Source organism: Oncorhynchus tshawytscha, linkage group LG03, assembly GCF_018296145.1.
Source record: "Oncorhynchus tshawytscha isolate Ot180627B linkage group LG03, Otsh_v2.0, whole genome shotgun sequence".
Taxonomy (NCBI): domain Eukaryota; kingdom Metazoa; phylum Chordata; class Actinopteri; order Salmoniformes; family Salmonidae; genus Oncorhynchus; species Oncorhynchus tshawytscha.
This window is the reverse complement of record NC_056431.1, coordinates 10,098,711-10,170,221: the sequence shown is the minus strand read 5'-3', so window position 1 is coordinate 10,170,221 and position 71,511 is coordinate 10,098,711. Positions and strand designations below refer to the sequence as shown.

General features: G+C 42.1%; 4 protein-coding genes across 10 annotated transcripts; all 4 read right to left on the bottom strand.

Annotated features, from left to right (window-relative positions):
* Positions 1-21,262: 21,262 nt before the first annotated feature.
* sult2st3 (sulfotransferase family 2, cytosolic sulfotransferase 3) lies at positions 21,263-24,611 on the bottom strand. 2 transcript variants are annotated; one of them, XM_024392142.2, is made up of 6 exons: positions 24,428-24,611; positions 22,884-23,092; positions 22,534-22,660; positions 22,331-22,425; positions 22,041-22,221; positions 21,263-21,879 (listed from the first exon to the last, which is right to left on the bottom strand). In XM_024392142.2, exons 1-6 carry the CDS (start codon positions 24,561-24,563, stop codon positions 21,764-21,766), a joined length of 864 nt encoding a protein of 287 aa, XP_024247910.1. In that variant the 5' UTR covers positions 24,564-24,611; the 3' UTR covers positions 21,263-21,763. The 2 variants fall into 2 exon arrangements, with proteins under 2 accessions (XP_024247910.1, XP_024247902.1); XM_024392134.2 differs by lacking the exon at positions 24,428-24,611 and adding an exon at positions 23,869-24,106.
* A 3,733-nt stretch (positions 24,612-28,344) lies between these two features.
* LOC112227217 (transmembrane protein 147-like) lies at positions 28,345-32,995 on the bottom strand. 5 transcript variants are annotated; one of them, XM_024392118.2, is made up of 7 exons: positions 31,787-32,995; positions 31,101-31,217; positions 30,539-30,608; positions 29,952-30,154; positions 29,676-29,760; positions 29,390-29,511; positions 28,345-28,994 (listed from the first exon to the last, which is right to left on the bottom strand). In XM_024392118.2, the coding sequence occupies exons 2-7, from the start codon at positions 31,175-31,177 to the stop codon at positions 28,874-28,876; spliced, it is 678 nt and encodes a 225-aa protein (XP_024247886.1). In that variant the 5' UTR covers positions 31,178-31,217; positions 31,787-32,995; the 3' UTR covers positions 28,345-28,873. The 5 variants fall into 5 exon arrangements, with proteins under 5 accessions (XP_024247886.1, XP_024247876.1, XP_024247866.1 ...); XM_024392108.1 differs by lacking the exon at positions 31,787-32,995 and adding an exon at positions 31,502-31,780; XM_024392098.1 differs by lacking the exon at positions 31,787-32,995 and adding an exon at positions 31,341-31,495.
* A 146-nt stretch (positions 32,996-33,141) lies between these two features.
* Positions 33,142-53,487, bottom strand: LOC112227198 (glyceraldehyde-3-phosphate dehydrogenase). Of its 2 annotated transcripts, none has more exons than XM_024392071.2 (11): positions 53,366-53,487; positions 39,620-39,679; positions 38,297-38,393; positions 38,018-38,124; positions 35,446-35,536; positions 35,068-35,186; positions 34,847-34,928; positions 34,546-34,697; positions 34,120-34,282; positions 33,849-33,946; positions 33,142-33,710 (listed from the first exon to the last, which is right to left on the bottom strand). In XM_024392071.2, exons 2-11 carry the CDS (start codon positions 39,646-39,648, stop codon positions 33,641-33,643), a joined length of 1,008 nt encoding a protein of 335 aa, XP_024247839.1. In that variant the 5' UTR covers positions 39,649-39,679; positions 53,366-53,487; the 3' UTR covers positions 33,142-33,640. The 2 variants fall into 2 exon arrangements, with proteins under 2 accessions (XP_024247839.1, XP_024247847.1); XM_024392079.2 differs by lacking the exon at positions 53,366-53,487 and adding an exon at positions 43,420-43,443.
* A 1,452-nt stretch (positions 53,488-54,939) lies between these two features.
* On the bottom strand, positions 54,940-66,296 carry LOC112227190 (potassium-transporting ATPase alpha chain 1-like). The gene is made up of 22 exons (XM_042309649.1): positions 66,134-66,296; positions 65,884-65,994; positions 65,703-65,762; positions 65,234-65,437; positions 64,418-64,531; positions 63,858-63,992; positions 63,386-63,503; positions 62,597-62,865; positions 62,196-62,504; positions 61,937-62,071; positions 61,573-61,765; positions 60,643-60,818; positions 58,707-58,843; positions 58,376-58,526; positions 58,037-58,205; positions 57,710-57,864; positions 57,497-57,620; positions 57,132-57,277; positions 56,483-56,616; positions 56,193-56,294; positions 55,994-56,085; positions 54,940-55,779 (listed from the first exon to the last, which is right to left on the bottom strand). Exons 1-22 carry the CDS (start codon positions 66,143-66,145, stop codon positions 55,751-55,753), a joined length of 3,075 nt encoding a protein of 1,024 aa, XP_042165583.1. The 5' UTR covers positions 66,146-66,296; the 3' UTR covers positions 54,940-55,750.
* Between the last annotated feature and the right edge of the window lie 5,215 nt (positions 66,297-71,511).

Sequence of the window (71,511 nt, the reverse complement as noted above, 5' to 3'; positions counted from 1 at the left end):
AACGCTCCCGGAAAACACTTCTGCCACCAATTGACGTGGCCGGGGTATCCTGGAATGACAATGACCTCATCTCGTCAGTAGAGGATGCCTGGTTATTCTTTAAAAGTGCCTTCCTCACCATCTTCAATAAGCATGCTCTGTTCAAAAAATGTAGAACTAGGAATAGTTATAGCCCTTGGTTCACTCCAGACCTGTCTGCCCTTGACCAGCACAAAAACATCCTGTGGCGTTCTGAATTAGCATCGAATAGTCCCCGTGATATGCAACTTTTTAGGGATGTTAGGAACCAATATACACAGGCAGTGAGGAAAGCTAAGGCTAGTTTTTCAAACAGAAATCCTGTAGTACAAATGTCACGTCCTGACCTTAGTTCCTTTTTTTATGTCTCTGTTTTAGTTTGGTCAGGGCGTGAATTGGGGTGGGCATTCTATGTTTTGTAGTCTATGTTCTTTTTTCTAGGTTGTTATATTTCTATGTGTTTGACCTAGTATGGTTCTCAATCAGAGGCAGGTGTTGTTCGTTGTCTCTGATTGAGAATCATCCTTAGGCAGCCTGTTTTCCCACTATGGGTGTGGGTAGTTGTTTTCTGTCTCTGTCTGCACCAGACAGAACTGTTTCGTGTTGGTCTAATTTAGTTATTTTGGTTGTAGTGTTCTGAGTTAAAATAAATATACATCATTAACACGTACCACACTGCACTTTGGTCCTCCTCACCTTCTTCAACCCACGACAGCCGTTACAAAAAACTCAAAAAGGTTCTGGGACACTGTACAGTCTATGGAGAATAAGAGCACCTCCTCCCAGCTGCCCACTGCACTGAGGCTAGGAAACACTGTCACACCAATAAATCCACAACAATTGAGAATTTCAATAAGCATTTTTCTACGGCTGGCCATGCTTTCCACCTGGCTACCCCTACCCAGTCAACAGCTCTGCACTCCCCACAGCAACTCGCCCAAACCTCCCCCACTTCTCCTTCACCAAAATCCAGATAGCTGATGTTCTTAAAAAGCTGCAAAATCTGGACCCCTACAAATCTGGACCCTCTCTTTCTAAAATTATCTGCCGATATTATTGCAACCCCTATTACTAGCCTGTTCAACCTCTCTTTCGTATTGTCTGAGATTCCCATAGATTGGAAAGCTGCCGTGGTCCTCCCCCTCTTCAAAGGGGGAGACACTCTAGACCCAAACTGCTACAGACCTATATCTATCTTACCCTGCCTTTCTAAGGTCTTCGAAAGCCAAGTTAACAAACAGATTAGCGACCATTTAAAATCTCACCGTACCTTACCCGCTATGCAATCTGGTTTCAGAGCTGGTCATGGGTGCACCTCAGCCACGCTCAAGGTCCTAAACGATATCATAACCGATAAGAGACATTACTGTGCAGCCGTATTCATCGACCTGGCCAAGGCTTTCGACTCTGTCAATCACAACATTCTTATTTGCAGACTCAACAGCCTTGGTTTCTCAAATGATTGCCTCGCTTGGTTCACCAACTACTTCTCCGATAGAGTTCAGTGTGTCAAATCGGAGGGCCTGTTGTCCGGACCTCGAGTAGTTTCTATGGGGGTGCCACAGGGTTCAATTCTCGGGCCGACTCTCTTCTCTGTATACATCAATGATGTCGTTGTAACGGCTTTCATCGGAAGAAGAAGAGGAATCATCGGGCCAAAATGCAGCAGGGTACGTGTTCAAACAAAGCAATCTACATGAAACAGACAAAGCAATCTACGGTCAGGGCGTGACAGTTGCTCTTGCTGCTGGTGATTCTCTGATCCACCTCTACGCAGAAGACACCATTCTGTATACCTCTGGCCCTTCGTTGGACACTGTGTTAACTAACCTTCAGATGAGCTTCAATGGCATACAATTCTCCTTCTGTGGCCTCCAACTGCTCTTAAATGAAAGTAAAACTAAATGCATGCTCTTCAACCGATCGCTGCCTGCACCTGCCCGCCCGTCCAGCATCACTACTCTGGGCGGTTTTGACTGAATATGTGGACAACTACAAATATCTAGGTGTCTGGTTAGACTGTAAACTCTCCTTCCAGACTCACATTAAACATCTCCAATCCAAAATTAAATTTAGAATCAGCTTCCTATTTTGCAACAAAGCATCCTTCACACATGCTGCCAAACATACCCTTATAAAACTGACCATACTACCGATCCTCGATTTTGGCGATGTCATTTACAAAATAGCCTACAACACTCTACTCAACAAATTGGATGCAGTCTATCACAGTGCCATCCGTTTTGTCACCAAAGCCCCATATACTACCCTCCACTGCGACCTGTATGATCTCGTTGGCTGGCCCTCGCTTCATACTCGTCGCCAAACCCACTGGCTCCAGGTCATCTACAAATCTCTGCTAGGTAAAGCCCCGCCTTATCTCAGCTCACTGGTCACCATAGCAGCACCCACCCGTAGCACGCGCTCCAGAAGGTATATCTCACTGGTCACCCCCAAAGCCTCCTTCCAGTTCTCTGCTGCCAATGACTGGAACTAAATGCAGAAATCTTTGAAGCTGGAGACTCTTACCTCCCTCACTAGCTTTAAGCACCAGCTGTTAGAGCAGCTCACAGATCACTGCACCTGTACATAGCTCATCTGTAAATAGCCCACCCAACAACCTCATCCCCATATTGTATATATTTATTTATTTTTTTGCTCCTTTGCACCCCAGTATCTCTACTTACACATTCATCTTCTGCACATCCTACCATTCCAGTGTTTAATTGCTATATTGTAATTACTTTGCCACCATGGCCTATTTATTGCCTTACCTCTCTTATCCTACCTCATTTGCACATGCTGTATATAGATTATTCTACTGTATTATTGATTGTATGTTTGTTTATTCCATGTGTAACTCTGTGTTGTTGTATGTGTCGACTGCTTTGCTTTATCTTGGCCAGGACGCAGTTGCAAATGAGAACTTGTTCTCAACTAGCCTACCTCGTTAAATAAAGGTGAAATAAATAAAAGATGCAGTTAAATTAATTAACTGCATCTTTTATTTATATATATATACAGTATCCTTTACCTGTCACCCTAAAGCTGTCACCCTGTTACCTGTCACTAAGTCCCCACTTCAATTTGCTTACTGCCCCAATAGGTACACAGACGATGCAATCGCCATCACACTGCACACTGCCCTATCCCATCTGGACAAGAGGAATACCTATGTAAGAATGCTGTTCATTGACTACAGCTCAGCATTCAACACCATAGTACCCTCCAAGCTCATCATTAAACTTGATGCCCTGGTTCTCAACCCCGCCCTGTGCAATTGGGTCCTGGACTTTGACGGGCCTCCCCCAGGTGGTGAAGGTAGGAAACAACATCTCCACTTCGCTGATCCTCAACACTGGGGCCCCACAAGGGTGTGTGCTCAGCCCCCTCCTGTACTCCCTGTTCACCCATGACTACGTGGCCATGCACGCCTCCAGCTCAATCATCAAGTCTGCAGACAATACAACAGTTGTAGACTTGATTACCAACAACGACGAGACAGCCTACAGGGAGGAGGTGAGGGCTCTCGGAGTGTGATGTCAAGAAAATAACCTCTCACTCAACGTCAATAAAACAAAGGAGATGATCGTGGACTTCAGGAAGATGGAGCACCCCTATCCACATCGAGGGGACAGCAGTGGAGAAGGTGGACATTTTTAAGTTCCTCGGGGGTAATCATGGACAAACTGAAATGATCCACCCACACAGAGTGTGGTGAAGAAGGCGCAACAGCACCTCTTCAACCTCAGTGGGCTGAAGAAATTTGGTTTGACACCTAAAACCCTCACAAACATTTATAGATGCACAATTGACAGCATCCTGTCGGGCTGTATCACCACCTGGTATGTCAACTGCACTGTCCACACCCGCAGGGCTCTCCAGAGGGTGGTGCGGTCTGCACAATGCCTCACCCGGGGCAAACTACCTGCCCTCCAGGACACATACAGCACCCATTGTCACAGGAAGGCCAAAAAGATAATCAAGGACAATAACCACCCAAGCCACTGCCTGTTCCCCCCTTTTACCACCCAGAAGGTGAGGTCAGTACAGGTGCTGGGACAGAGAGACAGCTTCTATCTCAAGGCCATCAGACTGTTAAACAGCCATCACTAGCAAAGAGAATCTGCTGCCTACATACAGACTTGAAATCATTGGCCACTTGAATAAACGGAACACTAGTTATTTTAATAATGCCACTTTAATAATGTTTACATATCTTTCATCACTCATCTCAAATATATATATATATATATACTGTATTCTATATTATCTATTGCATCTTAGCCTATGTCGCTCTGTCATTGCTCACTCATATATTATTATTTATATACGTATTCCATTCCTTTACTTAGATTTGTATGTATTAGGTATTTGTTGGGAAATTGTTAGATATTACTTGTTAGATATTTCTGCGCTGTCGGAACTAAAAGCACAAGTATTTCGCTACACTGGCAATAACATCTGCTAGCCATGTGTATGTGACCAATAAAATTTGATTTGATTTAAAAGCCCATTAAGTGCTGAAATACAGCAGTCTTCTGTGCTGTGCTGTGCTGTGCTGTGCCTGTGCTATGCACAGGTTACTTTGCCTGGGTTTCTCCTGTGTCTGTAAACCTTTACAGAGCTATCTCAGAATAGCCAAAATAAATAAACAGATCAGGCCAGGGACAGGAAGCAGCAGCGTTACATCACATCCCAACACAGATAACTGGACAGAAAATACCTCCCTACCACCCCCACCTGTGTTTCACTATTTATTTATCTAATTTCTTACTGTGGCTCTGACCTCAAACAGGCAACAGTTTAAGCTGAAGGACAGGAGAACAGCAATACATGGATGTCTAAAGAGGATATTCTGGAGATAGTGGTATAATTAGATTTGAAAATGGTTTTCACTTTCCACTGACCTTTGTAAAGATGTGAATTTACACAATGATGTTTTATGCAGACTGGTTTTAGGATCAAATATGCCTGAAAGAGTTTATCCAATTAATTATGGAAAGATGCACTGCCATGTGCCGTTGGTTGCTTTTGCGAATGACTGATATTAAAATATTATGCAAATTATCTTTCTTTTTGGTGAAATGAGTTTGGAGTTACAACAGTAAACAATGATTTATGCAAAACCTGTTGCTATAAATATGCTTTCTTAACTTTGCTGCCTGAATTACATAGAATCCATGCCTGCCTCTCTGTCCGCAGGGTTAAAGATTGAAGGGGCTGGATGTGTGTGTGTGTGTTTGTGTGTGTATGTTGCGCGTGTGTACAGCATATGTGTGTGTTACTGTATTAGCCCTCTCTCTCTGTCTCCCAAGACCAGAGACACTGATTCATTTAAACATTGACCCGTTGTACCCTCTGGGACCTGTACCCACCCTAGGACACCCACTTCGCCATGACTACAGGATGACTGCAACCAAGCTTTAACTTCCTGATTGATGTCTTGAGATGTTGCTTCAATATATCCACATAATTTTCCTCCCTCATGATGACTTCTACTTTGTGAAGTGCACCAGTCCCTCCTGCAGCAATGCACCCCCACAACATGATGCTGCCACCCTCGTGCTTCACGGTTGGGATGGTGTTCTTCGTCTTGCAAGCATCCCCCTTTTCCCTCCAAACATAATGATGGTCATTATGGCCAAACAGTTCTATTTTTGTTTCATCAGACCAGAGGACACTGATTCATTTAAACATTGACCCGTTGTACCCTCTGGGACCTGTACCCACCCTAGGACACCCACTTCGCCATGACTACAGGATGGCTGATGGCTCGTCACAGGGTACAAGTCTAACTTTGATTTCTCTCTCACTCATCTCATCCCTCTCCCATCAGCTATGTTTTATCTGGTAGCATTCGGTCACACGCACATAGATAGCAGTGATCTAAAAGCCAGCAGTGATCTAAAAGGCAGGATGTCTCATCACTCATCTCACCCCTTTCCCTTCTGGTCCAACCATTGAACAGCTATGTTTTATCTGGTAGCATCCGGTCACACGCATATAGATAGCAGTGGTCTAAAAGGCAGGATGTCTCATCCCTTTTATGGTTAACTGAGGGTAATACAAACTTGCGTTCACTGGTAGTGTCATTTGTGTTTCTGTCAAGACTTTGGAGACAATACATGCGGAATCAGTACATGTGGAGAACATTGCATTTCATAGATGTTTTGCAACTCTCAGGAAGAGGCTTTTGACCAAACCCATGAACCTTCACTGCCCTCAAAATATGTCATATACAGTGCCCTGCAAAATAAGGTTTGTAGGCCTCCTTGCTCGCACACACTTTTTCAGTTCTGCCCACAAATTTTCTATAGGCTTGAAGTCAGGGCTTTGTGATGGCCACTCCAACACATTGACTTTGTTGTCCTTAAGCCATTTTGCCACAACTTTGGAGATATGCTTTGGGTCATTGTCCATTTGGAAGACCCACTTGCAACCAAGCTTTAACTTCCTGATTGATGTCTTGAGATGTTGCTTCAATATATCCACATAATTTTCCTCCCTCATGATGACTTCTACTTTGTGAAGTGCACCAGTCCCTCCTGCAGCAATGCACCCCCACAACATGATGCTGCCACCCTCGTGCTTCACGGTTGGGATGGTGTTCTTTGTCTTGCAAGCATCCCCCTTTTCCCTCCAAACATAATGATGGTCATTATGGCCAAACAGTTCTATTTTTGTTTCATCAGACCAGAGGACATTTCTCCAAAAAGTACGATCTTTGTCCCCATGTGCAGTTGCAAACCGTAGTCTGGCTTTTTTTATTGTGGTTTTGGAGCAGTGGCTTCTTCCTTGCTGAGCGGCCTTTCAGGTTACGTAGATATATGGACTCGTTTTACTGTGGATATAGATACTTTTGTACCTGTTTCCTCCAGCATCTTCACAAGGTCATTTGCTGTTGTTCTGGGAAAGATTTGCACTTTTCACACCAAAGTACATTAATCTCTAGGAGACAGAACACATCTCCTTCCTGAGCGGTATGATGGCTGAATGGTCCCATGGTGTATATACTTGCGTACTATTGTTTGTACAGATGAACGTGGTACCTTCAGGTATTTCAATATTGCTCCCAAGGATGAATCAGATTTGTTCAGGTCAACAGTTTTTTCTGTGAAGTCTTGGCTAATTTCTTTTAATTTTCCCATAATGTCAAGCAAATAGGCACTGAGTTTGAAGGTAGGACTTGAAATACATCCACAGGCACACCTTCAATTGACTCAAATGATGTCAATTAACCTATCAGAAGCTTCTAAAGTCATGACATAATTTTCTGGAATTTTCCAAGCTGTTTAAAGGGACAGTCAACTTTGTGTATGTTAACTTCTGACCCAGTGGAATTGTGATACAGTGAATTAGAAGTGAAATAATCTGTCTGTAAACAATTGTTGGAAAAATGAATTGCATCATGCACAAAGTAGATGTCCTAACCTACTTGCCAAAACTATAGTTTGTTAACAAGAAATTTGTGGAATGGTTGAAAAAACGAGATTTAATGACTCCAACCTAAGTGTATGTAAACTTTCCACTTCAACTCTATGTATTCAACCCCTTTGCTATGAGGCCCTTAAATAAGATCTGGTGCAACCAATTACCTTCAGAAGTCACATAATTAGTTAAATAAAGTCCACATGTGTGCAGTCTAAGTGTCACATGATCTCAGTATAGATACACCTGTTCTGAAAGGCCCCAGAGTCTGCAACACCACTAAGCAAGGGGCACCACCAAGCAAGCGGCACCATGAAGACCAAGGAGCTCTCCAAACAGGTCAGGGACAAAGTTGTGGAGAAGTACAGATCCGGGTTGAGTTGTAAAAAAATATCCCAAATTTTGAACATCCCACAGAGCACCATTATATCCATTATTAAAAAATGGAAAGAATATGGCACCACAACAAACCGCCAAGAGAGGGCCGCCCACCAGAACTCATGGACCAAGCAAGGAGGGCATTAATAAGAGAGGCAACAAAGAGACCAAAGAATACCCTGAAGGAGCTGCAAAGCTCCACAGCGGAGATTGGAGTATTTGTCCATGGTACCACTTTAAGCCGTACGCTCCACAGAACTGGGCTTTACAGAAGAGTGGCCATAAAAAAATCCATTGCTTGAAGAAAAAAATAGCACCTTTGGTGTTTGCCAAAAGGCATGTGGGAGACTCCCCAAACATATGAAAGAAGGTACTCTGGTCAGATGAGACTAAAATTGAGCTTTTTGGCCATCAAGGAAAATGCTATGTCTGGTGCAAACCCAACACCTCTCATCACCCCGAGAACCCCATCCCCACAGTGAAGCATGGTGGTGGCAGCATCATGCTGTGGGGATGTTTTTCATCATCAGGGATTGGGAAACTGGTCAGAATTGAAGGAATGATGGATGGCACTATATACAGGGAAATTCTTGAGGGAAACCTGTTTCAGTCTTCCAGAGATTTGAGACTGGGACGGAGGTTCATCTTCCAGCAGGGCAATGACCCTAAGCATACTGCTAAAGCAACACTCGAGTGGTTTAAGAGGAAACATTTAAATGTATTGGAATGGCCTTGTCAAAACCCATACCTCAATCCAATTGAGAATCTGTGGTATGCCTTAAAGATTTCTGTACACCAGTGGAACCCATCCAACTTGAAGGAGCTGGAGAAGTTTTGCCTTGTAGAATGGGCAAATATCCCAGTGGCTAGATGTGCCAAGCTTATAGAGACATACCCCAAGTGACTTGCAGCTGTAAATGTGGCTCTACAAAGTATTGACTTTAGGCGGGTGAATAGTTACGCACGCTCAAGTTTCATTTTTTTGGTCTTATTTCTTGTTCGTTTCACAATCAAACATATTTTGCATCTTCAAATTGGTAGGCATGTTGTGTAAATCAAATGATAACCCCCCCCCCCAAAAAAAATCTATTTTAATTCCAGGTTGTAAGGCAACAAAATAGGAGAAATGCCAAGGGGGGTGAATACTTTTGTATTGATGGATGTATACAGTCTTCTCTCTCTCTCTCTCTCTCTCTCTCTCTCTCTCTCTCTCATTCACTCACCGACACACATATACACACACACCCCAACCTGGGTGTCTCAGTCCTGGCCGTCGGCAATTAGAGGAAATTACAGGAAGTTAATCAGTGTTATCAGTGGATGGCGAGGCTGCAGCTGGCAGAGCTGGACCCTGCTCAAGTCACGTACGGCTGAGAACCTTGGGTGATATGCCCAAGGAGGAGAGCACACGCACACGCAAACACACACACATATACACACACACATACACGCACACACACACGCACACACACACACCAACACACACACAGACACACACACATACATGAGCATACCCATACCGGGAGAAGAACATTTTGAAAATAGTTTGCTATACGATTTATCTTCCCAAAAATACTGTGAAAATGTACAGGTAACTGCCAAAACAAAGGAAACGGTTGAGTAATTTAGGGATTCCGCCCTGTGCAACTGGGTACTGGACTTCCTGACGGGCCGCCCCCAGGTGGTGAGGGTAGGTAACAACATCTCCACCCCGCTGATCCTCAACACTGGGGCCCCACAAGGGTGCGTTCTGAGCCCTCTCCTGTACTCCCTGTTCACCCACGACTGCGTGGCCATGCACGCCTCCAACTCAATCATCAAGTTTGCGGACGACACTACAGTGGTAGGCTTGATTACCAACAATGATGAGATGGCCTACAGGGAGGAGGTGAGGGTCCTCGGTATGTGGTGTCAGGAAAATAACCTCACACTCAACGTCAACAAAACTAGGAGATGATTGTGGACTTCAGGAAACAGCAGAGGGAGCACCACCTATCCACATCGACGGGACAGTAGTGGAGAGGGTAGTAAGTTTTAAGTTCCTCGGCGTACACATCACGGACAAACTGAATTGGTCTACCCACACAGACAGCGTTGTGAAGAAGGCGCAGCAGCGCCTCTTCAACCTCAGGAGGCTGAAGAAATTCGGCTTGTCACCAAAAGCACTCACAAACTTCTACAGATGCACTATCGAGAGCATCCTGTCGGGCTGTATCACCGCCTGGTACGGCAACCGCTCCGCCCACAACCGTAAGGCTCTCCAGAGGGTAGTGAGGCATGCACAACGCATCACCGGGGGCAAACTACCTGCCCTCCAGGACACCTACACCACCCGATGTCACAAGAAGGCCATAAAGATCATCAAGGACAACAACCACCTGAGCCACTGCCTGTTCATTCCGCTATCATCCAGAAGGCGAGGTCAGTACAGGTGCATCAAAGCAGGGACCGAGAGACTGAAAAACAGCTGCTATCTCAAGGCCATCAAATCAAATCAAATTTATTTATATAGCCCTTCGTACATCAGCTGATATCTCAAAGTGCTGTACAGAAACGCAGCCTAAAACCCCAAACGGCAAGCAATGCAGGTGTAGAAGCACGGTGGCTAGGAAAAACTCCCTAGAAAGGCCAAAACCTAGGAAGAAACCTAGAGAGGAACCAGGCTATGTGGGGTGGCTAGTCCTCTTCTGGCTGTGCCGGGTGGAGATTATAACAGAACATGGCCAAGATGTTCAAATGTTCATAAACGACCAGCATGGTCAAATAATAATAATCACAGGCAGACCAGTTGAAACTGGAGCAGCAGCACGGCCAGGAGGACTGGGGACAGCAAGGAGTTATCAGGTCAAGTAGTCCTGAGGCATGGTCCTAGGGCTCAGGTCCTCCGAGAGAGAGAAAGAAAGAGAGAAAGAGAGAATTAGAGAGAGCATACTTAGAGCATACCAGTGGAGCATACTAGTGGAGAGCATACTAGTGGAGAAAGGAGGGTGGCAGTGTCTGGAATCATTCTATGCTCCCTCTAATGTTGTTTCTATCTTAACCTATAGCCTCATTCTCCTCTCCGTGAGTTTGTCCAGGAATTTGTATTTAGAGTGGGTTGTATCTAAATGACAATTTGATATATGCCTGTTGATTTGGAGGATTGGTTTATGGTTCTGGGGTTTGGGAAAGGAGACAAAGCTGAACGATTAATTATGTCTATGCTTTCTGACTATGTGAGATCTTTGCTATAAAGGATCCCATTTTGCCATTGTGTGGGACTCTCAACTTTTCATTTAGAGATACTGAACTGTTGAAAGTCAAAATGCTATAGAGCTTATATGATTAAAGATGGACTTTTATAATTAACTCTGACTTGTGTGTGTGGTCTGCTCCCATGATTTGGTAAATAGAGGAAATTTCCACGACAGAAGCCAGTGTAGGAAGGCTAGCACTGGAGTAATATGATCAAATTTTGGGGTTCTAGTCAGGATTCTAGCAGCCATATTTAGCACTAACTGAAGTTTATTTAGTGCTTTATCCGGGTAGCCGGAAAGTAGAGCATTGCAGTAGTCTAACCTAGAAGTGACAAAAGCATGGATTCATTTTCTGCATCATTTTTGGACAGAAAGTTTCTGATTTTTGCAATGTTACGTAGATGGAAAAAAGCTGTCCTTGAAACAGTCTTGATATGTTCTTCAAAAGAGAGATCAGGGTCCGGGGTAACGCCGAGGTCCTTCACAGTTTTATTTGAGACGACTGTACAACCATTAAGATTGATTGTCAGATTCAACAGAAGATCTCTTTGTTTCTTGGGACCTAGAACAAGCATCTGTTTTGTCCGAGTTTAAAAGTAGAAAGTTTGCAGCCATCCACTTCCTTATGTCTGAAACACATGCTTCTAGCGAGGGCAATTTTGGGGCTTCACCATGCTTCATTGAAATGTACAGCTGTGTGTCATCCGCATAGCAGTGAAAGTTACCATTACGTTTTCGAATGACATCCCCAAGAGGTAAAATATATAGTGAAAACAGCAGTGGTCCTAAAATTTACAGTTGATTTGTCAGAGAATAAACCATTCACAGAGACCAACTGATATCCATCGGACTGTTAAACAGCCACCACTAACATCGAGTGGCTGCTGCCGACAAGGTACAAATCTGTTGTTCTGCCCCCGAACAAGGCAGTTAACCCACAGTTCCTAGGCTGTCATTGAAAATAAGAATTTGTTCTTAACTGACTTGCCTAGTAAAATAAAAATAAAATAAAAAATATATATAGTGTCTGGAACTCTGTTGGAGGGTTGCGACACCATTCTTCCACAAGAAATTCCATAATTTGGTGTTGACAACGCTGTCTCAGGCGCCGTTCCAGAATCTCCCGTAAGTGTTCAAACGGGTTGAGATCTGGTGACTGAGACGGCCATGGCATATCGTGAAACAACAGCAAGTTGAGCAGTCTTCGTCGCTGAAGCTCCTGCCAAATGCACCCCAACTATCAATCCTCTTTCATAGTCACTCAGACCTCTTCTTCTAGACATGAGAGACAAAATAATGGGCAACTGGGCCTGCCCAGCATTTTTATACGTGTCCCTAATTGGATGTTGGATGTTCGATCCACATATATGCGGAAGCACCTGCTTTCAATATACTTTGAATCAAATCAAATCCAATTTTATTTGTCACATACACATGGTTAGCAGATGTTAATGTGAGTGTAGCGAAATGCTTGTGCTTCTAGTTCTGACAATGCAGTAATAACAAACGAGTAATCTAACCTAACAATTCCACAACTACTACCTTATACACACAAGTGTAAAGGGATAAAGAATATGTACATAAAGATATATAAATGAGTGATGGTACAGAACGGCATAGGCAAGATGCAGTAGATGGTATAGAGTACAGTATAATATACATATGAGATGAGTAATGTAGGGTATATAAACATAAAGTGGCATGGTTTAAAGTGGCTAGTGATACATGTATTACATAAAGATGGCAAGATGCAGTAGATGATATAGAGTACAGTAAATACCTATACAATGAGTAATGTAGGGTATGTAAACATTATATTAAGTGTCTAGTGATACATTTTTACATCAATTCCCATCATTAAAGTGGCTGGAGTTGAGTCAGTATGTCAGCTCGGGGATTCAAACTTGCAACCTTTCAGTTAAAAGTCCAACGCTCTAACCACTAAGCTACAGTGCCACCCAAACTTGTCAAATATATGGCTCAAGGTGGCCCAACACACTATTAAGACACTATGTCGGTGTTTGATTTATTTGAGCAGTTACCTATACCTTTGTCATGATATTAATAACATTATATTATCACATCCATAGTCTCACAGTCGAGATGGCATATTCATCTGTAAGCTATTTCTTATGTATTATAAGGCCAAACTTACAATGCTTTGTAAAATTGGTATCCTCATCACTTATTAATAAAAACATGTGAACTCTCAACATTACGCAAACACTGCAATGTGGTAGTTATGACGCATGCTCCATATAGGAGGGGGGGAAAGCACGTAGGCCTATGACCAGGGCACACGAATTCACTCATCCATTACGTAAGGGATACACACTTCCTGTAGGCACTAACTTGATAGATTTAGCATATAGATTAAATGGGAAAAAGGAAATGCATGACGTCTGCATGTGGCCCATTTAAAACTAAAAGACACACCACAGAGACAGTATTTTAGCATAAAGCATAACCTCACAATATGCCAAGCAGAATTCCCAGCTTCATTCCAACACAGAAACACAGAAACAAAGTGACACAGAAACAATTGGCCATGGAAACCCAACTAAAATGAATCAAGGCTCTGTGTATGGCATCAAGTAGGAACAAAAGAAAACCAAAATAAACACAAGAAATCCCGTAACTAACAAAACCATGTTGAGGTTACCACAAAATAGAAGTCGCGTATGTATTATCCAGAGAGGCAAGAGTGCAGTAGGGCATGTAACCAAATGTCATACAAATAAATACAAAACACTATGGCCATCTATCATACATTTTATTTATGCAATTAGGAGAAAATATTTTATCCTGGGTTTGATAATAAAAAGTTGCTGCTGAGACTCAAAGTAAAGTACAAAAAGTATTGTTCAACAGCAATGGGTCTTTGACACAACCAAATAAATAGGTAAGTTAACTGATAAACATGTAATAAGGCCTATTACTCCTTCAACTTTGCCTATTCTGTAATCTGTTCAGAAAAGTGAAGTAGAAACCTTACTCACTGGGTACACAATTAAATAACGTTGAACCAACTTGGAATAGACGTTGAATTGACGTCTGTGCCCAGTAGGTACTTGATATAAGAAATGGGAAAAGTATATTTGACACAAACCTTACAGAGGTAGCCTACTTTATTATCACTAAAAGTACATAGGATTTATGCTGGGCATTACACAATATGTTTCTAAAATGAACAAATGTTTTCATTCATAAAACAGTGTTTTTTCCCCCTATTTCCTCACATAATCTCAGATATTTCATTGAAAATTAAAAGTTTCACAGACAGGCACCCAGCTTAATGATGTGTGTAAAATGAGGGAAATGTTTTGCAGAAACATCCTAAACGGAAATCCAAGAAAAAACACTGTTGGCCTTCTGCAGTGTTCATACACCCAGTCATTGAATGAAATTGTGGCATACTAAACACAATTTAAAAAAATAAAACAGTCAAATTGTCTATTCAACTAATTACCTGTACTGCATTTTCAAAATAGAAAAAAACATTATTCAAGCTATAATTCAACCTATTCAGCCTGCATACTAGAGTAAATATACTTGTATTTAATTTCTTTCTTTTTTCTTTCTTTTATATGTCAGTTAAATGGTCGCACTATAGAGCCCTGTTAAATGTTCTAATGATTGCTGCAGGTCCCAATTGTCTTCAACGTAACCAATACATTTCTTATTATTTCAGCCTGCAAATCTGGATATGGGGTGTGTGATAGAGCAGTAATGAGTCAACCAAACATTCCGGCAAAGTGGAACCCAAGGACTCTGGACTGTTGCATTGACAGGAGAAGTGTAAGTGTAGGCTGTAATGACAAACATAAACCTTATTTAAAATCTTTAATGTCAACAATTTCATAATAGCTTGTATCTTCCAGGTTTGTGTGGTACCTTCTGTTCAATGTGCCTAGCCTGTCAGATGGTTGAGAGGTATGGCGAATGCTTGTCTCCCCCTGGTGCCAACAACTATGATGATGATGCGCACATCAATGAGAGAGATACAACATCCCAGTGAGATAGCTGTCTAGTACAGTGCAACAAACCTAAAACACATCTGTGTATTATTAAACAACTACTTTTTATCATCACAGTGGTATTGCTGGACAACATAATTGTCCATTTCTAATAGCTTGGTTTGACTGTATGATTTATGTGTACTTATACAGTACAGTAGTCACCAGTAAGCAAAATATATAGATATGTCATCCCTCTGTATTTCTAGGGCAGCTTAATTGATGACTGGGTAGGGCGCATGTTCTGTTGACCCTGTGCTCTGTCAGATTGCAAGAGAGATGAAACGTCTGCTGGGTTGAGATTGAAAGGCATTTGAGTTTTGGGGGTCTGTGCATACCTAATAAAAGAAAAACACTGAAGGCTTTACAGTATCTGTATAAGGGCACAGGGCGAGACCCAGATGCAGACACGGGAGGCAGATGGTTCAAGTCTCTGATATTTATTATAATCCAAAGGACAGGCAAAAGATCATGACAAGGTCAGAGTCCAGGAGGTACAGAGTGGCAGGCAGGCTCGAGGTCAGGGCAGGCAGTACGGGCATGCGGGCAGGCAGGCAGGCAGGCAGGCAGGTTCAGAGTCAAAACCGGGAGAACTAGCAAAAGAGAGATAAGAAAAAGCAGCCCCACGGACAACCACACTGCTTGACTTGACTTGACCAGACGAACTGGGAACACCAGAATAAATACCCAGGGACTAATGAGGAAAACGGGTGACACCTGGAGGTGGGTGGAGACAATCACAAAGGCAGGTGAAACAGATCAGGGCTTGACAATCTGATGAATTCCAATTGAATAAGTCATGCATGGAATTTACAAAAAGGCCTACTAAACCTGCATGTACGTTTACATAACTTTTGTATATATTGCACAACCATAATAAATGTGTTTTTGTTTATATTCTTGCACATGCAGTTGTCAATTTGACTAGTGATTATTGTTTGTTGCTAAAACAATGACAAAGTAAAGTACGATTAATATACATGAGGAAATACACGCACAGAATTTTCAACACATTTTCATAGTAATGGCAATGGATGGAGGGATGATCTTGGCTGTGGAATGCAATTTATGAATTACCGTTGCCTAGTAACATCCTAAACACCAAATAATGCCACAAACTAACTTTCTAGAAACATTAGGTTTGTTTGTTAACCTCTAGGTACGTTTTGAAATGGAAAAGAAAAGTTTACTAAAGAGTGAACATTAAGAGTGTAAATGCATTATTTTGCAGATGATTTTATTTTATAATATTTACATTTGCTCAAGTAACTGGTTACTGTTGCTAGGTAGCTAGCTATTGACAGATAAAAGCTAGCTAGCCACAGTAGCTAGCCAGTTATTCATATGATGAGCTAGCTAGCTAGAAGTAAAATGTATGCCTATATTAATTCTGTATTAATTTATATTAATTGAGCAGGGTATTTGCAGGACATATGTGCAACGTATTTCAAGACACCCCTACAAGAACCAAGGACATTAGCTGGGTTTGCCGGGATTCAGAAAAAGACATGGAGCTCTAGAGTGGTATATGGTATTTTATTAGGATCCCTATTAGCTGTTGCAAAATTATTCATTTTTTTTAATGCATGAATATAATTGCTCATTTCCTGCCTAAGTTTGCCCACTTTGCCAATAAAATAATCATTAAAATAATCGGCACCATCAAATGGTTTTGTGATGAATAAGCCATCGGATTCGATGAAATAATTTGTCTTTCTGCCCATAATTTCATTTAAAGTACTCCAACGTTTTTTTCCATCATTCTTTATATAATTGATCTTGGCTTCATAATGAAGTTTCTTCTTCTTTTTGTTGAGTTCAGTCACATAATTTCTCCATTTGCAGTAAGTAAACCAGTCAGATGTACAGCCAGATTTATTAGCCACTCCTTTTGCCCCATTTCTGATATCTAGACCCCCATTTGAAGCTGTCATATGTATTTGGACAAATTCACTTATTGTGTATTACATTTAGTCAAACGTTTCTTATTTGGTCCCATATACCAAGCAAACAATGACTACATCATGCTTGTGACTACACACTTGGTGGATGCATTTGCAGGTTGTTTTGGTTGTGGTGCCCAATAGAAATGAATGGTAAATAATGTATTGTGTCATTTTGGAGTCACTTTTACTGTAAATAAGAAAATAATATGTCTTTGAACACTTCTACATTCATGTGGATGCTACCATGGTTAGGGATAAGCATGAATGAATCGTGAATAATGATGAGTAAGAAAGTTACAGATGCATAACTATAATACCCTCAATAAAATTGTGACTTCACCTGTTATTGGTAATGGTAAGACGTTAGCATGTTTTGGGGGAATCTGTAACTTTCTCACTCATCCTTATTCACGATTCATTCATGATTAGGCCTATCTGTAATCATGGTAGCATTCACATTAATGTAGAAATGTTCAGAAACATATTATATTCTTATTTACAATAATGATTTGAAAATTACTCAATACATTAGTCACAATTATATTCTATTGAGTCCAATATACAGTGCATTTGGAAAGTTTTCAGACCCCTTGACTTTTTCCACATTTTTTCCCCTCACAAGTTACAACCTTATTAAAACTATGAAATAACACATATGGAATGATGTAGTAACCAAAAAAAGTGTTAAACAAATCCAAATATATTTTATATTTGAGATTCTTCAAAGTAGCCACCCTTTGTCTTGATGACAGCTTTGCTCACGCTTGGCATTCTCTCAACCAGATTCACCTGGAATGCTTTTCCAACAGTCCTGAAGGAGTTCCCACATATGATGAGCACCATCTCAATTGGGTTGAGGTCGGGTGATTGTGGAGGCCAGTTCATCTGATGCACTCCATCACTCTCCTTCTTGGTCAATAGCCCTTACACAGCCTGGAGGTGTGTTGGATCATTGTCCTGTTGAAAAACAAAGGATAGACCCACTAAGCTCAAACGAGATGGGATGGCATATTGCTGCAGAATGCTGTGGTAGCCATGCTGGTTAAGTGTGCTTTGAATATATTTTGATTTGTTTAACACTTTTTTGGTTACTACGTGATTCCATATGTGTTATTTCATAGTTTTGAACCCTTCAGTATTATTCTACAATCTAGAAAATAGTAGAAATAAAGAAAACCCCTTCAATGAGTAGGTGTGTCTAAACTTTAGACTGAACTCTAAGTGTTCAGACCCTTTACTCAGTACTTTGTTGAAGCACTTTGGCAGCGATTACAGCCTCAAGTCTTCTTGGGTATGACGCTACAAGCTTGGCACACCTGTATTTGGGGAGTTTCTCCCATTCTTCTCTGCAGATCCTCTTGACCTCTGTCAGGTTGGATGAAGAGCGGCGCTGCACAGCTATTTTCAAGTGTCTCGATGTTTGATTGTGTTCAAGTCCGGGCTCTGGCTGGGCCACTCAATGACATTCAGAGACTTGTCCCAAAGTCACTCCTGCATTTTCTCGGCTGTTTGCTTAGGGTTGCTGTCCTGTTGTAAGGTGAACCTTCGCCCCAGTCTGAGGTCCTGAGCGCTCTGGAGCAGGTTTTCATCAAGGATCTCGCTGTACTTTGCTCCATTCATCTTTCCCTCGATCCTGACTAGTCTCCCAGTACCTGCCTCTGAAAAACATCCCCACAGCATGATGCTGCCAACACCATGCTTCACCGTAGGAGTGGTGCCAGGTTTCCTCCAGATGTGACGCTTGGCATTCAGGCCAAAGAGTTCAATCTTGGTTTCATCAGACCAGAGAATTTTGTTTCTCATGGTCTGAGAGTCCTTTAGGTGCAAACTCCAAGAGGTTAAACTCCAAGAGGGCTGTCATGTGCCTTTTACTGAGGAGTGGCTTCTGTCTGGCCACTCTACTCTACTCTACCTGATTGGTGGAGTGCTGCAGAGATGGTTGTCCTTCTGCAAGGTTCTCCCATCTCCACAGATGAACTAAGGACCTCTGTCAGAGTGACCATCCGGTTCTTGGTCACCTCCCTGACCAAGGCCCTTTTCCCCCAAATGTTCAGTTTGGCCGGGCGGCCAGCTTTAGAAAGTTTCTTGGTGGTTCCAAACTTCTTCCATTTAAGAATGATGGAGGCCACTGTGTTCTTGGGACCTTCAATGCTGCAATGCTGCAGACATTTTTTGGTACCCTTGCCCAGATCTGTGCCTCGGCACAATCCTGTCTCAGAGCTCTACGGACAATTCCTTCGATCTCTTGGCTTGGTTTTTGCTGCGACATGCACTGTCAAGTGTGGGACCTTATATACAGTGCCTTCAGAAAGTATTCAGACCCCTTGACTTTTCCACATTTTGTGACGTTACAGCCTTATTCTAAAATGTATTAAATATTTTTTTCTCAACAATCTACACACAATACCCCATAATGACAAAGCGAAAACAGGTTTTTAGAAATGTTTGCAAATGTATTAAAAATTAAAATACCCTATTTACATAAGTATTCGGATCCTTTGCTATGAGACTAGAAATTGAGCTCAGGTGCATCCTGCTTCCATTGATCATCCTTGAGATGTTTCTACAACTTCATTGGAGTTCACCTGTGGTAAATTAAATTGATTGGACATGATTTGGAAAGGCACACACCTGTCTATATAAGGTCCCACAGTTGACAGTGCATGTCAGAGCAAAAACCAAGCCATGAGATCTAAGGAATTGTCCCTAGACCTCCGAGACATGGAACAGGTAGGTTCGCTGGACCTTATTCATGGTTCCTTCACGTGTAAAGGTGGTGGAATTATTAGGGAATTAAGTCAAGGTCAGAATACGGCGTATCTAGACACACCTCCGCCACACCTTAATTTATTCATTTATTATATAGTGGGTGAATAGCATGCTATTCTCATACTTAAATTCAAGGTCAGAATATAAATAGAGAAAAGCGCATAAAAAGAGGATTACGTTCTATTTACGCTTGCTTAACTTGGGTCAGAATCTGGGCCTGAGTGAATATGGTAAAATAGATAAAGTGCATTAATTTCCAAACGGATATGTATGGAAACACCTTAAAATAAAATGTGACATTACGTACTGTCGCCTCATCTAAAACATTTGTCTAAATCAAAATGCTGGAGTATAGAGCCAAGTTAAAAGTTTTAGCTTCACTGTCCATATATGGTACATTTACAGAGGAGTGTAATTGGGTCGGTTTCATTCATCCTTTACTTGCCTGTTCATTCATGCCAACAGGTCTCTGGAATTTTCTGTCCATTAAGATGGCAGAGAAATACAGTGTTTTCTACTCTCATGTTCCATGGACACATTTTATGTTGCGAACCAGCATTCGTGGAGAGGTATAACATAGAGGTATGCATATGGCATGTTGCTGATTGTACAGCTGTATAGATATGCATCTTCATGTATTGTTGAACATTTCCATGACCTGTTTCTCCACTACCCCATGCACACTATTCAGCATTCATTGTCCAGCATCAACTCCGTCATATCACAAAGCCCTTTGGGGTGGTGTCCTGGACTAAGATTAATCTAAATCCTGAGAAAAAAAATGCTATTTCAATGGGAATTCTCCATTGGCCATGCTTTTTAGTCCAGGACTAGGTGTAATCCGTGTCTGTTAAATCAGCCCTTTGTGTTATCTGTCTCATCCTCATCCTGTCGGGGCCAGCGCTAGTCAGGGCTTAGGGACTGATCGTTATAGGCCTACGACATAGGACTGTGAGAAGTTGATATCAACTTAGCCACCCTAATAATATGTTGATTTCTACAGGGAACCATTTGCGATGACTGGTGTATGACTGCTTACTGCGAACCATGTGTTCAATGCCAAATGGTTCATGAAGTCAATAAGGAGATTCCTAACTGACAGAGCCGGAAAGTGAATGCTGATCCCCAAAGTGTTGTCTTCCGCATTTTGTTATGAAAATGTTAATTGAATTGTTTCACTGAGGAGCCTCAAGTTTTTGTACAAGAAACGTATTATGGTTACATTAGGACTGTTGTCATCTGAAGACTATGCCTGCAAGTCAAACTTTTTATGTGAGCACAACCCTTTAGCCAAATCCTCAGCAGTAAGAAAAAACAAGGCACAGTACCGTGTGACGGTCAGATGTATACAATGTGTAATATAACTTACAGTATTTTACTATTTATGATAAGTCTGTTATTACCAGATTATGGCTCATTTAAATGTATTCAACTACCAGTTGTTTATGTGAAATAAGTACTACACAAGAATAGTTCAGAAAGTTCTTGTATTATTGTATTGCTAGATATTACTGCACTATTGGAGCTAGAAACATAAGCATTTCGCTGCACCTGCGATAATATCTGCAGAACTGTATACGTGACCAATAAACTTTGATTTGATATCCGGTCTTTGACTTAACCAACAAGCACTGAGTTCAATCAAAATACTAACAAAGTTACAAAATATCCAGTTAACCACAAGTCATTCCTGTGGCAGCAGGACTTATGGACCATTTCAAATCTAATTTTATTTGTCACATGCTTCATAAACAACAGGTGTAGACTAATACTGAAATGCTTACTTCCCAACAATGCAGAGCGAGAAAAAGAAATAATTGAAAAATAATAATGAGGAATAAATGCATAAGTGACATTACACTTGTGCTGTGGATGCAGAGATGCGTTTAGAAAGTCCATTTGTTTTAAATTCTCCACTGTCTAACTGCCTGCAATGTCAAGAAATCGTTGTCGGTACATTTGCACCTGTTCACTCCTCATCCCATGGGAATTTTATGTTTGTTCCGTTCATTTCCTCTTTTAGGACAGCTGTGAATTTGAAATCCTGCTCAGGACTGAAATGATTTTTCCAGTCTCCAGCAATCCCTGAAAGAACAAGGTGAATGTGCTTTAATTGAACAGTGAAATATATGGAAGCAAAAAGTGGTTGCAGTAGCGCATGAGAGAACATTCTACTACTAGCCGCATTCTGGGTTCCTATCCCGCTGCAGGAAGTGATTACCCCCTATCTTGCCAGTTTCCATTACCTTTTCTAAGGAAGGTGGACTTGCTGCTATCCATGATCTCCTGTGGCACCAGGGAGTAGTTTGACATTGCATTTAACTTCATGTTGCTGAAACAGCAGTGGTTGGCTACACGATCCAGAGTTTCTCCACTTAGGTCCCGACCAAGGAACCGTGAGAGGCGTTCCAGCACTCCACGCAGGTCCTTCAGGAGAGAAACAATCATATGTAAGCAGTTTGGCCTGGGGTTAGCCTAGTTCACTATCAGTCTGGTCACGCAGGATTGAGGCGGTTTGCATTGATTGGTGTTTTACCTTGACCATTTCTTCATAGGTAATGTATAGGATTCTGTCTCCCAGATCTGAATTTCGCCAGCTTTTCACATGGTCTGTCCACTTCCCAAACAACACTGTGTAGATAAACAAAGGTTAATTACAATCAAACCCAGTTACCCTCTTCTTTAGTATGGGCATCAAAAGGTCCCTCACATTTATTTATATATCCTAGCATTTTTCACCTTGCCCAGAGAGAAACTTATTTAGAAACTCATCAAAAGTCCCAGGGTCATCCAGGAAACTGGCCATCTTGTGGAAGTGAAATGATGACACCATAACATCTTTTGGGTTCCGGGTAACATAGATGACCTAAATGAAAGCAAATAAAGTCTTAAATATGAGTTCCATAGACAAACTTTCAAGAGCCCAGTGTGATAGCTAAATTATAAGTTAATTACATTGCATGTAGGCACATTTTTCCAATTGTTTTATTCATTTGCAATGCTGAAGTCAGTCCATTAAACATACTGCAAGAGTCTCTTCAGTTATTACTGTCTAGTAGTTGCTCTCAGTTCCTGGATCAGGGCCCTACCTTGGCTTTGGAGGGGAAGAAGGAGGGGGGCATGAGATGGTAGGGCATATGAGAGACCATTGCCCGTGGTGAGGGCAGACGGTCCAGAACTAGGGCTGCTCGTGTCTCCTCCAGCCAGGGAACCCGGTCCCAGTTGGGAATAGTTTGCACTGGAGTAAGGTCTCCTCCATTTAGGACTAAAGGTACAATCTCTTGCATCCATGTGGTGCCTGGGAAACATTACCTTAATTAGTTATTGTAAGTAAGTCCTATTATAGTAATAAAAAACACACATTACATATTTTCTTTCGTCTGACAAGTTTTTGGGATGTAAAAATGTCCAACTGCAATGCCTGGAAGACTAAACTGCATTGGTGTAAACTACTTAAATAGTACTTTAAAGTATTTTTACTTAAGTCGTTTTATAGGGGCATCTGTACTTTACTATTTATATTTTTGACAACTTTTACTTCACTACATTCCTAAAGAAAGTATTATACTTTTTACTTTATACATTTTCTTTTCATTAAATTTTGAATGCAGCAGGGCAGGAACATTTTGAAATTCATGCCCAAATCAAGAGAATACGTGTCATTCCTACTGCCTCTGGTCTGGCTGACTCACTGAACACAAATGCATGCATCTTTTGTAGATAACGTCAGTGTTTGAGTGTGCCCTTGGCTATCCGTACATTTTAAAAACAATAAAATGGTACCGTCTGCTTTGATTAATATAAGGAATTTGAAATGATTTAAACTTTTCCTTTCGATACTGAAGTATATTTTAGAAATTAGATTTACTTTTGATACTTAAGTATATTTCAAACCAAATACATTTAGACTTTTACTCAAGTAACGTTAGTATTGTACTAGGTGACTTTTATTTTAGTAACTTTCTATTAAGGTATCTACTTTTACTCAAGTTTGACAATTTGGTACTTTTCCACCACTACTAAACTTTAAATGACATGAAGCCATACTAACGTTAGAGTACAGTGTGTTCTTACCAGACTTTGGGTAAGTCACTATGAAAATATCTTCATCTTCAACTTTAAATTCCTCCGCGTATTTAAAACTTTCAAAAGAGTGAGTTTCTTTCGGGCACAAAAGACCGTGATAAACGATATAATTTCCATCATTCGCCATACTTAAAAACAATTTACAGAGTTAAAGTAAAGTATGCTAATTTTCGGTGAAAAACAATGTCCGCGTCAGTAAGGTGGGAGGGAAGTGCATTCCTTTTGTGCAATTTGTGCGCAGATGCCAAAACATTCTAACAATTCACTCAGCCGATAGCAGCATTATTCATTGGCAATAATACACTAATAATAAGTAATTCATAATAATTAAAATAATTGCTCATACTAATATTACTACTAATAATACAATAATACAAATGTTGAATAGATAGATTTGGACCCATCCCAAGATGCAGTTACAACACCAAAATTGGTTAAATTATGTAATGTATGAAAATTATGTCAAGTTGTTGATCCCTGGATTTGAAGAGGGTGCCTCAAAGTTGGCAGATCACACTGAGATATGGAAATCTGTTGCATACATTACCTGATTTGGGGTAAGTAATGGCAAACACATCGCTGTCCTGAACTTTGAAATCATTGGCATATTTCAGACTCTCCTCATTGTGAACCACAGTTGGTAACAAAATTCCATGGTGAAGAAAGTACCTGTCTGATGCCATGGAACACACTCAGGTATAGCCTGCAATAAAGTTCTGCCAGTTCAGCCCTGACCTAGAGGCATATGTTTAATGCATCAATGCAAATGTGAGAGAGGAAAGAATCCCTCCCCCTTTTGTAGCTCTTTCTTGCAATGGGGTCTTTGTCAAGGGCAGAATCACCCAGAGAAGGGCTTGAGATGGGATGGATGGCCCCTGCAGGGAGCAGTAAACCCAATACAAGAAAGAAAGAAGTGTTTGTAAACCTTGTCACTCTCAATCTATTCCCCACAGCGAAAGGGTATGCAAACAATGAGACATCCCACCTAATGTTGCAACCATTACAAATAGGTCTACGTGGCCAATGAATAACAAGGAGAAGCACAGCACTCTCCATAATATTTTAAATACCTTTATTGCTATGGGATGATCAGTTGTACAGCTTAAAAAAGTGTGATATGTTTCGCCATGGCCTTCTACCTTGTTGCAGGAGGGGCTATCATTTGTCTGTCCAGAAGACTGAGTTCACCTCACTCCTGTTCCTTCACTTCCTTGCTTTCACTGAGATATGGTAACATTTTGCACAATAATGTTATTATGCATGAACTGAACAGCTCTTGTATTGTGATGTAATGCACGTTTGATGCAGCCAGGCCTAACTGAAACTGACTAGCAGATTCTGTAGGTCAGTCATTCTGACTAGGACTCACTCAATGGAGCCTTTGTCCAGGGCAGAACTGTAAGTCTGGGGCAGAATGCCAGAGAAAGGGCCTGAGATAGGATATGGCCCTGTGTTTGCCATCCTGTAATTTAGGCTACATTTATACAAGCAGCCCATTTCTGATAAATTCCACTAATAGGCCTTTTGACCAATCAGATCAGTTCTGAAAAAGATCTGATCCCTAGAGCTTAAATATGGCAGAGTTAAGATGCCACATACCAAGACATTCAAATCTGTTGCATGAACTTCCTTGTAAAAAAATAAAATATATGTAATGGCTTCCTCTTCCCATACATTTACAGGATTGACCAAGTGCCTCTTGGCTGAAAAGCATGCTACATTACATGAGTGTAATGCAGGATTAACAAAGTTCTGGTTTAGCAGGGGCCTGTTTAGAACGTTGTAGCGTACCTTACAAAATAATCCTACAGGAATCTTGTAGGACTTTTAGTTAGGGGTTAGAGAATGTTCAGATAGAAATGTATTATGTAAAACAGAAAAGATTGTGTCAGGTAGAATGTAATCGTGTTGGCTCAGTTTCTTACATTTATATAGGAATGTTTTACTTCATTGAATACAGCCCAAGTCCCCGGTCACCATAGTGTAGCGCCAACAATCACAAAGCATGAGACCTTTTTGAAGTGAGGGAGAAAACAGGTTGGTCAATAGGTTTCTACACAGACTAGACTGGTCAACAGGTTTCTATACAAACTAGACTGGTCAACAGGTTTCTATACAAACAAGACTGGTCAACAGGTTTCTACACAGACTAGACTGGTCAACAGGTTTCTACACAGACTAGACTGGTCAACAGGTTTCTACACAGACTAGACTGGTCAACAGGTTTCTACACAGACTAGACTGGTCAACCAACAGGTTTCTACACAGACTAAACTGGTCATGAAGTTTCTATACAGACTAGACTGGTCAACAGGTTTTTACACAGACTAGACTGGTCAACAGGATTATATACAGACTAGACTGGTCAACAGGTTTTTACAGACTAAACTGGTCAACATGTTTACACAGACTAAACTGGTCAACAGGTTTTTACACAGACTAGACTGGTCAACAGGATTATATACAGACTAGACTGGTCAACAGGTTTTTACAGACTAAACTGGTCAACATGTTTACACAGACTAAACTGGTCAACATGTTTACATAAAGACTGGTCAACAGGCGTCTACACAGACTAAACTGGTCAACAGATTTCTACACATACTAAACTGGTCAACATGTTTCCATAAAGACTGGTCAACAGGTTTTTACACAGACTAAACTGGTCAACAGGTTTCCATAAAGACTGGTCAACAGGTTTTTACACAGACTAAACTGGTCAACATGTTTACACAGACTAAACTGGTCAACATGTTTACATAAAGACTGGTCAACAGGCATCTACACAGACTAAACTGGTCAACATGTTTACATAAAGACTGGTCAACATGTTTACATAAAGACTGGTCAACAGGCATCTACACAGACTAAACTGGTCAACATGTTTACATAAAGACTGGTCAACAGGCATCTACACAGACTAAACTGGTCAACAGATTTCTACAGACTAAACTGGTCAACATGTTTACACAGACTAAACTGGTCAACATGTTTACATAAAGACTGGTCAACAGGCATCTACACAGACTAAACTGGTCAACAGATTTCTACACAGACTAAACTGGTCAACAGGTTTCCATAAAGACTGGTCAACAGGTTTTTACACAGACTAAACTGGTCAACAGGTTTTTAAACAGACTAAACTGGTCAACAGGTTTCCATAAAGACTGGTCAACAGGTTTTTATACAGACTAAACTGGTCAACAGGTTTTTACACAGACTAAACTGGTCAACAGGTTTTTACACAGACTAAACTGGTCAACAGGTTTCTACACATACTAAACTGGTCAACATGTTTCCATAAAGACTGGTCAACAGGTTTTTACACAGACTAAACTGGTCAACATGTTTACACAGACTAAACTGGTCAACATGTTTACATAAAGACTGGTCAACAGGCATCTACACAGACTAAACTGGTCAACAGATTTCTACACATACTAAACTGGTCAACATGTTTCCATAAAGACTGGTCAACAGGCATCTACACAGACTAAACTGGTCAACAGGCATCTACACAGACTAAACTGGTCAACAGGTTTCTACACATACTAAACTGGTCAACATGTTTCCATAAAGACTGGTCAACAGGTTTTTACACAGACTAAACTGGTCAACAGGTTTTTACACAGACTAAACTGGTCAACAGGTTTTTAAACAGACTAAACTGGTCAACAGGTTTCCATAAAGACTGGTCAACAGGTTTTTACACAGACTAAACTGGTCAACAGGTTTCCATAAAGACTGGTCAACAGGTTTTTACACAGACTAAACTGGTCAACAGGTTTCCATAAAGACTGGTCAACAGGTTTTTACACAGACTAAACTGGTCAACAGGTTTCTACACATACTAAACTGGTCAACATGTTTCCATAAAGACTGGTCAACAGGCGTCTACACAGACTAGACTGGTCAATACATTTCAATACATTTCTATGCAGACACCAGGTTTCTATACAGACTAGACTGGTCAACAGGTTTCTATACAAACCAGACTAGTCATTTTAAGGCTAACTAGAAGGGGAACAAATCTATTATCTCCGGCATGAATTAGAAGTGGCATTCCGGTGGTAGGTGTGGAGCGTCGATTCTTCCGATTGGAAAGGCAATATGTGTGGGAATCTGGACACAAGACTATTCATCATTCCTGGACATGCCCACTACTGTACAGACACCAAGTCACCATGGAAATCAGCAGAATTGGGCCCCACAGTACATAATAGGGTTTGTAGTAACAGTAGGTCAGTTGTGACAGCAAGTCAAGTGTGATGAATTAACAAGTTGTGGGTGTGTCAAGGCTTGGCCCAACACCACACATAAAGCTCTCATACTAGGAGCCCGAACTACACCTCAATGTTGAGTACAAATTTGACTTCTATCTCCTGCCTTTTGTAAATATCTATACAAAATCAAATTAAAACATTGTCTATCGTATGTAATAAGCACACTGTGCGCAATCAAAAGTAGCATATTAAGTCATTTATTGGCCATTCACTCACACCTCACTAAGTTTCCATAGAGTAGGATAACCCACTGCTACCATGTTTTATGTAATCTTACGACAACATAAGTTCGCCATTATGCTGCTTCAGTCATGTGACAAGTGCACCAACATTTGTATTTCATCATGTCGAATGAGATAAAGTTAATCTCTTTCATATCTGCAGTAATGCAGGTGAGCACACAGAGTAACAACAGTATTGTACCATCAGCTTAGATGTCAAAGTAGTTTAGTAACTGTACTACAACGCTTAAGAGGCATCCACTTTCATCCACTTGTTATAAATACTCAATCTACCGTACTAATTCAGCACAATAATAAATCATACATAAAAAAGTAGTATTATAACATTAAAAAAGTCAAACCATGAATGCTCACATTCCTGCCCTCTTTCTGTGTGATACAAAATTAATCTTTACAGGCAAAGTCTGGTTGAAAGGCCCTGTGTGTGTGTGTGTTAAAGACCCTCTTTGTTTGGGGTCGCAGCCAGTCTCAGTTACTGTGCACCAGTGTGACGAAGAGGAAGAGAGAACAGAGGGAGATGGATCCAGTGAGCACCGCCTTCACCAGGAGGGCTGTCCAGCTCCCCAGCAGGAACACATGGACAAACAACCTGAGAGAAGTTAGAGGACAGAGGAGAAAATGAGTAGATGTGTAGCTATGTTTGATACCAATATGTAAATTGTTGACTACTATGTAACTGATTGTTGCTAACATCATATAATCACGATGGATTATGACATGAATTTGGAGGCGTTATGGTTTTCAGTACCATTTCAATAATGTATTGTTTCTTTTGAAAAATAGGGGTTGGTCATCCAGACCATTACACAACTGTAGCTATCAGTGTTTATAATGACCTCCAGCGGTGTACAGAAAAACTTCAGTTCCCTCCCCAGAACAGATGAGCACTATGAGCTGAAAACCAGCTCTGTGAGGATGACCATTTCTACAGTATGCAGTTCCACAGGTCCCTTCCCTGGGTACATTGAAGTACGTGATACTCACTCCATGAGGAAGGCCTTGTATACACACAGCCCTAGCAGTACAGTCACAGGCAGACGGAAGCTCTTTGGGAGGTCGTACCGCGTGAACATCCACACCACTGCTGCCATGGCGATATAGTGCACCTGAATTAGAAGGCGACACCGAATTTCCTTAGAAACTATACATCTTCTAAGCCCTCCACAGGAAATGTAATGTTAATGAGTATTCATTATCTAAGTATTTATTGGAAGTCAAAATAAATGTCTATTTGATTCAGCAGTATAAGTGTCAGTGCAAGGAGACTTACCAGGCTGATGTTGGAGTCGAAGCTCATCTGTATGTACTTCCAGTCAAACTCAATGCCTCTGGCACCCACCCATAGAGGTATACACCTGGATGACAGGGCAAGAGGATTAAATACAAGAGACAGCATTGCAAATAAACATAATGGCAAATATACTAGTGAGCTTGGGTAGTGAATGACTATAATCTACACAGAAATTAATGTGAATCTGGAATGCACCCAAAGAGATTGAAAGAGAAACAGCAGGGGGACAGAGAAAGATAGAGAAAGAGAATGTACCTTGACATAACGAGCTCTGCTGTGGACCATCCCATCGCTGCCACCATTATCTTGTACTCTCCCTTCCCTGCGTTCCTGGACATGACCAGATGCAGGCCCAGAAGGTCTGCTAGGTCCACCGTGGCCTTCATAAACTCACCAACAAAGTCATACACACCAGCTCCTCCCTCCCATGTGGGGAAGAAAGTGGCTAGAAATAGCATCTGGAACAGAGATATTGTTCATTTTATTTTTTATTGTCACATACACAGGATAGGTGCAGTGAAATGTCTTGTTTTACAGGGTCAGCCATAGTATTACAGCGCCCCTGTAGCAAATTAGGGTTAACTGGCTTACTCAAGGGCACATTTTCTCCTTGTCGGCTCGAGTATTCAAATCAGCGACCTTTTGGTTACTAAACACTAAGCTACCTGCCGCCTTAGTAGGATACATATTAACTAGTAATAACTAATAACTAGTAGGCTACATTAGTAATCAAGCAGTTTTTAGTCTGCATCCCAATGTGATCGATCATCAGTTCCTTTGACAGAATGATGATACTTTTATTGCTTTTCAGAAAACAGACAGTTTGGACAGTCAATGCTCACCTTGCATAGCTGCACAAATAGGTAGGTAGCTCCTGCTTGAACACATCTCCAGAATGCATTGTATTCTGATCTATAATATGGATAGAGAAAGACACATCTGTACACTAGAATGGTTTGAACATGGTTGCCTAGAGTGGCAGGATTGGCTGACCTCTCAATCTGCTGACAGAGGGTGAAATGTAGATTACATTTCACCCTCTACTACATACATATATATATATGTCATATATATATTTTTTTTACTTGGCAAGTGAGTTAAGAACAAATTCTTATTTCCAATGCCGGCCTCCCCCGGACGACGCTGGCCCAATTGTGCGCCGCCCTATGGGACACCCAATCACGGCCAGATATGATACAGCCTGGATTCGAAACAGGGACTGTAGTGACACCTCTTGCACTGAGATGCCGTGCCTTGGACTGCTGCGCCACTCGGGAGCCCAATAAGGGTGACTAGCTAGTGAACAGATCATACAAAAATACATGTTCAGTAGCTAAATGTACGGGGTCAACTAACAAATTAATATAATGCAGTTTATATAGTATGAGAGGTGCTGATATTTACAGTCCACTGCACTTGTAGGTGATAAAGTAGGGGAAATAAGCCAAGGCAAAGCAATTCCCGAAATGAAATAGCGTCATATTGCCAGGGAGTCCAACACTGGCGAATTCTCCAACGAGTCTGAAGGAATGAAGACATGATAGCTATTAGCTAGCAACAATTATTGACACAATATTAGCTAACTAACGTTAGTTATTGAAGATTTATGAAGCATTGGAGCAGATAATCTGAAAGCAACGTTACTTGCTAGCGTCCTCTCTTCCTGCACACTCAAAAGACTGATTATGGGCAAGGCCTAACATATTTATTCCACTCGCATTATAAATTGAAATCTGTTAGATAAGTTAACTGCATATAAATAACACACGTCTAAATGAAGATCAGCACGAATCATTCAGAAATACCTGTATTTACTCAGGTTGACAGAGGGATTATTGAGATGCTAATGCTGGTTGCTAACTCGTTGGATGGAGGACGGAAACTAGTTGTCCACTAGTTACCACAGCCTGTATCGTAGAAAATTCCTAAAATAATTTTTTAAAAGCGTTTTGGTATTAATTTAGGTTTAGGCATACGAGTAGCAGTGTGGATTGAGTAAGGTTCCAAGTAGATAAATTGTAGAAATAGGCGGAATTAAAACTTTGTGGCTGTGGTAACTAGTGACGACTCGGAAACTACCAAAGTCCTACCTTTAAATGATTCCGCTATCCCTTGATGTCTCCGATCCTATCGCTCCGCTCGTTTGCTAGCGATTTAGGACAAAAACTCAGAGGGTCTTGTAAAGCAAATAGACGGAACGACAGAACGGAGTCACCATGGTTAACCGTAATAATTGCAGAGCAGGACTTCGGCAGTTTCTGCAAAAATAGTTTAGTATGAAAATGTTTAAAAACTCGGTGGTTTTTGTTGTTCATGCAATGAGTAAATAGTTCCTGCATCATCGTTGACATAACAAATACAGCTAATGACAATTTATAAGTTTAAGGATATTTGCAGCACTTCTAGCTAGCCTGGACATCCGCTAGTAGGCGCTATTCGCCACTAACAAACGACATTAGCAATAATAGCGCCATCTGGCGGCAGCAGGGCTACACTATATGTAGTAGTCTAACGTCATTGAGTTAAAGGCCCAGTGCAGTCAAGAAGGTGATTGTTTGAAAAATATTTCCAAACTATGAGCTTGGAATAGTACTCTGAAAACGGTCAAATTATGATAATGCCCTTTTAGTGTAAGAGCGGTTTGAAAAGACAGCCTGAAATGTCAACTTTGTGGGATGAAGTTTTGGTCTGCTCTTGCTAAGAAACACTTTGTTTTAAATTAAAATGGTCAAAAAGAAACAATCACAGTAAGGTACTTAATTTTTACCCAGAAATGATTTGATATTGAGATATGACTACATTGGACCTTTAAAGCTCATTATGGTCACTCAGGCATCCACAATGTGCAGTACTCTAGGCTAGTCTAATTAATATATTTTTTTAAAAATGTACAACCATGCTATAATGACATTCCAAAATAATGGGTGTTGTGGTTGTTTATGTGAACAGTGTTGAATGCAGAAAACATACCACCAGTCATTTGGTTGACCTTATTGTGCAACAATATTTGCCACTAGATGTCCCCTGTGATTCCCGTTAGGGCAGGATAAATTAAATTGCAATAATGGACTTCCAGATAGCTTTCAGAATGCATATGTCGATGGAGAGTTGACACTTGACTGAGAAACTGTCAGTTCCATAGCCTTACACCCAATAAATTCTGGCAGAAAACCTGTCTGAGAAGTCATCCAGTGCAATGTGCACAACCAGATTGGCAAATTCAATATCAATCATGTTTGACTCCTGGTCCTAGGTACCAACATGGTATGCAGACTTTTGTTCCAGCATAGTATTAAAACTGTGGCCTGGCTAAAGCATCAGCTATTAAAACTGAAGTTTAGGGAATAACATTTGTTTCAATATAATTTTCACCAAACTGTGATGTTCAAATAATGCAAATGTGCATCAAATTAAGTCTAATCCTGTCAGTAATGTTACAAACACATTATCATACAATTGTCACTTTATAATGCATCATCTTCATGTTCTGCATCCTGTTGATTATCTTGAATGCAGATGACGACTTACTTGCCATTGTGTGAAAACATGTTCTTATAACACTGGCAAACAGGAAACATGAACAACAACAAGGCAAGACAGAGACATTTGTAAAGATTCTACAGAAGTATTATTTTTTTAGTTACAATAGCTTGTCTTTCTCACTTGACTCTTAAACTAGAAATCTTTAACACCAATATTACATGGTAACAGCCAGTATGGAAACATCTACGGCAATGCTCTGGGAAGACAGAAACTCATACTGTCAAGTCAAAACAGTCTCAAAGTGGGACTTTTTCATGAAGGAAAAAACAAATACTCGTACACACAGCCTACTACAGAGACTAAGTTGTGTTGTAGAGAGTGGTGGAGGGCTGGGGGTACTAGGGGTGTGACTGCATGTAAAAGGGGGGTGGGTCCCATTGCAGCTTTCTGGAGCCGGACAGTTACTCCTTAGAATGCATGTACAGCAACAGGTCAGCGACACGGTGGCTGTAGCCGAACTCATTGTCATACCTGGGGAAACAGACAGAGATGGAGTCATAGTTTAGTTGAGGGCTGAGAAAAACCAAAAAGTGGTCCAGCGTTAGCAGGGGAGGAAATATAGAATTAGAATGATTGAATATTTACTCTAATTCTAAGGGAGGAACTTACCAGGAAATGAGTTTGACAAAGTTGTCGTTGAGGGAGATACCGGCGCCAGCATCAAAGATGGAGGAGTGGGTGTCTCCAATGAAGTCAGAAGACACAACCTGGTGGGACAGGAAATATGAGAAACCCACCAACAGAACAGCTGCAGTATACAGAGATCTATGTAATCTAGGAGACCTGCTTTTAAACTACAACTTGCTAATATCATCATATAATTGCCAGTTAAACTGAGCTCATCTTTCATGTTGATGTACATATTTTGTAATTAACTTACAGAGTCCTCAGTGTACCCCAGGTATCCCTTCATGGGTCCTTCGGCGGCCTTCTTGACAGCCTCCTTGATCTCAGCGTAGCTGCCGGGCCGGGACAGGCGGCAGGTTAGGTCCACCACTGACACGTCAGCCACGGGCACGCGGAAGGCCATGCCAGTCAGCTTGCTGACAGAGAGAAGGCTCACATCAGCACTTATATAAGTAGTCTTTTTCATCAAGCACACATCTGCATTCAGCATCTTTTATAAGTAGCAGGCACAATCACATAAATGTATGCAAACACACCCACCCCAGGAGGCTGTTGAGGGGAGGATGGCTCATAATAATGGCTGGAATGGAGTCAATTAAATGGCATCAACCACATGGAAACCATGTGTTTGATGTCATTCCAACCAGCCTCCTGTGACACACACACTCCATCTACTGACCCGTTGAGCTCAGGGATGACCTTGCCCACAGCCTTGGCAGCTCCGGTGGAGGCAGGAATGATGTTCTGGTGGGCACCACGGCCATCGCGCCATGCCTTGGCAGAGGGGCCGTCCACCGTCTTCTGGGTGGCGGTGTAGGCGTGGACTGTGGTCTGAGAGGAGGAGCAGAGAGATGAGCATGGGTTCCATAGCGTCAGTGGATGTGTCAATATGGATCACAGGACAAAAAGACATTCAGATGCTCCCTGCATGCTGGTCATGAAGATGCATGGACAGAGTCTAATGGAAGAAAAACACTGACCATGAGGGCCTCCTCGATGCCGAAGTTGTCGTGGATGACCTTAGCCAGGGGGGCCAGGCAGTTAGTCGTGCAAGATGCATTACTGTGGATGACCAGAGAGAATTACAATAGGTCACAAACTCAGATAAATCAATTATACTAGCGTTATTAAAGGTTGACTATTCTTGTGAAGAGTTCGCCCTTTGATCATGCATGTATTGGTCAGGAATAAAGGGACTCACCTGACGATGGTCATGCTGGAGGGGTCGTACTTGTCCTCGTTGACTCCCATGACAAACATGGGGGCGTCGGGGGAGGGGGCAGACACAACCACCCGCTTGGCACCACCCTGGATGTGGGACTGAAAACAGAAAAGAAAACATTGAGAAAGTCTCAAATCTTGCATGCACATCATATTGAATGTTTGTGTCTAGATCTGACTGGTCCTAATACACGAGAACTGTTGAAAGTCTTTCGAGTTTCATAGGTTTATTTTGACAAAGTACATTAGGGTTACTTATTTGGCTGTTGCAAGGCCTTGGTGAGCGCTATAGTTATCAGTGCTTGACGGGGACACACAAGTGTCAGTGTCTTCTGTGTGTCTGGATACTGCTACTTACAGAGGCCTTGTCAATGCTGAGGAAGACTCCGGTGGACTCAACGACGTAATCGGCACCGGCGTTACCCCATGGGATCTCATGGGGCTTCATACTAATGGGGAGAGAGATATTAAGGAAAGCTTTGACTATGTACAGACTCAGTGAGCATAGCCTTGCTATTGAGAAAGGCTGCTGTAGGCAGACCTGGATCTCAAGAGAAGACAGACTAAGTGCACACTGCCCACAAAACAATGAAGTGGAAACTGAGCTGCACTTCCTAACCTTCTGCCAAATGTATGACCAGAGACACATATTTCCCTCAGATTGCACAGACACACATAGAATTCGAAAACAAATCCAGTTTTGATAAACTCCAATATCTATTGGGTAATATACCACAGTAGAGGTCGACCGATTATGAGTTTTCAACGCCGATACCGATTGGAGGACCCAAAAAAAGCCGATACCGATTTATTTGTAATAATGTCAATTACAATACTGAATGAACACTTATTTTAACTTAATATAATACATCAATAAAATCAATTTAGCCTCAAATAAATAAACATGTTCAATTTGGTTTAAATAATGCAAAAAACAAAGTTTTGGAGAAGTAAAAGTGAAATATGTGCCATGTAAGAAAGCTAACGTTTAAGTTCCTTGCTCAGAACATGAGAACATATGAAAGCTGGTGGTTCCTTTTAAAACGAGTCTTCAATATTCCCAGGTAAGAAGTTTGAGGTTGTAGTTATTATAGGAATTATAGGACTATTTCTCTCTATACCATTTGTATTTCATTAACCTTTGACTATTGGATGTTCTTATAGGCACTTTAGTATTGCCAGTGTAACAGTATAGCTTCAATCACTCTCCTCGCTCCTACCTGGGCTCGAACCAGGAACACATCGACAACAGCCACCCTCGAAGCAGTGTTACCCATGCAGAGCAAGGGGAACAACCACTCCAAGTCTCAGAGCGAGTGACGTTTGAAACACTATTATCGCGCACCCCGCTGACTAGCTAGCCATTTCACATCGGTTACACCAGCCTCATCCCGGGAGTTGATAGGCTTGAAGTCATAAAACAGTGCAATGCTTGAAGCACAGCGACGAGCTACTGGCAAAATGCATGAAAGTGCTGTTTGAATGAATGCTTACGAGCCTGCTGGTGCTTACCATCGCTCAGTCAGAATGCTCTATCAAATCAGACTTAATTATAACACACAGAAATACGAGCCTTCGGTCATTAATATGGTTGAATCCGGAAACTATCATCTCGAAAACAAGACGTTTATTCTTTCAGTGAAATACGGAACCGTTCCGTATTTTATCTCATGGGTGGCATCCATAAATCAAAATATTCCTGTTACATTGCACAACCTTCAATGTTATGTCATAATTACATAAAATTCTGGCAAATTAGGCGGCCCAAACTGTTGCATATACACTGACTGCGTGCCTTGACCGCAAGAAGTGACAATTTCACCTGGTTAATATTGCCTGTTAACCTGGATTTCTTTTAGCTAAATATGCAGGTTTAAAAATATACACTTCTGTGTATTGATTTTAATAAAAGGCATTGATGTTTAGGTACATTGGAGCAACGACAGTCCTTTTTCACGAATACGCACCGCATCGATTATATGCAACGCAGGACACGCTAGATAAACTAGTAATATCATCAACCATGTGTAGTTAACTAGTGATTATGATTGTTTTTTTATAAGTTTAATGCTAGCTATCAACTAACCTTGGCTTACTGCATTCGCGTAACAGGCAGTCTCCTTGTGGAGTGCAATGTAACCAGGTGGTTACAGCGTTGGACTAGTTAACTGTAAGGTTGCAAGATTGAATCCCCCGAGCTGACAAGGTAAAAATCTGTCGTTCTGCCCCTGAACGAGGCAGTTACCCCACCGTTCCCTGGCCGTCATTGAAAATAATAATGTGTTAACTGACTTGCCTAGTTAAATAAAGATTAAATAATAAAAAAGGTGTAATTTTTTTTTTTTAAATACATTTTTTAAAATTGGCCAAATCGGTGTCCAAAAATACCTATTTCCGATTGTTATGAAAACTTGAAACGGCCATTCCGATTAATCGGTCGACCTCACAGAGGTGTTTGCCATCACAGGAGCAAGATTTGTGACCTGTTGCCACAAGAAAAGGGCAACCAGTGAAGAACAAACACCATTGTAAATACAACCATATTTATGTTTAGTTATTTTCCCTTTTGTACTTTCACTATTTGAACATTGTTACAACACAATGTCAATTCCATTGGAACTTTTGGGAGTAACATTCAAAATGGGTGAATATTTCCTTTAAGCCTCAGTGTTATCGCTGTGAGCTGGGCCTTGCAGACAGGTGGCACCAGCCCTCAAAGGCCGATAGCAACACTGAGGAGATAATGGCCAGCGGGATTACAGACCACTGAGGTAATACTCTATGAGCCAGGGAGAAATGGGCACACACACGCTAAATCCCAAAATCAACCTAGCCCCATAGAGTGGAACTTTACTCAGACGGCCACTGGAACAGCGTTTCTGTACCTTGCACACACACAGGCAAGCACACGTGATGATGTCATCACTCACCACTGGAATACGGAGATGGAGTGGTCGTCCACAATCAGCTTCCCGTCCTCCATGCTCACCTCACCTTTGTAACGGCCGTGGGTGGAGTCATACTTGAACATGTAAACCTGTGGAGAAAGAGAATGTCAGAGAACATCAAGGTTATCAGTTCATTACACATGATGGGGATATTGGTGCGTTTTTACAATAAATACTACCACATAAGCACACCGGTAGCTTGATCTGGCAGGGTGCCATATTGTATGAAGGCTGTTGGTTGAGGGACTGAAAGAGACTCACCATGTACTGCAGGTCGATGAAGGGATCGTTGATGGCAACGACTTTGATTCCCTTCTGCAGGCAGGCCCTGAGGACCAGGCGGCCAATACGGCCAAATCTGGACAGAGAGGGAAAGGCTGGATTCAGTACAGACACAGGGCGACATGGGATTGCTCCCCTAAAAATGTAAAATTCCCTCGTCCGGCCTCTGTATTGGGACTGCTGTGAAAAATTCCAGATGATGCTAAATGAAAATGTTTTGAGTTAGGATTTACATATCATGTGGGGAGTGAAGAAATGTGTGTGTACTTAGTTGTGTGACTGTTATACGTGCGCTGGCGTGCTTTCCTTGGGGTGCTGGTTTACAGTGTAATCCTCATTATCTGTTAACTGTGCTGTCCTCCTCTTCCCATCTAACACTGACTGCCCTCAACACCACACCTTCTGGCGCCAGTGGCACAAGTTGGTCGTAACTCTACGTCCAAGGTAAAACGTGCTCTACGCCGGACCTAAAAATGATACCCGTTACACCACCTGGGTGTAAGCCCTTCTATGAGCTATGCCTGGGTGGAGATTCTACACCTAGTAGGGAGCAGGCATTTTAAAAAGGATGTGAGTATCGTGTTCATATTTCCCAACTTCTGTGGGCTTTTTGAGTTGCCTATGAGTGAGTCAATTATACACTTGACTTATGCTACAGACCATGCTAAATGTGTCTGATCAGATATTAGCAAACGAATAGATGAGCTGCAACCTCCACTTATTTGCCCAACCAGAGATCAAATAAACAAATACTGTATACAACGGAGATTCTGTGAAACAAAATCACATTGAGCAGACAAGTCAAAGGCTTTTCATGGGGATATAGCCTTGGCCTCGACGCCAGTGAAGAGCAAAATAATCCCGTTATACTAGGCCAGTGTAGGCTACATAACATGCTAGCAAAATGTTCTGATAACACTATTAGATGAGCAAACTAGACTAAAGATTATCATCAAGAACACTCACCTCGGCTAACATTTTCCCAGCCTAATTGTCACCAAATATCCAAATGGAGATACAGTGAAAACAAAAATCTGATTGATTTATCAAGACGAGTCCCCATGCTTGTCTCGGAGCAGTGAGATGGCACTGTCCCAATCATAACGGTGATTAAATTACAGTTGACCACACACAACGTTACTTTAAACTATTTACATTAGCCTACTTTATTCCAATATTTTCATAATTTAGTGATATTCATTCCCACAGTAATTATTGATTTACCCTTCAAGATGTGGTTTAGAAAACATGCATGCATAGTGGTGGGACAATTTGTATATTAGAGGTGAATATAATACCCACCCGTTGATTCCAACACAGAGGTCTGACATAGTTGCTGTTGATTGAGTTGTGGTGGTGAACCTGAAACAAGACATTAGAAAACATTAGGAAGCGTATTGCAACAAGTGTCCCTCCCTGTAGAAACAGCAAAGTCTTGCAAATGTACAGCTTTCCACACCGCAGTGCCTAGAATCTGCAATCAATCTTTTTTTCTAGAACAGCAGAGAAAGTAGTGCAAAAGTTTAATTTGTCCAGTTACATAACAGCAGTTAGCTAAGTCAAACACTTGTTCTACTATGTAGTGCAGGACTAGGTGGCCTAGGAGTAGGAGGTGTAGGCTAGATGTGTCCCTAACTTGGCTATGGAAGACTCCATTGTCTCCAGGCCTGTTTAACATGCCAGACAGAGAGCAGAGAGTTGAGGAACTGAAGCAACAGGCCCAGACTTCCTATTCAGAGGACTTCCTTTCTGTAGACTCCAGGGGAAACCAGCCCAGTATGAAACACTGGATTCTGGGCTCCTCCCTTGTAGCCTGTCTGAATCCACAGGCGATATCAATCAGTAGCTCTCCTCTCCTCCGCAATGTTAGCTCTCACTGTATTACCAGCCTGAAGGCCTGTGGTGCCAGGCCAGTCTCATTACTGTCCAGAGGCTGCGGTGTGTAAGGAACGATAAAACACAGCCTTCCACTTTAACCTTCTGGTTTAATAGGAGACTAGGCTATTTGTCTACTTTGACTTCTACAATGGTCCCATATCGGAGGATTGGACACAGACATGCTTTTCTGTTCTCAGCTCAACTTGCATGGAAACGTAGAAATATGAGCCTTGGGTTGTGCCTAGTTTTCAGTGACAGTCTGTATTATGATCATATGCACATGCCTTTATGGGCAAGCTGCTGCATGTGTGGTATTTCTGACAGAGTGAGTGGCTGTGCTGTACAGGAGCATGTGGAGGTTTCTAAAGACACTGAGATAGGCTATTGGTTATGTAAGAGAGACAGACATGTCTACTAAACAAAAAGAGGGAGGGTTGGAACATAGTCAAATATGTAACCTCAGCCTTATAAGGACTGGAGAGGGAGAGGAGTCAAAAAATATATTTTTGTGGAGGAAGGGAGAAGATGACCATTAGCCAGAGACACAGGAAGCAGAACAAGATAGTGAACAAGTGTGAACAAGATAGATATGAGACACTTCCTGTAACAAAGCAAGTTATTACAGATGAGACTATACAAAATAAGGCTTTATAGTTTAACTCTGTCTTTACATACTGTTTGAGCAAGCCAAAGATTAAATGTTCAACCAAATTATGTAGCCTAGCAAAAAGTGTTGGTTAGCAATGCTGAAGGTAATAGGAGGTCGGGAGAGGTTTGAACACATTTTTAATTCAATACAGTTGGTCAATAACATCAATGTCAGGTACGTGATGGAGGATGGACCGCATAACAGTAAGTTACTACCCTTGGCTAACAAAGTGATGCAACAATCAGGAAATTCCTGCGTCATCATTTTGCGTCGATGAAAACGTTTGTTGGAAATTGATGTGGCAAACTCTTGTGAATATCAATGTAGGAACATTGCTGTTTAAACAAGTCATAGCCCTGGGCTATAGATCTATCAATGCATCATATTTACCATGATCTGTATTGCTCTAAGTGACATTTAAACCAAATGACAGCCCCATTAATCAATTTCAACTTTTTTTTTTAAAAACACTTCTTTTTTTTCCCCCCCATCAAAAGGAGACTATTGATTTGTCCTAGTCTGCCATGACATATAGGGATTTTGGCTGCACATGGAGGTCCAATCTAACAGGACTAAAATAACATTTAGGTATATAAAACAAAATCCATGACCATGTCCAGTTCAAAGGAAAGGTAAATGTGGTTAGTTTCTTCTCAAGTTAGGATAAATCATTAGGCCATAACCTAGCCTCGCTGTAACCTTTTATATTTATTTGATTTATTTCACCTTTATTTAACCAAGTAGGCCAGTTGAGAACAAGTTCTCATTTACCTGGACAAGATAAAGCAGTGAGACACAAACACGGAGTTACACATGGGATAAACAAAACGTACAGTCAATAACACACTAGAAAAATCTATATACAGTGTGTGTAAATGTAGTAAGATTAGAGAGGTAAGGCAATAAATAGGCCATAGTGGCAAAATAATTACAATATAGCATTAACACTGGAGTGATCGATGAGCAGAAGATGAATGTGTAAGTAGAGATACTGGGGTGCAAAGGAGGAAAAAAATAAGTAACAATATGGGGATGAGGTAGTTGAGCTGTGTACAGGTGCAATGATCGGTAAGCTGCTCTGACAGCTGATGCTTAAAGTTAGTGAGGGAGATACAAGACTCCAGCTTCAGTGATTTTTGCAATTCGTTCCAGTCAGTGGCAGCAGAGAACTGTAAAGGAAAGGCGGCCAAAGGAGGAGTTGGCTTTGGGGATGACCAGTGAAATATACCAGCTGGAGCCTGTGCTACGGGTGGGTGCTGCTATGGTGACTAGTGAGCTGAGATAAGGTGGGGCTTTACCTAGCAAAGACTTAAATATGACCTGGAGCCAGTGGGTTTGGCGATGAAAATGAAGCGAGGGGCAGCCAACGAGAAGTCATAGTGTCGGGCAGTATATGGGGCTTTGGTGACAAAACGGATGGCACTGTGAAACATTACATCCAATTTGCTGAGTAGAGTGTTGGAGGCTATTTTGTAAATGACGTCGCCGAAGTCAAGGATCAGAAGGATAGTCAGTTTTACGAGGGTATGTTTGGTAGCATGAGTGAAGGATGCTTTGTTGCGAAACAGAAAGCCGGTTCTAGATTTAATTTTGGATTGGAGATGCTTACTGTGAGTCTGGAAGGAGAGTTTACAGTCTAAACAGACACCTAGGTATTTGTAGTTGTCCACATATTCTAAGTCAGAACCGTCCAGAGTAGTGATGCTAGACGGGCAGGTGCAGGCAGCAAATCGGTTGAAGAGCATGCATTTAGTTTTACTTGCATTTAAGAGCAGTTGTGGAGGCCACGGAAGGAGAGTTGTATGGCATTGAAGCTCGTCTAGAGGTTTGTTAACACAGTGTCCAAAAAAGGACCCTGGACAGATAGGCTATATTAGAGACATGGCTAGAGACATGGCTAGAAGGGATTCAGCTTTTGTAAAATAAATCTACTTTTGATGTTAAATTGACAACTCTAATCATTCCCCTAACCTTAACTAGGTTATCCGAATCAGTTATCGAAAAGTCAAATCTGATGTTCATTTGACAAAAGCTGGATCCCTTCTAGCCATGACCCTATATGAAGGGAGTCCCAGTTATCCTCCATTAGCTTTTCCACTCTGAGCTGAGGGTCACCGAAATGGAAGCACAGAAACAATCCATACACGGGACAGAACTAGTACTGAACTCAGAGCATTAGGCTAGACTAGTGTGGACAAAGCCCTTGGGGCTAAAACACCTCAAACCAATCGAAGCAACACTTTAGACAACTCAAAATAGCTATAAATAGGCTTAAGTTTTTCCAACAGATTGTCTGGTTGTCTAATGTCTAGCACCCGTTTCAAACTGTCTGGGTGTAGGCTATAACGTTAGAGTTTTGCAAAAGCAACATATGACCAAGGCAGTTAACCCACTGCTCCTAGGCCATCATTGAAAATAAGAATATGTTCTTAACTGACTTGCCTAGTTAAATAAAAGGTCAAACAAAAAATATTCTCAATAGATTATTTATTTACCTAGTTAACTAAGTGTAGTAAGCTATGTAACACTACATAGGCTACATATTTAATTGGACTAGTGTCATAAGGTCAAGTACCTTACTGAATATGCTTAGAATCTGTAGTATCCTCCTATGAGCAATAAATCCAAAAACTCCTTAGGACTCCCCTCTCCACAGCTTGTAGGACTCTATGTAAGACTGCTGTGCAGCCGCAAGGTAGGACTTAGCGCTGTCTTTGAAAGGACACACAGGATTGCCCTTGCATCTGGTTGATGTAACATTAGACAACTTGATAATCTGTGCCTGTGTGTGTGGCTCCCACTGCACCGCAATTTACCCAGATGGCTTATCCTAATCTGCCTGTTCCTCCAGCCTGTGGTCTTTTTAAAGAGCCCCAGAATGCACTGCATATGCTGACTGGATTGACTGGCCAATAATGAGCCAAGCTCACAGTGAATCATCCTCACCTAATGCGGTCACACTGACTACAAATTAATGGCATCTGTGCCTCAACTCCATACACTGCACCAGTGGGGAATTAAAAGTACTAGTCTGGAGCTTGATATATTCAGTAACATTGAACGTTTGGATAAGTACATTAAAAAAAATATGTCATCAAGTTAAGACTGTCAGGCCATCTTCAATTCTCCTTGCCACACAGGCATCATACAGGCAAGCAGGCTGAGAGGCAGTCAGAGAAGGCTCCATGTTAGTATGGCGTTCTCACATTCCTCCCTCCTTTATATTCTGTTCACACCTTCCCTCTCTCCCCCTTCAGCTGCAGTCTGGCCCAATCCACATATCAAGTCCACTGCACTAGTTCTATCACCTCCATTTTGTTTCTTGAGAAAAACAGAGTAGACAAGCCTCACACCTGTCTTGTCAAGGCTGCTGTGGTCTACAAAAGAAAATGTTGGTGGGTTCTTTTATTGTGTCTGTGTGTACTATTGTCTGAAGTACTACCACCCCTCTTTTGGTCTCAAGAGTACACAAGTGGGCTGACAAATAGTCCTTTGTTGAGGAGACCAATCAATACCGGACTTGTGTCCTGGATGCCTCAAGATGTCAAACGACTCTCAATTAAGAGCTGAACTGTAGGGGAATTCAACAGGCGCAGGCTGGTGTCAACATGGTGGTGACTCTTAGCACAGACAAAAGGCCACTGTGTTTATAAAGGCCTATATGATCCACCTCTGCTTCTGACTTAGCCAATTATCTGCCTGTTCTACTGAAAACTGACACAACGTCAGGTGAAAATTAAGTTCCAAACACCAAAAAGAGTAGGCCCATGTTTTTCTGATTGTGTCATTCAAGCAAAAGATTGAGCACGAGCCATGGTATTTTTAGGGCTGGCACAATTATTGTATAACATTGAACCGATTGTTATTGATGAAGACCGTCATAAAATAAAATCTTCATAAGCATGAAAATATACACTACCAGTCAAAAGTTAGACACCTACTCATACAATGGTTTTTCATATTTTCTACATTGTAGAATAGTGAAGACATCAAAACTATGATAAAAGCATATGGAATCATGTAGTAACCAAAAAAGTATTAAAACAAAAATTACAGCTTCGCATACTCTTGGCATTCTCTCAACCACCTTCATGGAGGTAGTCACCTGGAATGCTTTTCCAACAGTCTTGAAGGAGTTCCCACATATGCTGAGCACTTGTTGGCTGCTTTTCCATCACTCTGCAGTCCAACTCATGTCAAACCATCTCAATTGGGTTGAGGTCGGGTGATTGTGGAGGCCAGATCATCTGATGCAGCACTCCATCACCCTCCTTGGTCAAATAGCCCTTACACAGCCTGGAGGTGTGTTGGATCACTGTCCTGTTGATAAACAAATGATACTCCCGCTAAGCTCAAACCAGATGGGATGGCGTGTCGCTGCAGAATGCTGTGGTAGCCATGCTGGTTAATTGTCTCTTGAATTCTAAATAAATCACTGACTGTCACCAGCAAAGCACCCCCACACGTCCTCCATGCTTCACAGCGGGATCCACACATGCTGTCACGCCCAGTCCTTAGAGCCTTTTTATGTCTCCATTTGGTTTGGTCAGGGTGTGATTTGGGTGGGCAGTCTATGTTTTGGCCAGGTATGGTTCTCAATCAGGGACAGCTGTCTATCGTTGTCTCTGATTGGGGATCATACTTAGGCAGCCTTTTTCCCCTTCGGTCATTGTGGGAAGTTGTCTTTGTTAGGGGTACTATAGCCCTTGTAAGATTCACGGTCGTTTGTTATTTCTTGTTTGTTGGTGACATTTTACTAAATAAAAGAATGTACTCTCAACACGCTGCACCTTGGTCTTCCTTTAACAACGGCGTGACACATGCAGAGATCATCCGCTCACCTATTCTCTGTCACAAAGACATGGGTGTTTGGAACCAACATTTTCAATTTTGGACTCATCAGACCAAAGGACAGATTGCCACCGGTCTAATGTCCATTGCTCGTGTTTCTTGCAAGTCTCTTCTTATTGATGTCCTTTAGTAGTGGTTTCTTTGCAGCAATTCGACCATGAAGGCTTGATTCACGCAGTCTCCTCTGAACAGTTGATGTTGAGATGTGTCTCTTACTTGAACTCCGTGAAGCATTTATTTGGTCTGCAATCTAAGGTGCAGTTAAATCTAATGAACTTACCTTCTGCAGCAGAGGTAACTCTGGGTCTTCCATTCCATTGGCGGTCCACATGAGACAGTTTCATGTCCTAAAGTAATTTCTCTTTGCTTATTTGAGCAGTTGTCATAATATGGACATGGTCTTTTACCAAATAGGGCCATCTTCTCTATAGCACCTCTACCCTGTCACTACACAACTAATTGGCTCAAACCCATTAAGAAAGAAACTCCACAAGTTAAAAAAAAGTTAAAGGACTTAGGAAAATTGCAATTGGCTCAGAACAGGGCATTACAGTTGGCCCTTGGGTGTACACAGAGCTAATATTAATAATATGCATGTCAATCTTTCCTGGCTGAAAGTGGAGGAGAGATCGACTTCATCACTACTTTTATTTATGAGAGGTATTGATTAGAGGTCGACCAATTAAATCAGAATGGCCGATTAAGTTTTCATATCAATCGGAAATGGGTATTTCTGGACACAGATTGTGCAGATTTTTTTTGTTATATATATATATATATATATTTTTAACACCTTTATTTAATCTTTAACTAGGCAAGTCAGTTAAGAACACATTCAATGACGGCCTAGGAATGGTGGGTTAACTGCCTCGTTCAGGGGCAGAACGACAGATTTTCACCTTGTCAGATCGGGGGATCCAATCTTGCAACCTTAGAGTTAACTAGTCCAATGCAATAACGCCCTGGCTCTCTCGTTGCACTCCTCAAGGAGACTGCCTGTTACACAAATGCAGTAAGCCAAGGTAAGTTGCTAGCTAGCATTAAACTTATAAAAAACAATCATAATCACTAGTTAACTACACATGGTTGATGATATTACTAGATATTATCTAGCGTGTCCAGCGTTGCATATAATCTGAGTATCTGACTGAGCGGTGGTAGGCAGAAGCAGGCGCGTAAACATTCATTCAAACAGCACTTTCGTGCGTTTTGCCAGCAGCACTTCGTTGTGCGTCAAGCATTGCGCTGTTTATGACTTCAAGCCTATCAACTCCCGAGACGAGGCTGGTGTAACCGAAGTGAAATGGCTGGCTAGTTAGCGCACGCTAATAGCGTTTCAAAACGTCACTCGCTCTGAGCCTTGGAGTGGTTGTTTTCCTTGCTCTGCATGGGTAACGCTGCTTCGAGGATGGCTGTTGTCGTTGTGTTCCCGGTTCGAGCCCAGGGAGGAGCGAAGAGAAGGACGGAAGCTATAGTGTTACACTGGCAATACTAAGGGCAGTGGGCACTGGCAATACTAAGGTGCCTGAGGGCACACAGTGTATTGTAAAATCTGTGAATATATTGTAATGCTTTTAAAAGTATAAAAAGCCTTCATTTTGCTTTTACACAGGAAGAGTAGCTGCTGCTTTGGCAGCAGCTAATGGGGGATCCATAATAAATACAAAGGCACACATGTTAATTGAAATGCATTCCAGGGGACTACCTCATGAAGATGGTTGAGAGAATGCCAAGAGTGTGCAAAGCTGTCAAGGTAAAGGGTGGCTACTTTGAAGAATTTCAAATACACTGCTCAAAATAAAGGGAACACTAAAATAACACATCCTAGATCTGAATGAAATATTTTTAAATACTTCTCTTTACATAGTTGAAAGTGCTGACAACAAAATCACAAAAATGATCAATGGAAATCAAATTTATCAACCCATGGAGGTCTGGATTTGGAGTCACACTCAAAATGAAAGTGGAAAACCACACTACAGGTTGATCCAACTTTGATGTAATGTCTGTAAAACAAGTCAAAATGAGGCTCAGTAGTGTGTGGCCTCCACGTGCCTGTATGACCTCCCTACAACACCTGGGCATGCTCCTGATGAGGTGGCGGATGGTCTCCTGAGGGATCTCCTCCCAAACCTGGACTAAAGCTTCCGCCAACTCCTGGACAGTCTGTGGTGCAACGTGGTGTTGGTGGATGGAGCGAGACATGATGTCCCAGATGTGCTCAATTGGATTCAGGTCTGGGGAACGGACGGGCCAGTCTATAGCATCAATGCCTTCCTCTTGCAGGAACTGCTGACACACTCCAGCCACATGAGGTCTAGCATTGTCTTGCATTAGGAGGAACCCAGGGCCAACCGCACCAGCATATGGTCTCACAAGGGGTCTGAGGATCTCATCTCGGTACCTAATGGCAGTCAGGCTACCTCACATGGAGGACTGTGCGCCCCCCCCCCAACGAAATGCCACCCCACACCATGACTGACCCACCGCCAAACCGGTCATGCTGGAGGATGTTGCAGGCAGCAGAACGTTCTCTACGGCGTCTCCAGACTCTGTCACATGTGCTCAGTGTGAATCTGCTTTCATCTGTGAAGAGCACAGTGCCCCAGTGGCGAATTTGCCAATCTTGGTGTTCTCTGGCAAATGCCAAACGTCCTGCACGGTGTTGGGCTGTAAGCACAACCCCCACCTGTGGATGTCGGGCCCTCATACCACCCTCATGGAGTCTGCTCAAAGGATCAGAAACAGACACATGCACATTTGTGGCCTGCTGGAGGTCCTTTTGCAGGGCTCTGGCAGTGCTCCTCCTCCTTGCACAAAGGCGGAGGTAGCAGTCCTGCTGCTGGGTTGTTGCCCTCCTACGGCCTCCTCCACGTCTCCTGCTGTACTGGCCTGTCTCCTGGACACTACGCTGACAGGCACAGCAAACCTTCTTGCCACAGCTCGCATTGATGTGCTATCCTGGATGAGCTGCACTCCCTGAGCCACTTGTGTGGGTTGTAGACTCCGTCTCATGCTACCACTAGAGTGAAAGCACCGCCAGCATTCAAAAGTGAGCACAAAAAAAAAATCTGCCAGGAAGCATAGGAACTGAGAAGTGGTCTGTGGTCACCACCTGCAGAACCATTTCCACCTGTTGTCTATTCCATTTGCACAACAGCATGTGAAATTTGTCAGTGTTGCTTCCTAAGTGGACCGTTTGATTTCACAAAAGTGTGATTGACTTGGTGTTACATTGTGTTTAAGTGTTCCCTTTATTTTTTTGAGCAATGTATAAAATATATTTTGATTTGTTCAACACGTTGTTGGTTACTACATGATTCCATATGTGTTGTTGCATAGTGTTGATGGTCTTCACTGTTAGTCAACAATGTAGAAAATAGTAAAAAAATAAAACTGTTGAATGAGTAGGTGTCCAAACGTTTGACTGGTACACATATATATACACACATATATATATATACATATACATATACATACACATATACATACACACACATACACATACACATATATACATATATATATATATAAGTACCAATCACACACACACATGTCTTGGTGTTTGGAAAGAACAGCTGACTGAAAACAGGAGAGCTGGGCATTCATGCGGTTGACTCTGTGTCTGCTGTAACATGGACTCTACAACTTAATTGCTCCTTTCTGAAACAAGCAAGATGCTGTAGCAAACTAATCTTTGGTTGCCTAGGTGATTTCCCCCCTCCCATCAGCAGAACATACCAGTCAGGAGAGGAGGATAAAATGTGCGTCATATCTATTCTGGTGACAGCGGTCATTTGGTTGACCAATAACCGCCATCCAAAATTCCATGACCTGACCGTCATATCCCTAGGTATATGGACCACCATAGCAATAATATTTCATAGCAAGGTATTAAAAATGCCTGGGGTAACAAATCTCAATAATGACTACTTTGTTTCAAACATCCACCATGGTAGTTGTCTGTCACAAGTCTGTCTAGCCAATCAGTCAAGTGCTATGGGGCTACTCCGCTGTTAGGGTGCAGCCATCCACCCCTCCACTCACCCAGACGGGCAATGGTCCACAGCACCAACCCAATTACTGGAGAGAAACAGGGTGCCTGTAGTAAGTGGGTCATTCACCCCAGGGGCATACAGATACCTACTCAGGCAGAAAATGTCCCAGACAATGGGACAAAAATAAAGTGGGTGCAGTGTGGGAGCGTCTCAATATGGAAGTGTTTATGAACGAGTTGGCCTTTTACTACGGTATTCACAAAAATGCTGGCATCAAGAAACAAAGCAAAAAACAGTGTGTAGCTGTGTTGAAGGATGAGGCAGATGGAGACCATTCCTGTTAGCAGAGGTGAGCCTGGGAGCCATTTTGAGCAAGTGCTGTGTCATACCACCACATCCATTTACTGTGCTGCACACAGGAAGAATGACACAACCAGGCAAATTTGATGCAAGAGGCAGGCTGAGTAATAGTAGGTAATATATAGATATTTACAATGTAATAACAAATATACTATAAACCAGTGGTCATTTGCATAGAGAGAGCACACAGTAACCTCTGTTGACCTCTACAAGCTGTCTTAACCTCAGCAGAGAGAGAATGAAAACGTGCTGCCTCACACACACCCTCTCACTGGCATTTTCTACATTCCCAGGCATGTCTTGTACTGATTGTAGCTCAGTAGTTTTCCACTGTTGAGACCTGAGCCATGAGGGGCAGGCCCTGATAGAGACTGAAGACCGCTCAATATTTGCCATTCAACCTTCTCACTGACTGCCACGCCCCTTTGGAAAATAAACTACATTAAGTCTCACACAAAACTACACCTAGAACAGTATTTTCAGTAATCAATGTATCAAACCTTTTCTGTATTTATGAAACATCAAACATGATTACCTAAAAGAAATCCACTTATGGTCAAAAGCATGTTTTTCAAGATCATTCTGATTTGTTTGGAAATAATCTGATTTTATTGCCTGCAGCTAAACTATAGTATGTGGGCTAATCTCAAATACATACAATTAACCTCTGTATAGCCTACTGGTTCTCATCTGAGAATGTTATCAGTCTAATATGGTTGGACAGCTGTCGTCAGAGAGCAGTATGATATCCAGTCCTCCTCTACAAGCATCAGGAACAGCCAGCCTCAGCACCTTGCCTATTTACTGTCACATGACTGCCCTCACTGCAGACAGCCAGTCAACTCACGCCACTAAATATCACTCCATCAAGGCCTAGTAATAGACTAACGTAGTCAGCTTTGTCTGGACAAAACCAGACACCTGCTAAATGCATAATAAGCCAGTCACCGGTCCTGTGCTGACAAAAGAACATCAAGTTGTCACCCTGTTGTGTCATGTCAGACTAAATCTTCAAGGCGACAATACATTTAAGTACTTTTGTGTTCTGTTAGAGCTGTGAAACCGAACAGAGAAGGGAAAGGCCGCTGCAGAACAGAACAGCCATGAATAAATTAACTGTTGTATCAAACTGCAGTGAATCGATGGAGGGGCCACCTCCTGCACCCTGCCAGCATGTGATCTGTCTGACTACCTGAACTATGCAGGTGGGGGAGAGAAACACACAACGACATCCATGTGATTTACTGATGCCATCTTTGGGGCAGCGATAGCTATCGCTAACCCCAGCGTCAAGAGAGGACTCAGTCAGCACAAATCAAATGCAAAAGTCAAGCCTAGTTGAGCCAGGAGGTGTGGTTGACTATTAACCCAGGCAGTTATACAGCTAGTGATGGGCAGCATTGTTGCATCAGAAGTGCTTACGAAGTTCTCATCGCTATACAAGCCGGATCTGCACAAAAATAGGCCTACACAAGGCAGGTAAAGAACAATGTGTTCACAGATAAAACTGATTCAACAGCCATACACTACCAATACAGGTATAAAGAACACACGGATAGGATTCTTCACACACGGGTATTGTAAATAATGGTGGGGGAAATATCTCCATGGTAACCAAGGTGATGGTAAGTGCATACCAAAAAAAGGAAAGCGCATTGAGCAGGTCAGAGAGAGGGAGTAGAGTTTGAGGGAACCACCTCTTTTTACCCAGGAAGAGACTGGCCGTGTTTGACAAAGCAGACGACTTTAAAGGAAAGTCGAGAATGGCTGATTAACTTGCATCATACATAACTTTTTAATAGTATTTGTAAAACAGTCGGTCTCAATTTTCCCATGATACATCCGTTTTGATTAACTCGAACATGGCCATTGAGTCAGAGACTCTCTTAGCTGCAGGCACCTTCAAGCAGGAAAATTGGATTAGGCCTTATTTGTAGTCACACGACCTAACCAGTACATCAGCTTGTTTACATTAGGCCTATGCAATCAATGTCATTAGCAGTTATTCTTCCAGAATAATAATTGACACAGTGAGCATATCAGCAGGCCAAACTAGATAAGAGCAGTTTACTGATGATGTGCATTACATACTTTAACTTTGAAATCACTTCATTTTGAAATATATAATTATTTCAACAATTCTAACATGGCATTTTTCTGTCCTTTTAGATGAGGAATAATTTTATATCCAGAATATGATAAGTGTTTTATGAGTGAGGCAACTAATGCAGCAGGGAATCAGTCACTCTTTATGGCATCTCCTGGAAAATAGGCCGGGTCTGTCAAATGACCTTACAGTATGATACGACCTTCACCATCGCACAGATGAAAAAGGCCCATCCCATCATCTGGAGATGGCTGCCTCTCCATCCTCCTTAGTGACACTGAGCCGAAACCTGTTGTAACAGTCTTTGCAAACGGTTGACATATTGATTAAAGTATGTATATTTTAGCAACTAATACAATTTGCAACAATTCGGACAGAGTAACCTAATCGGTAGGCACATTGATGCGACACACCACGCCATTTCTTCCACCTTCAGAGAGAACATCACTGGAGCAATACAATTAATGTTCAATCATTAATCTCATCCCCAAAGTTAAAACGGTGAATGTATCAATTACAATTCAACATCCAAAAAAGTGGTCTCGGCTAAATTTTGCAACATTTTTTTGTTTAGATGTTCATCATCGACCGTAACGTTCTAGAATGCTATGACGCAATCAAAAGAACTCATGAGTATGTGGTGAGAGGCACGTAGCTCTAGCTAGAGCAACATTTCTGAGATTTCCTGTACAGTCATCTATGCCAGAACTCTTGATTTACACCGACCAATTGATACAACTATTTAGGTTCATGAAGACATCATCTAAAATGTTGCATGAAGCCACAATATTCGTTGACAACAGTCTTCCGCAAAATGCATCATCGTTCAAGCTACTGTGTCACGTAACCTCGGCACATTTTGCCTTCTAATGAATGAATAATGCATTATCTTGTTGTTCTCACTAAATGCTCAACTCGTGTCTTAATAAACAAGATTTGTACGTGCTGAATTAGTTAGCAAACTACACTTCATATTTTCAGAAATTGTACTGAAACGCGAATTATTACACAAGGCCATGGGCGCATCTTTTCCCCGCCTCCATCATTTATTTCCTGGCTTTGTAATGTTAAAGAGAAAGGAGAGGCTCAAAAGTAGCTACTGCTACACCATTACAACGGCATTCAAAAAACACAAAGACACATATTAAGCAATAAGTATTACAATTATTGTTGTATAATAACCCCTTTTTCTCGTTCATGCCTACCTTGAGGGGAGATGCTGCAGTGTCTGTGCAAACAGAGAGTACAATTTCCGAATTTATAGCAGACACGTGACACGAGCATTGGTCTAATCGCCCTGGAAACATGACGTCACGTGATCTTTTGCTGGGGCACGGCTGCTATGGAAACCATAGAGAATGTGGGATGTTGCCAAACCATGGGAAGATACTAAAAGCAGATTTTTTTTTTAATGTAACTTTTATTTAACTAGGCAAGTCAATTATGAACCAATTCTTATTTACAATGACAGCCAACACCGTACAAACGTGGCGCCAATTGTGCGCCGCCCTACGGGACTCCCAATCACGGCCAGTTGTGATATAGCCTGGAATCGAACCTGGGTGTCTGTAGTGCCTTAGACCACTGCGCCACTCGGGAGCCTGATAATGAATCAATATGCAAGAGTATTTAGAAATATAATCAAAATATGCTACGAATGTTTGTTTTTTATGGACAGAAATTGAAATTAGTATTTTATATTATTTTCACACACGGAACCATAACCATAATAACGGATCACTAATGGAAAAGTCGTTAATTTGCATAATTTGATAGAAAAATCTGAGTACTGCTCTAAAATTCCACATGCTGCAGCACGTGACTATCTGGGCTAGTGTTCTGCAGAGCATCCGGCTGCTGGGCTACGTGAGATATGATGCGTGCCTCTGTGGAAACTCCATGGATGAAAACCGTATGAGACCACATTTTGATGAATCATCATCCATCCATTATAGTTACACACGATCTCAATGTAATAGCGAATTTAACTAATCTAATTTTTCTGTGTAAAATAATATCTCTGGGGAAAAAAACGTTTAAAATATATAAATATTTTATGGAAAGTGAGATACCTACTCAGTTGCACGTTTGAATGCGTTCAACTGAAATGTATCTTCCGCATTAAACCCCACCCTTCTGAATCAGAGGTGTGAGTTCTGCGTCCCTCGTCATCGGCGCCCGGGGAACAGATATTGTTGGGGGTTAACTGCCTTGCTCAAGGGCAGAATGGCAGATTTTTCCACCTGGCCGGCTCGGGGATTCGAACCTGCGACTTTTTGGTTACTGGCCTAAAGCTCTTAACCGCTATGGTGGTATGCTACCTAAACATTGAGTTTTTAAATCGACTAGATTACTATCTAATCTGACTGAACAGGGTGTATATTAAATGTTACATCACATATGGTGAGTTGCGTAAAAATATATGTATAGGAAGCTGTCAAACCATACAGTCGTTGTGTCAAACCTTGAACACGTTGTAGCCTATTTTTCACAATGGCGCCATCGTGCGTTGAAATGACCCAAAAGGAAAGGAAGTACATCAATGACATCATATCCCTCAATATTGGTAAGCTTTTTTCACCTTGGAGGTGTCAAAGCAATATTACTATCTGTGTGGACAGGATAAGATTAGATCAACCAGAGGTAGACTGAGCTACACAATGTACAAAACCCCTGAGTGTCTGGCTTTTAATAAAAGTGATTCGTTAATTTGATTTGAAATTAGAATGGTGAAGAAACATTTCAGGTATCTCTCTAGAATATGAAGTCATACAATACATTATATTTGACACACTTTATTCATACAAATACAGAAATACAATTGCTATAAGCTACTGTAACTCCAACATTATCACCAAGAAAGAACCCTTAACGGCAAATATGTTTGATGTTATACATAAAAAAGGCAATGGAATTCAGAAGCAAAAGGAAATCACACACAGACATATACATACTGGATTTACAAAAGGAAAGGATTCTAAATTAAAATTGATATGACAAACTGACATCAAGAATTCTTATTTTTTTTTGTATTAGAACATGGAGGTGTGTCTTTAAAAACATATCACATAAGAATTTATGGTTATTATTTCAATGTATAATATTTAGTTCCATATCAGAAATGGTTTAGGATATTCAGACCTACACTTGTATAGAATTTGGCAAACCTTGTTTGATATTTAAATTGTAATGGACACCATGGCACCAATGTTTGTAATGGAATGTTTGGGGCCAAGATGGAGGACAGTTTGCTAGCCAGACTTGGTTTGTATAACAGGTTGACGTTTATTGTTATGTGTCTTGTCCTAGAGGCAGAACTGAGCGATTTCCTCATAGGCCTGCTGCAAAGTCAAATTGGACTTATTGTAAAAATTCATGAAAACAAAAATGAATTTAAGTTTAGGGTTAGCCATTAGCTAGGGTTAGCAGTGTGGTTGGGTTAGGATTAAAATCAGATTTTATGACTTTGTGGCTGTGCCAGCTAGTGACCACTGCAGAGCAGAGCTGCCTCCAGAACAAGATTCATGACGGAAAACGCTAACCTGCATCTTTATACCTATGGCTCTGGTCTAGATATCTGCCCTCTTCTCTCAATAATACAGCTCTTGGTCCCACCAACCTGTGAGAGGGGAATGGAAATAATCAGAATTAGGGCGGACTACTGCAAGGAATGGATGGATAGATGGATGGATGGGTAGGTGAATGGATGGATAGATGGATGATAAATAGATGGATGGATGGGAAGGTGAATGGATGGATAGATGGATGATAAATAGATGGATGGATGGGGAGGTGAATGGATGGATAAGACAGAAGCAAGCAAGGCTACTTACTTCCTGGATGTCTTCTGACCCCCAGCTTTCTGATCTCGTCATAGACAAAGATTAGAATTCCGTATGGGATTGGAACAAACCACCATTGGCCCCTGTAAGGGGGAGTTACACGCATGAACAAACCAACATGAAAGCCATCAAAACAATGACAGAGAAGATGAATCGATAATCATTCAAGTCAAACAGAGTGTAACAGTACCTAATGGGCATGAAGTTGAAAATGTTTGGCATCCCTGGGCAGTAGCACAGCAGGTTACCCAGTAACAGCTGGAAGACGATGGCACTCACTAGCACCTTGTTCCTGCACACAAACAGAAAACACGGAGGATGGTCAAACAATGTTTTATAAGTCCCATCAAGATTGATACATCCTAAGTTATTTTGTTGGAAGCCTTCTCTGCCACTACGATGAACGATGCATAACATGGAGTATATGATTGTATGTAGGGAGTAAGAGACATTTGTTCCATGCAGTCAACATCCACAGACCTAAAGAAGCCCTGCTGGAAGATGGACAGACGGCGAGTTTTCCTGATCAACACGTCAGCGATCTGGCAGATCTCAATACTGATGAAGAAGACAGTGTAGCAGGTGTACTGCTGATACAGACGCTGGGCGTATGTCTGCAGAACAGAGAAGACAGGAGATTTTCAATAGACATTTCCAGGAGTTACAGGTAAGTGAGGGCGCTGTAAAGCTACACGCACTTGTACAGTACTGGCCATAAGACACACACACACAAATCCCCTCCTGGCCATATCTATCTTACAGTAAGCCACACACTCACCCACTCCTGGCCATATCTATCCTACAGTAAGCCACACACACTCAACCCCTCCTGGCCATATCTATCCTACAGTAAGCCTCACACACTCAACCCCTCCTGGCCATATCTATCCTACAGTAAGCCACACACACTCACTCCTCGCCATATCTATCCTACAGTAAGCCACACACACTCAACCCCTCCTGGCCATATTTATCCTACAGTAAGCCACATACACTCTCCCACTCCTGGCCATGTCTATCCTACAGTAAGCCACACACACTCACTCCTCGCCATATCTATCCCATACTAAGCCACACACACTCAACACTCCTGGCCATATCTATCCTACCTTAAGCCACACACACTCACCCACTCCTGGCCATAGCTGTCCTGCAGGTCCTGCAGATGGACGTTCTCCCAGTGGGACCTGAGCCCCACACACAGCAGAGGATACCAGCCCTCCTGGGCCATCGCTGTAAAGTAGTCTGTGAAACCAGCGAAAGACTGGATCGCTCCTGAATAAGGGGAGAGGGGGAGAGATAAATCAAAATAGAGGGAGGGAGGAGAAAATTGGACATGAAAAATGTACTAATAGACTATTTGTAGGTTATCACCTTGAATATTGGTCAATAAATCATTCAGCTTCAAGGATCAATTGGACTCAAAGGGCCGAGTGAAATAGAAAGGCCTTTTCCAGACATTTACACACTACAGGAGCAGACATGAACCCTCACCAATCTGGAAGTAGGAGTAGGCAGCCAGAGATTCGTTCACCAACCTATCCTTACGTGGGTTCCTGGGTTTCAGATGCATAATATCACTCTCTGCCTTCTCATAGGCCAGAGACACTGAGGGAAACTGTAGGATAGAAGAAGGATAATCGGCATCATTCTAGAATGGTCTTATAGTGCAGGGGGATGAGGGGTGAGGAAGAGGAGGAGACTCACAATGTCAGTGGCCAGCTCAATCATGAGGATGGTGATGCAGCCCAATGGCAGAGGAACACTGACAGTGATGTAGATGAGGTAGGGTGTGAGCTCCGGAATGTTCTTGGTCAGTGTGTACGCAATGGATTTCTTCAGGTTGTCAAAGATCAGACGACCTTGGTGTCAGATATGGTCAAAATCAATCCCTCAATATCAGTATTACTTAATATCATGAAGGCTTAACTTTGTGAAACCAAATAATGGTTCACAGGATACATTTAAATTGTAATCAGCCTGTTAAAATGTCTATTGTTGTGTTTTGCGATTTGCTAAGACACTCTCACTTACCCTGCTCCACCCCTGTGACGATGGAGGCAAAGTTGTCATCCAGCAGAATCATGTCAGCTGCATTCTTAGCTGCATCAGAGCCAGCTATGCCCATGGCAATACCAATGTCTGCCTTTTTCAATGCAGGGGAGTCGTTCACCCCATCGCCTGTCACAGCCACAATGGAGCCCTTAGTGAGAGAGAACGTGAGAGAGTGAGAGAGAAAGAGAGGGGAGGAGAAGGTTTGAGAGAGATAACATGACAAAAAAGCCAAACCAAAAAGCCAAACCAAAAACCTCTCTGGAATGCAGTGTGACTAAAGACTTGGTATATGTGTGTGTGTGTGTGGGGGGGGCTCACCAGGCGCTGACAGCTCTCCACGATGATGAGTTTCTGCTGGGGGGAGGTGCGGGCGAACACCATTTCAGGGTGACTCCTCAACGCTTCGTCCAGCTCTTCACTGCTCATGTCCTTCAGCTGACCACCACTGATCACACAGGCACGGGCATCCCTGAAGACCACATAGAATAGTTTAGAATATGATAGAATAGAATATACATGTCTAATCCACTTACTTGATATACAAACTCTGTATAAATAGTCAAATCTGTCACAGGAGATTCATCAACCACAGTGAGAGTCAGAATCCTAACCCTGCCAGACCGTGTTGGTGTTGGAGAACAAGACCCACCTCCTGTTGACCTGCTCCACTGGAATGTGTTTCCTGGTAGCAATGTCCTCTACTGTCTCACTGCCCTCTGTGATGATGCCAACGTTGGCAGCGATGGCTCTGGCCGTGATCGGGTGGTCACCCGTCACCATGACTACCTGAGGGAGTTCACAGTTGAATGAGTTGATATAGGTTGACGTGAGACTGTGATGGCCTGTTACCTTGTATAAGCTACAGTGCCTTGCGAAAGTATTCACCCCCCTTGGTATTTTTTCTATTTTGTTGCCTTACAACCTGGAATTTTGGGGGGTTTGTATAATTTGATTTACACAGCATGCCTACAACTTTGAAGATGCAACATATTTTTTATTGTGAAACAAACAAGTAATAAGACAAAAAAACTGAAAACTTGAGCGTGCATAACTATTCACCCGTCCAAAGTCAATACTTTGTAGAGCCACCTTTGCAGCAATTACAGCTGCAAGTCTCTTGGTATATGTCTCTATAAGCTTGGCACATCTAGCCACTGGGATTTTTGCCCATTCTTCAAGGCTAAACTGTTCCAGCTCCTTCAAGTTGGATAGGTTCCTGTTGGTGTACAGCAATCTTTAAGTCATACCACAGATTCTCAATTGGATTGAGGTCTGTGCTTTGACTAGGCCATTTCAAGACATTTAAATGTTTCCTCTTAAACCACTCAGGTGTTGCTTGCTTTAGCAGTATGCTTAGGGTCATTGTCCTGCTGGAAGGCGAACCTCCATCCCAGTCTCAAATCTCTGAAAGACTGAAACAGGTTTCCCTCAAGAATTTCCCTGTATTTAGCGCCATCCATCATTCCTTCAATTATGACTAGCTTCCCAGTCCCTGCCGATGAAAAACATCCCCACAGCATGATGATGCCACCACCATGCTTCACTGTGGGGATGATGTTCTCGGGGTGATGAGAGGTGTTGGGTTTGTGCCAGACATACCGTTTTCCTTGATGACCAAAACACTACATTTTTGTCTCATCTGACGAGAGTACCTTCTTCCATATGTTTGAGGAGTCTCCCACATGCCTTCTGGCGAACACCAAAAGTGTTTGCCTTTTTTTTTCATTAAGCATGGGCTTTTTTCTGGCAATTCTTCTGTAAAGCCCAGCTCTGTGGAGTGTACGGCTTAAAGTGATCCTATGGACAGATACTCCAATCTCCGCTGTGCAGCTTTGCAGCTCCTTCAAGGTTATCATTGGTCTGCTTGTTGCCTCTCTGATTAATGGCCTCCTGCCTGGTCCGTGAGTTTTGGTGGGCGGTCCTCACTTGGCAGGTGTGTTGAGGTGCCATATTCTTTCCATTTTTTAGTAATGGTTTTAATAATGATGCTCTGTGGGATGTTCAAAGTTTCAGATATTGTTTTATAACCCAACCCTGATCTGTACTTCTCCACAACTTTGTCCCTGACCTGTTTGGAGCGCTCCTTGGTCTTCATGGTGCCGCTTGCTTGGTGGTGCCCCTTGCTTAGTGATGTTGCAGACTCTGGGGCCTTTCAGAACAGGTGTATCTATACTGAGATCATGTGACAGATCATGTGACATTTAGATTGCATACAGGTGGACTTTATTTAATAATTATGTGACTTCTGAAGGTGATTGGTTGCACCAAATCTTATTCAGGGGCTTCATAGCAAAGGGGGTGAATAAATATGCACGCACCACTTTTCTGTTTTTGTTTTTTGTTTTTTTGAAACAAGTAATTTTTTTTCATTTCACTTCACCAATTTGGACTATTTTGTGTATGTCCATTACATGAAATCCAAATAAAAATCTATTTAAATTACATGTTGTAATGCAACAAAATAGGAAAAACGCCAGGGGTGGTGAATACTTTTGCTAGGCACTGTACGTTCTAACTCTCTCTCTCCATTTTTCTATTTCTGTCTTTCTCCTTTGCCCGAACTCTCCCCCATTTTATCCTCGTACCCTTATTCCAGCCGTGCGGCACTTCATGACAGCGTCAGGCACAGTGGCGCGGGGCGGGTCGATCATGGAGATGAGTCCAGCGAAACACAAACCAGACGTGGTGAAGTTCATCTCATCAGAGTCAAACTTGTAACCACGAGGGAACTCATTCTCATTTAGATAGATGTGACAGAAACCTGGAGATAAATGTTTGGACAGATTGGAGGGGTTAGTGGGTATTTATGGGCCCAAAGAAGAGATACCATTTTCTCCCTGATAGCTTATAAAGCTTCTGTGGTACTATCTTGTATTTTCTAGATGTGACTTTTCTCCCCTCATCCTCTCTTGTAGTCAATTGATCCTGTTGCTTTTCTCTCTTGGCTTGTTCCTTCAACCTTCGTGCATGGTTTCCTATAGCCTTGTACGGTCCCTTACCAGTGTTGGGGAAGCTACTCTGAAAATATTGTTTACCAAGCTACAAAATAATACAAGTTAAGCTACACTAAAGCCACCATAAAAAACTGTTTACTTAACTAAAGTTACTTAGAAAGTAATTAATGTCGTGATAACCTCTTTGTGATAAATTATCATATCTAAATCTGAAATGTCATAGACTACAAATTGCAAGAACAGTTCACTTTGCAGTCAGATGTTAACAGAATGTGTCATTTAACCTATTAAACACAAAATATTTGGCAGGTCTGATGCTGAAAAAGAAAGGACATGTTTGCCTACTTCTCCCATATTTTATTTTAGCCAAAAAGGTACGGTGTAGTTCCAGTAGTTAGCTAAAAAGCTACATGGCCCAAAAAGTAACACTAAAAAAGTAAAACTACTGAAAACACTTCCAAGATTTGAATATAGTTCAACTACCACCAAGTTACTGCAAAATGTAGTTCAATTACTAGTTGAATTACATGTAGTTCACTATTCCCAAACACTGTCCCTTACCCAGCACTCTCTCCCCCAGGCTCCCCAAGTCCATGTATGCGGTCTGGAAGGCCTCTCTCCACTGTTCATCCAGGGGCATCTCCTGGCCCTTGATCAGGATGGTGGAACAGCGCTCCAAGATCCTCTCTGGCGCCCCCTTCATCACCAGCAGGTAGCGCAAGTCCATGGGGTCCTCCAACTCATGCACTGACAGCTACTCGCCACCGGGGGGAGACAGTACGATTCAAACACAAATAGCTCATTCTGGTCATGCCATTAAAGTATTTCTCATAGTCACATAATACACCTATACAACATATGGTAGATTATATAAACCCTTTCTCCAGACTGACTTGAAATCAGATCAGAAAATCAGGCCTCTTACCTGGAACTTGTTGGTGGAGTTGAATGGTACTTCAACAACTTTTTTGAATCGCTCCCTGTATTCCATCATGTTCCCTATGGCCAGCTCAGTGAACTTCAGCAGAGCCGTCTCTGAGGCGTCGCCCACCACTATTCTCTGTTGCACATAGGTGCATTGGAATAAAGGTAACTCATAAATCATATAGTTTTTCATTGATGCTGTGTCTGTGAATGAATGTGTCTGCCAATCTGTGTGTTGAGGTTGGTGTCTATCTGCTCACCCTAGGTATAGGCAGAGACTCCTGGTTGGGTTTGAAGATGGCCCGGTTACAGAGTCCTGCCACTCTTGCCAACGATCGCCATGTCTCGGATGATTGGTCAAAGCTCTGACCTGATTGGTCCTCTGTGGTGTCTGCGGCATGGATCACATTGTCGAACCACAGGTGGGCCACGGTCATCCTGTTCTGGGTCAGAGTGCCTGTCTTGTCAGAGCAGATGACCGAGGTGGAGCCCAGTGTCTCCACAGCCTCCAGGTTCTTCACCACACAGTTCTTTCTGGCCAGACGCTTGGCCGTCAGCGACAGACACACCTGGGGGGAGAGAGAGGGAGATGGTTGATGAAAACTGCTAATAACCAACTTGATATAGGTCTAGACAGACCAGAGCCTCATTGTTGACTCACAGTGACAGTAGCCAGCAGCCCCTCAGGTACATAGGCCACGACGATGGCCATGAAGAAGATCATAGCCTCCAAGAAGGCATAGCCGATAAACATGGCCACCACGAAGAAGGTGAAGCCAAAGAAGATGGCCAGCCCAGCAATGATGTCAACAAAGTGCTCAATCTCTATGGCAATTGGCGTCTTCTCATTGCCTACGCCTGACGCCAAGCTGGCAATGCGGCCAATGATGGTGCGGTCACCCGTGTTGATGACCGTTCCTGTGGCCACTCCTGGTTGGTTGCCAAGAACAGGAAAGGGGATTTTAGATTACATTATGAGTATAATGTTGATGTTTTTGCAAATTTGAGTTTCTGTGTGAATCTTTTCTGTGTGCGATTGTATAAGGGGTGTGTCAGTCAAAGGAAGCTGGTGGTGGAATCAATGGAACCAATACTACCAAACACAGCAACATGCTTGACTCCGTTCCATTTACACCATTTCAGCCATTAAAATGAGCCCATCTTCCTATAGCTCCTCCCACCAACCTCCTCTGGTGTCCTTCTGTAGTACCTTTCAGGCAGTGGTGGCAGTGTGTATGTGTAGGTGTGTGTTCATGTGCGTGTGTTTAGGTAGCACAGGAGGTTGGTGGCACCTTAATTGGGGAGGATGGGCTCATCATCCGGAATAAATGGAATGGTGTCTAACTCATCAAACACATTGTTTCCATATGTTTGATGCAATTCCATTTACTCCATTCCAGCCATTATTATGAGCCGTCCTCCCCTCAGCAGCCTCCGGTGATGTGTCTACCTTCCAGGCAGGTGGTGGAGAAGAAGGCAATGTTCTTGGTCTCTAGGGGGTTCTCGTGGGTACACTCCGGGGTTTTGCTCTGGGGCTCTGACTCTCCTGTCAGGGATGAGTTATCCACCTGGAGAGGATGAGAAGATCAAGGAACTGACAGGGTTATAACATATGAAACCAACCAGGGTTCAAGCCCGGGTCTTCTGCATAACCTAACCCTAACCCTAACTCTAGCTTCATGCCAACACCCCGGGTCAACCGTAAACCTAACCCTAACTCTAGCTTCATGTCCACATCCTGGATCAACCCTAATCCTAGCTTCAGCCCTAACTCTAACTATAACCCTAACACTAATCCTAACCGGAATCCTAGCTCTATGTTCACATTCCTGCTCAACCTGTATCAACACCCTTAGCCATTACTTCTGGGTTGAAAGTGTGTTAGTGGTCTATAATGGGAACGGATGGCCTAGTGTACCTACCTTACAGCCCTGGGCAAAGATGATGCGGATGTCAGCAGGCACGCGGTCACCACCCTTGATCTCCACCAGGTCTCCCACCACCAGGTCCATGGCATTGATCTGGTTCTTCTGCCCATCACGGATCACCAGGGCTTGCTAGAATGAGATGTTTATACCAAATCCCTGTATTTCAATGATTGATTGATGGACTGACTGCCTTGCCTCGGTGCAGTAGTGAGTGGATTATGATCAGTCTTGATGAAAGGAATATATTTGTCATGAAAGTTACAATAACAAAATAACTGTTGTATGGGTATTTAGGGCCAGGAGTTTTTCCTGGTCTGTTAATAATGTATAATGTATTTCCCTAGTTATACTGTATTCTTTAGTTATAATGTATTTCTTTAGTTATAATGTATTTCCTTAGTTATAATATATTCTTTAGTTATAATGTATTTCCTTAGTTATAATATATTCTTTAGTTATAATGTATTTCCTTAGTTATAATATATTCTTTAGTTATAATGTATTTCCTTAGTTATAATGTATTCTTTAGTTATAATGCATTTCCATATCTTTACCTGTGGCACTAGATTTTTGAAGCTGGCGATGATGTTGGTGCTCTTAAACTCTTGGTAGTAACCGAAACAGCCAGTCACCACAACAACAGTGATCAGAGTGATGGCGAGGTACAGCTGTAGACAGGTGTTGTCACAGAGAAATAGTGATGAAACAAACAGTCACATTATATTCACTCTGTAATACATGTTGTATTCGTATGTATTCCCCTTCCTTCACATACAGTATTTCCTCCTTCAGCCTCCCAGTGCAACTGTAGCCTCTCCTTCAGCCTCCCAGTGTAACTTCAGCCTCTCCTTCAGCTTCCAAGTGCAACTGTAGCCTCTCCTTCAGCCTCCCAATGTAACTAGCCTCTCCTTCACCCTCCCAATGTAACTTTAGCATCTACTTCACCCTCCCAATGTAACTTTAGCATCTATTTCACCATACCAGTGTAACTTTAGCATCTACTTCACACTCCCAATGTAACTTTAGCATCTCCTTCACCATCCCAGTGTAACTTTAGCATCTCCTTCACCCTCCCAGTGTAACTTTAGCATCTACTTCACCCTCCCAATGTAACTTTAGCATCTATTTCACCATCCCAATGTAACTTTAGCATCTACTTCACCCTCCCAATGTAACTTTAGCATCTACTTCACCCTCCCAATATAACTTTAGCATCTCTTTCACCCTCCCAGTGTAACATTAGCATCTACTTCACCCTCCCAGTGTAACATTAGTCTCCTACTCTACCTCTGCCTCCACCTCTCTCCTCCCCCTCCTCCCACCCTTCCTCTCTCCTCCCTCTTTTTCTCTCCCCGCCCCATCCTCCTCACATCGTCAAAGCAGCCAAGGGTTCCCCTGGAGAACTCGATGCCGAAAGCAATGAAGCAGATGACGGCTGCCACCCACATCAGACACTGCAGCCCTCCGGCCAGCTGGCGGGCAAACTTGACGTACTCTGGGGTCCCTTTGGGGGGCAGCAGTTCATTGGGGCCGTCCCGCTCCAGAACCTCCGCGGCTTTGCTGGAGGTCAGGCCTTGAGGGGAGGGAAGGGCGAGGGTGGAGAGAGTGAGCAAGAGGGAGAGAGGGGGCATTTACTCTATATTAACAGACAGACAGACAGACAGACAGACAGACAGACAGACAGACAGACAGACAGACAGACAGACAGACAGACAGACAGACAGACAGACAGACAGACAGACAGACAGACAGACAGACAGACAGACAGACAGACAGACAGACAGACAGACAGACAGTCAGACAGACAGACAGACAGAAACCCCATGGTAGTTTAGTTACCTTGGTTACACTGGTGGTATACCTCATCTCTAGCTCTTCTATTGTGATTTCGTGGTCATCCTGTAAAGATTGACAGACTGTTAAAGCTACAATGTATTTATGCTGCAATTCTGTCCCATTTAATTTAATTTGGCATATTCTCTCCAGCCTCTCTCCTTCTGGTCTTGTGAACCACACTCACAATGTCCATCTCCTTCTTCATGCCCTCTAGTCTATCCTTTTTCTTTATCTTCTTCTTTTTCTTCATCTTGACGTCCACCTCTCCATTCATCTCAAACATGTCGTAAGAGTCCTGGAGACAAAGAGATGACATCCTGTATCATCTTGCTAGGGGGTGAATATACAATATCCTTGATCATTGAAGGAAAATCTCATTTAATTCATGACAATTTGATCCTAGCTTTGATAAATCACATAAATGGGTCACCTACCCCTTTACTCATGGTGGAGGGCCTGCCCAAATCAATTGAAGTCCAACGCTCAGTCCTCTTTTCCCCCGAAATCTTGGAAGCGTCTTTATAGCCACTCTAGGGACTTTCCCTCACAGTAAAATCCCCAACCTCCAGAGCAGGACCAGACTGTTGGCTCAGCTTTATATACTACTGCACCACCTTCACCTTCTCTACCCGCCCCAAAATGGCAGTGTTATTTTAAGAGTAGCCAATGTCACCCCTATTAAGGTGAGTGGCAAAGCGTCCCCTACCCACTTTGGTGGCTCTTTCATATCAGTGCCAATGGCCTTGTGCGTAGGGCTTGTACCTGTCTTATCAGAATACACACGTTTCTACATTCCCTGATTAACTGTAAAGCTATCAAGAACGTCAATGCCATACCAAAGTCACAACTACTTCTTTCACTTGTGATAGGACAAATCTGTATTACATGAAGGGTGATTTTCTTCTCAACTCAGATACACATGAATTGACTGATACAATGACACTAGACAATGACTGGTTCATCCCATTCAATGACTGGTTCATCCCATTCAATGACTGGTTCATCCCATTCAATGACTGGTACAGATACAGTGCCTTGCGAAAGTATTCGGCCCCCTTGAACTTTGCGACCTTTTGCCACATTTCAGGCTTCAAACATAAAGATATAAAACTTTATTTTTTTGTGAAGAATCAACAACAAGTGGGACACAACCATGAAGTGGAACGACATTTATTGGATATTTCAAACTTTTTTAACAAATCAAAAACTGAAAAATTGGGCGTGCAAAATTATTCAGCCCCCTTAAGTTAATACTTTGTAGCGCCACCTTTTGCTGCGATTACAGCTGTAAGTCGCTTGGGGTATGTCTCTATCAGTTTTGCACATCGAGAGACTGAAATTTTTTCCCATTCCTCCTTGCAAAACAGCTCGAGCTCAGTGAGGTTGGATGGAGAGCATTTGTGAACAGCAGTTTTCAGTTCTTTCCACAGATTCTCGATTGGATTCAGGTCTGGACTTTGACTTGGCCATTCTAACACCTGGATATGTTTATTTTTGAACCATTCCATTGTAGATTTTGCTTTATGTTTTGGATCATTGTCTTGTTGGAAGACAAATCTCTGTCCCAGTCTCAGGTCTTTTGCAGACTCCATCAGGTTTTCTTCCAGAATGGTCCTGTATTTGGCTCCATCCATCTTCCCATCAATTTTAACCATCTTCCCTGTCCCTGCTGAAGAAAAGCAGGCCAAACCATGATGCTGCCACCACCATGTTTGACAGTGGGGATGGTGTGTTCAGGGTGATGAGCTGTGTTGCTTTTACGCCAAACATAACGTTTTGCATTGTTGCCAAAAAGTTCAATTTTGGTTTCATCTGACCAGAGCACCTTCTTCCACATGTTTGGTGTATCTCCCAGGTGGCTTGTGGCAAACTTTAAACAACACTTTTTATGGATATCTTTAAGAAATGGCTTTCTTCTTGCCACTCTTCCATAAAGGCCAGATTTGTGCAATATATGACTGATTGTTGTCCTATGGACAGAGTCTCCCACCTCAGCTGTAGATCTCTGCAGTTCATCCAGAGTGATCATGGGCCTCTTGGCTGCATCTCTGATCAGTCTTCTCCTTGTATGAGCTGAAAGTTTAGAGGGACGGCCAGGTCTTGGTAGATTTGCAGTGGTCTGATACTCCTTCCATTTCAATATTATCGCTTGCACAGTGCTCCTTGGGATGTTTAAAGCTTGGGAAATCTTTTTGTATCCAAATCCGGCTTTAAACTTCTTCACAACAGTATCTCGGACCTGCCTGGTGTGTTCCTTGTTCTTCATGATGCTCTCTGCGCTTTTAACGGACCTCTGAGACTATCACAGTGCAGGTGCATTTATACGGAGACTTGATTACACACAGGTGGATTGTATTTACCATCATTAGTCATTTAGGTCAACATTGGATCATACAGAGATCCTCACTGAACTTCTGGAGAGAGTTTGCTGCACTGAAAGTAAAGGGGCTGAATAATTTTGCACGCCCAATTTTTCAGTTTTTGATTTGTTAAAAACGTTTGAAATATCCAATAAATGTCGTTCCACTTCATGATTGTGTCCCACTTGTTGTTGATTCTTCACAAAAAAATACAGTTTTATATCTTTATGTTTGAAGCCTGAAATGTGGCAAAAGGTCGCAAAGTTCAAGGGGGCCGAATACTTTCGCAAGGCACTGTATATAAGACATTAATTGAATGAAACACATCTAGTGAAAAGTAGATTCAAATGCCTTGTCTATACTATAGTTCATTATCTGCCCCAGGAGGGCCTAACTTACAGTATATATCGGTGTAAAAAAATGTAATTGTCAATTCAAATAAAATACAGTCGGTATGGTCATGCCAGGCCTGTAAGTGTTTAGAAATGGAGACTGTTTTTCTACATTTCCTGTTCAGGGTCGTGTGAGAACCCCTTATCAGTGAAAGAGTGTGTAAATACTTATTTGTGCCTCAGACTGCTGAAAGGTGTGATGGTGGCACACTCCACATTGGCGTCACTGCTGCGTCATCTGCCCTTATAAGGAAAAGACAGTTGAACATTAAAAGCAAATTGACACTCACAACCTCTTTTGTACTGCACCATGTTCCCATCACAAAGACACCAGTGGGCAGGAGATGAACTGACATAATACTGTTATTACTGTTATTGAACTAAGTGTTAAGTGAAATAATGTTTATTCAACGGCAATATCCATTCAACAGTGAATTCTATCATCTGCCAATTTATTAATAATTTTCCATCATGTTTGTAAGACACATACTGTAAGCACCCTGAACAGGTGATTTTTATAACTAACCCAAGTTAGACCAGAGCCTGTTGTTTCCAATGGGAGCAAATTAATCATTGGGGCAGAACAAGCAAGGAGGTGGGCAGAGCCAAGCATGAGCTAGTGAGATCCTATTGGCGCATTCTGGCATTTATTTGCATATTTCCCCTAGGGAATGCCTGCTCTGTGAAGTGCGCACGTGTAATAACTCCATTCGGCCTTGCACTCCTTCTAAACAACACCATTTTTAGAAACTTTGGCAAAGGGTAAAGTCTACAAAATGCAATCCACTATGTTTGTTACAGATTGTTACAGAAAAATGTATGAAGAGTAAATGTTTCATCGACAGTGGCATGTTTTCATGGATGCCAAGAGAAACCAGGCTTCCGAAAAAAATGCACCAATAAAACAATATATATATAATAAATTATATTTTGTCTCTATGTTTCATAATTTTCCTTCAATTCTCAAGAGGCTGAATGTATCTCACAGGAGAAAGCATCCGAGCGAGCGAAACAATGCCCCTCTGACTCTCTAACTGTTGGCCATCTATCTGATGCTGTCTGGTCTAAACGAATATAAAATTGTTGCCACCCGTAGCATTGAAGGCAAGGGAAGCCAGCGAGCATTTGGCCTCCCGAGAAAAGTAGAAAAAAATGTGTCAATCAGTGTTGAGCTAAACTGAGCGAGCTCAACTGTGAATGGTCCTGGCACACCAACAAAAAAATGTAATGGGAAGCCAGCTTGGATTTTGACGTCACTCCTATCAAATCCCGTTGAGAGCATACGTCATTGTCAGAAAAATTTGAATAGTTGAATCTGGTTTTGTTGCTGTAATCCGGAGGCTAGCTAGCTAGCTAGCTAAAATGGACCCTTTCCTAAATTAGCCATTGATGGAGATAGGGATTTGGACTTGTGATGTTACTTAATTCTCTGTGCTGGCCAATGATTATAAGCAACTCCGATCCAACCATTAATTCATACATTGTTGTGCCTCTGCCCTGAGAGGATGCAAGTTCAATATGTAGCTAGATGTAGAAGGCTAATGTTAACTACCTAACGCTGCCCATGAATGGAAGTCAGGCTAGCAAGCAAGCATTTTAGCCAGGTAGCCTAGGACAACAAAAAATAAAAGCATGTACTGTATGACAGAGTGATAGAAAGTTTCGCCAACATGAAAGAGAGGAGGATTGCAATGGTGTTTCTCTACAAGTGCAGTAGTTTCTACTTGCACGAACACGCACGCACGCACACAGAAATCAGAACCATGGACAGCCACATCTTAGTTAGCTTACCTTGATTGAACTAAATTGTTTTAGGTATATATTAGTTGTTGCTGTATTAGACTAAGCAGAGGTGATTTGATGATGTTGAAATTATGAAGTTGAAATGGTACTGGAATAGGGTAAGCAGCTCCTGTTTTCCTGTTTTTGTGACTTGTGGTAACTCTCTGTGGTTCTAAATCAATAGTTGTTTAGTGGTCTGAACTTGCTTGACCATGCTCTAGGTCATGTAACTGTCTGTTACATGCAATATGCTTTGTGGACTTCCCCAGAGATTTTACCCACACACTGCTGCTGTTCATCGATGTAGAAAATGTGCAAAATGTAAGCAAAGATCCATCTAGCTCCATCATATCACACTGTCAGCCACTGGGCTTCTTCTTGTTACCATATTTGGTAGTAAGTGGAAACGCCAACCGGATGCTTCACATTTATATGTCCGGTGAAATTTCTGGGTCTTTAGAACGACATGAAACAACATGGAGTTGCTTTCAAACAGGACACTAGCGTCCTAATCTCAGTAAGGTAGAGTGGGCTGGAGCTGGAATGTGTTCTAGTTTACAAGTCCGAGATATAAAAATAAACTGCTCTGAGTGGAGTGCCCACCGCTTGGAACACACTTACACCAATCACTTTAATAGCTGCATGGCTTGGATAAATGCACAAACTGGTCCTGTGACAATACAGAATTGTGAGTAGAGTTTAATATATTTAAATACAATGTACTATATGCAAACACATTAAAAAACAAGTTCTGTGAAATGTAGGCTTTTCACTAATAGGTGAGCACATTCACCTAAAGTTTCACCTAAAGTGAAATGGTCAGAATATCCTGGCTAAGGTGGTGGTGACCCCTCCCATGCAGACCTTTTGTGAGTGTGATGTTAACTCGGGGGCGGCAGGGCAGCCTAGTGGTTAGAGCGTTGGACTAGTAACCGAAAGGTTGCAAGCTCATATCCCCGAGCTGACAAGGTACAAATCTGTCGTTCTGAACAGGCAGTTAACCCGCTGTCATTGAAACTAAGAATTTATTCTTAACTGACTTGCCTAGTTATAAAGTGGGGACTCCTTTAGCCTGCATACTGTGGGTAAACACACTTACAGTAGGACCTGGGCCTGAGTTTGTAAGTCTACCAGGCACTTTGTCCTGCTATCTGATCACAGAGGTTGTGTTATCACTAACTGAGAGAGCATAAACATATAATGTTTTAAATGTCTCTATTTTTGAAGCTTTTGTGAGTGTAATGTTAACTGGTAATTTCTGATTGTTTATAATTTTTG

Coding starts and splice junctions, on each gene's coding strand:
- sult2st3 (XM_024392134.2), bottom strand. CDS start 24,007: ATGGCGAATGATGGAAATTATATCGTTTATCACGGTCTTTTGTGCCCG. Junction 23,093..23,868: donor AGTGACTTACCCAAAGTCTG/GTAAGAACACAC, acceptor AATGTTTCCCAG/GCACCACATGGATGCAAGAG. Junction 22,426..22,533: donor TAAGTTTCTCTCTGGGCAAG/GTGAAAAATGCT, acceptor TTATCTACACAG/TGTTGTTTGGGAAGTGGACA.
- LOC112227217 (XM_024392098.1), bottom strand. CDS start 31,399: ATGTTAGGCCTTGCCCATAATCAGTCTTTTGAGTGTGCAGGAAGAGAG. Junction 29,761..29,951: donor GCAGAGCTCGTTATGTCAAG/GTACATTCTCTT, acceptor CCTGTCATCCAG/GTGTATACCTCTATGGGTGG. Junction 28,995..29,389: donor TACAAGGCCTTCCTCATGGA/GTGAGTATCACG, acceptor AACTTCTCTCAG/GTTGTTTGTCCATGTGTTCC.
- LOC112227198 (XM_024392071.2), bottom strand. CDS start 39,648: ATGTCAGACCTCTGTGTTGGAATCAACGG. Junction 34,698..34,846: donor GCATCGAGGAGGCCCTCATG/GTCAGTGTTTTT, acceptor TCCTCCTCTCAG/ACCACAGTCCACGCCTACAC. Junction 33,711..33,848: donor TTTGTCAAACTCATTTCCTG/GTAAGTTCCTCC, acceptor CTGTTTCCCCAG/GTATGACAATGAGTTCGGCT.
- LOC112227190 (XM_042309649.1), bottom strand. Junction 61,766..61,936: donor ACTCCACCAACAAGTTCCAG/GTAAGAGGCCTG, acceptor GGTGGCGAGTAG/CTGTCAGTGCATGAGTTGGA. Junction 58,844..60,642: donor GCCGCACGGCTGGAATAAGG/GTACGAGGATAA, acceptor GAACTCCCTCAG/GTAGTCATGGTGACGGGTGA.